Source organism: Tamandua tetradactyla, chromosome 20 (assembly GCF_023851605.1).
Source record: "Tamandua tetradactyla isolate mTamTet1 chromosome 20, mTamTet1.pri, whole genome shotgun sequence".
Taxonomy (NCBI): domain Eukaryota; kingdom Metazoa; phylum Chordata; class Mammalia; order Pilosa; family Myrmecophagidae; genus Tamandua; species Tamandua tetradactyla.
The window spans coordinates 58,074,391-58,139,556 of NC_135346.1; the positions used below are offsets into that span (position 1 = coordinate 58,074,391).

At 51.9% G+C, this 65,166-nt stretch overlaps 3 protein-coding genes and 1 long non-coding RNA gene across 5 annotated transcripts; 2 read left to right on the plus strand and 2 right to left on the minus strand.

The window, feature by feature from the left end:
• Window positions 1-13,329: 13,329 nt before the first annotated feature.
• SNCB (synuclein beta) lies at window positions 13,330-21,876 on the minus strand. Of its 2 annotated transcripts, none has more exons than XM_077138107.1 (6): window positions 21,685-21,876; window positions 20,934-21,063; window positions 18,112-18,153; window positions 17,801-17,919; window positions 14,302-14,391; window positions 13,330-13,981 (listed from the first exon to the last, which is right to left on the minus strand). In XM_077138107.1, exons 2-6 carry the CDS (start codon window positions 21,052-21,054, stop codon window positions 13,949-13,951), a joined length of 405 nt encoding a protein of 134 aa, XP_076994222.1. In that variant the 5' UTR covers window positions 21,055-21,063; window positions 21,685-21,876; the 3' UTR covers window positions 13,330-13,948. The 2 variants fall into 2 exon arrangements, with proteins under 2 accessions (XP_076994222.1, XP_076994223.1); XM_077138108.1 differs by lacking the exon at window positions 21,685-21,876 and adding an exon at window positions 21,481-21,505.
• A 3,217-nt stretch (window positions 21,877-25,093) lies between these two features.
• Window positions 25,094-31,573, minus strand: LOC143664166 (uncharacterized). The gene is made up of 3 exons (XR_013166356.1): window positions 31,301-31,573; window positions 27,387-27,498; window positions 25,094-25,277 (listed from the first exon to the last, which is right to left on the minus strand). It is a non-coding gene; the product is annotated as an uncharacterized LOC143664166 (long non-coding RNA).
• Window positions 31,574-31,995: 422 nt separating this feature from the next.
• Window positions 31,996-36,174, plus strand: EIF4E1B (eukaryotic translation initiation factor 4E family member 1B). Its single transcript, XM_077137723.1, has 7 exons — window positions 31,996-32,556; window positions 32,696-32,889; window positions 33,154-33,249; window positions 33,863-33,926; window positions 34,568-34,681; window positions 34,842-34,981; window positions 35,269-36,174. The coding sequence occupies exons 1-7, from the start codon at window positions 32,506-32,508 to the stop codon at window positions 35,381-35,383; spliced, it is 774 nt and encodes a 257-aa protein (XP_076993838.1). The 5' UTR covers window positions 31,996-32,505; the 3' UTR covers window positions 35,384-36,174.
• A 691-nt stretch (window positions 36,175-36,865) lies between these two features.
• Window positions 36,866-46,034, plus strand: TSPAN17 (tetraspanin 17). Its single transcript, XM_077137724.1, has 9 exons — window positions 36,866-37,115; window positions 40,458-40,508; window positions 40,600-40,746; window positions 41,508-41,678; window positions 43,586-43,711; window positions 44,494-44,541; window positions 45,197-45,313; window positions 45,405-45,466; window positions 45,984-46,034. The coding sequence occupies exons 1-9, from the start codon at window positions 37,029-37,031 to the stop codon at window positions 46,018-46,020; spliced, it is 846 nt and encodes a 281-aa protein (XP_076993839.1). The 5' UTR covers window positions 36,866-37,028; the 3' UTR covers window positions 46,021-46,034.
• Window positions 46,035-65,166: the final 19,132 nt, after the last annotated feature.

A 65,166-nucleotide genomic window follows, 5' to 3' on the forward strand; every position in this document is an offset into this window, starting at 1 on the left:
TTCAAGTAAGCAAATAAAGAATATAATTTCAAATAATACTAGGTGCTGCGAAGACTAAGGATGGGAGCCAGTTTGGATAAAGTGGTTAAGGAAGGCCTGTCTGAGGGAAGAACATCGGAACCAACCATGAAATGGCTGAAGGCGGGGGAAGAGTGCCAGGAGGGGAGGTGGGACAGGAGGTGGCAGCCAGAACACACAGGGCCATGGGGAGGAGTCAGGGTTTTTCCTAAGGGCGCTGAGACCACCACCTCCCCCCCGAGTGTTCTAAGCAGGTGACTGAATGTGGCTAGGTCTTGCCGTTTTTTTCAAGTTATAAATCAGGTTTTTTTGAAATTTTAAACGTTGGCTCATGTTTTACGTTGCCACGCAGGCTAACTTTGACCCCTAGGTCATTTGCCTGTGGCCTCTGGTCTATCTGATCCTTGGAGCTATAGGAGAGAACCTCCCCAAGCCAGAGAGAGAGGGCCCAGGTTGCAGAGAGGGCTAGGCTCTAGCCTGAGGAGTTAGCAGGGGCTGCACAAGGGCTGCTCTGGGGCCTCATTTCCCCTAACTTCAGCCATGGTAGCCCAGCCATGGGGTCCCCACACACCAGGCTCCTCCAATGGGCTCCCTCCCATGGGGTGAGGCTGGGGAGCAGGGACCCAGGGCAGCAGGGTGGGGAGTCAGGAGCTCCCCGCTCACTGGCTGGGTGCCTTCAGCAAAGGCTCTTCTGCTCTCTGGGGACCCCGAAAACCCCACCCCTCTGCTCCCTTAGGGCTGTTGTGAAAATTAGAGAAGATGAGGGGTGTGTGAGGCTTTGCTCACTGTTAGGGCCGGGCTGTGTACAAGCGAGGACTGTTTTTATCTACTCAGCCTGTCAGAGCCAGCTGTGCTCCCAGGAGGGGGCAGGGGAGGGGAGGGCCCACGGCAGAGGCTCAAACTGGCAAAATCTGGGCTCTCACACGTGTTTATTTGACCCAGAGTGCTTACAAAAAATTAATTTATCAGCATTTAAAAATTAGATTTTCATATGCAAATCGGATTTCCAACTGCTCTAGGAAAATGAGATTTGGCAATGCTGAGTGGGCATCCTGCACCCAGCAGTCAGCTGGAGCCAAGTAGCAACTGCCTCCATTGATGGACATGGGCTTGGCAATTAGCCACAATCTTCACTCCTCCCTATAGTGTCCCCAGGTTGACTGTTCATTGCCACTGATCACTGAATTTGGGCTGTCATTTTTCTTATGATCAGCCCCCCAGGTTTGCCATCTACCTGGCTTGTAGGCATCTGAGCTTTTGACCTTTAGCTGAGCCACTGAAACAGGCAGGAGGTAACCTCAGGCACATCCAGCCCTCACCAGGTACAGAAGCCGTACACTTGCCAGGTAAGGGTTGTCTTCCTGTCTTCCAGAAGAATAAACAGCCCTGGATTTAAGATCTGTCCAGAGATGGTTTCCACTGGCTCCACTGCTGCTGGGCCATTCCCAGCTCTGGAGGAAGCCTTGGTCACTTCCAGGCCCTCCCCATGCAGGCAGCCCAGGCCTGGGGCTCCAGCTCCTTACCCCACACCCACTATAACCCATCTCACTCTCCCATTGGGTACTTAGCACTGGGCCCAGCATGCTCAGGCCCATTTGTTTGCCTGGCCCCATAGCAACACATAAGGGAGGGTGATAGCAAGCCATTTTACAGATGAGGACACTGAGGCTCAGAGGGGAAAAAAGACTTGACCAAGGGCCCACAGCTGGAGTAGGGGGAGAGGGTTTCAAAGTCAGTTATGCCTGAGCCTAAAGCCTCAGTTCTTCCCAGTCACATCAGTAAGAGCTGAGACACTGGCACTCGGCTCTTAAAAGCCCTTTCTGCTCTTTGGGCTCCCCTAGGTCTCATCGGCCGTGGCGCCAGGAAACATCCAGAAGAGGAAGCAAGGGTGTCCTGCAAGCACACACCCACCTGCAGGAAGATGCACATCCCTGTAAGCAGATGAGCCCACACATGTGCGCACAAACAAGTCAGTGTGACCCACTGAGGTAGGGTGAAATGCCCACCTCGGTGTGGGGGCCACGCCACCTGGGCATGCAGGCTGTTTGAGGACCTCGATGTTGGTGTAGGCCAGCCTGGAGGGACCTGGCTCCTGCATCCTGCACACAAACACTGGTGCCCGTGTGTGCAACCTGCATTTGCAGAATGGCCTCAGTGTGTATGTGTCTGTCCCTCGCTGGGGTGGCCTGGACCCTGTAGGTGTGCATTCCACATGGTCTCAGTCTCACTCATGGGAGAGCTGGCCTGGGGGTGGACACAGATGCTGTGCCCAGCTCCCAGGCAGAGCAGCCTCTGCAAATGCCCGCTCGGGCTGCACAGACTTAGCCAACCCATTCATTCCTCGCTAGGATTTCTTCCCAGGGTGGAGGCATCCAGGGCTGCCCGGCTCCTGAAAACACCTGCTCCCACAGTGACAAGACCAACAAAGGCTCGTGGGGCTTTAACCAGCATGTGTGTGTCTGACAATCTCCGCCCATCTGTCCACCCTCTGTCCCCACCCCTCTGCTCCCAGTACTCTCAACCCAGCAAACCTCCTGTCTGGACTATAGGGGGAGAAAGAGGATAGCAAAGGGCGGTAGCCAGACCTTCTTCCAGAAACAACCCCCAGACCAACCATTCATTCATCCAGCCATTGGAGGGCAGGAGTGGACAGGCAGGAGTACGCACATTCAGGCGGAGGGAGGGTGGGGGTGGGAGATAAGCTAAGACTGTGTGTGAGAGTGTGTGCACACATGTGCCAGCTCCAGGGTCAGTGGTACATGAGGGACACCGTGAGCAGATGTGAACAGGCCAACAGGCCAAAGGCGGGTGGCTATAAATGTGCTGAGTATTGTTGAGTGTTTTGTGATCGGCAATGGCTGGTGTGAATGCGTAGCTATGCCTGGGTGTGTAGCAAGGCTCCCGCTCATGTATTGTGCGTGTGCACAGGTGGCTGCGTATGAGTCTGATGGAATGACCACGGGCCACCGTGGCACATGCGCGCGTGTGTGTGCGTGTGTGTGTATGTGAGTGTGTATACCTGTGGCCTCGCCCCGGAGTGAGAAGCCCGTGCGTGGACGCGATGAATGTGTGACAGCATGCGTGGCAGAGCCCAGAACGGGTGCCACACTCGGTGTACGACGGGGAGTGTGCTCAGTGGTGCGAGTGGAACCACTCGAGCGCCGAGCTCACTCCCGGGAGAGATGAATCAACGCGGGCAGACCGCCTCCCCCCGGTGGCGGGAAGCGCCCCCTCCCGCACGGCCATGCGGAACAAAGCCGCCGCCGGCGGCGAGGCCGGGCGCCGGGCCTGGGTCCAACCCACCTGGCGGCCTGGCCCGCAGAGCCCCTCAGGTGTTGGGCCCGGGGCTGTGGGACCCGCCCCCGCCCCGCCCCGCCCCACCCAGCCCAGCCCAGCCCAGGAGCCTGGAAACGGACACCTGCCGGCCCCGGCGGTGCGCGCGCACACACTCACCCCCGCGCACGCTGACCACCCGCCGCGCGCGGTGCGGGAGCCGGGCCGCGGAGGAGGGTCAAGGACCCCGGAGACAGCGGCTCCGGGGCGGCCCGGGGAGCGCAGGAAAGGAGTCGACACCGTCTGCACGGCGGAGACAGCAGGCGCGGGCGCGGCGCTTACCCGGGCCGGACCTCCGCTCGGGCTCCTCGGCGCGCTGCGCTCTGCCTTCTGCCGCCCGCTGCCGCCGCCCGAGCCGCCTCGGATGCCTCGGGCCGGGCTGGCGAGGGGACCCGCCGACTCCGCGCCGCCGTCCCCCGCGCCCGCTCCGCGCTCCCGCCCCGCGCCCCGCCCCAGGCATGCGCGCTGGCCCACTCGCGGCCTCCGAACGCGGGAGGGGGCGACGCCGGCGGAGACGCGGGTGCCCGCGGGAGGGGTGGCCTTCCACCGCCGCTTCTCACCCGGGTCTCTGGGCTCCGGGGCTCCCCGTCCTCCGCGGCCGGCTTCCCATTTCACAGACCGGGAGACTGAGGGGCGGAAAGGCTGCCCATTTGCTGCGCGCCAGCTGAAGGCGGGACGCGCGCGCTCTCAGATCTCACTCAATCCGGCCCCGCGAACGCTTTCTCCCTGTTTTACCGACGAGGGGATTGGGGTTCGGAGAAGGGAAGCCACTTGTTCGAAGATACGCGGGGCCTGACGGGGCCCGGGTGGGCGCGATCTCCAAGCTCCCGCGGCGCGGAAATTTCCCGCCTCCTGCCCCCCACCCCCCGCCTCCGGCGCACTTCCGGCCTCCACTCCCACCCCACCCCCACCCTACCCCGCCCCCGGCCCTTTGTCTCGCCGCTGCCCACGCTCGGAAGCTCGTGGGGTGGGGAGAGACAAGACGCCTTCGATTCCCCGGCTGCCGGCCTTCCCAGCCAGGGAGCTCGCCTACCCTCTGGTCTTTGCAAGTCCGGTTCTCCTCCCCTTGGGTATACTCGGGTAAACAATTTCGCCTCTCCAAGCCTCAGTTTCCTGATCCTTAAAATGGGAGTAATAAGCATCTCGCGTTCGTAGTGGGAGAAGGAAGGAGCCTGGGGGAAGTGCTCAGGAATTGCGAATTCCATCTGAATTGCCAAGGACATGAGGTCTCACTGCCCACCCCCTCCATGTTTCCTGGCAAAGAAAAAGCCCCCTCCTCCTCGACTTAGTAGAGGAAAAAACATAATTCTGTAATCTTCCAAGAGGTGATAAAACACTCTCCCCGGTACCGTGGAACCATCTGCTAATAATAGTAACAACTAACGTTAATGAAACTCTTAATTAGGGGCAGTCACGGTGCTGTTTTTGTGGGTATTTATTTTATTTTTATTTTTTGCAGGTTTTATCTCATTTCATTTTCCAATCAACGAGGACCAAGTTAATATTTAATATATTGGTTCCCCATTTTTCGGAGAAGAAAGATGAGATGCAGATAGGTAACTTACTATGGTCACACAGCTAGTAAGTAATGAAGCTGGGATTGCAAACCTACACGGTTCAATTCCTGAAATCTCACACTTAACCTTTACATTTTATTCCTCCACCTTCCTGGTGAACAATGGCATTGTGATTTTTAATATCTATATTAAATAGATATTAAACCCGTGCTTATATAAATTTAAGTCCAGAAGGCGAATAAAGGAATTCCATCGGACCGACATCCTCAGGCAGCATCTCAGGGAAGAATAAAACTTTGAAGTGCGGGCCTGTTTTCAGCACCACGGACAGCACCGAGAACCCGGGCGGCTTCCTAACGTTGGGATCCCTGAAAACTGCTCAATCGCTGCCCACGAGGACGCTTTGCTTCAGAGTTTACAACCCCTACCCCGTATTCACCATTTCATTTTATTTCTCCTAGAGCCCTTCAAGGTGGGCATTACTGGCCTAAATACACAGATGAAGAAATTGACGCTTGGGGAAATTCCCAAGATGTGAAAAGTGACAAGAACCAACGTGATAAGAAAACGTTCCCCTGTGATAGGGAGAGGGTGGGCTGCAGGGGAAGCCAGAGCAAGGCCAGGGTGTGAGTGAGGAGGCTGTAGCAGTAATCCAGGTGAGAGATGAAGATGCCTGAACTGCCTCTGTTGGGATGGAGAAGTAGGAACTGATACAATGCCAGTTTAGGGGTAAACCAACAGGCCTTGATCATGGGGTGGATGTGGGTGTGAGGGGAGGAGGGATGGATAAAGAACAGATCCCTGATGAGCCTGGGGGGAAAGGAGGGGCTTGTGGGGTGGTCACACTGAGACATCCATGTCCAAAGCTGAGCTCTGGAGTGACAAAGGCTGAAGCCAGACCAACTGAGCTGATGACGGAGGTCCATGGGAGGGGTGCCAGGACCTGGGGACAAAGGACAGACTAAACAGGTCAAGGCAAGGCCCCCAGGTCCACCCTGAGAAACACCAACATTAAACGACCAGCAGGGAAAAGGAAGGTGCGAAAAAGAATGAGAAGCAAGAGGAAACCCAGAAGGGTGTAACATCTCAGAAGTCAAGGGGAGAAAATGTTCCTGAAGGAGGGCAGGGTCAACTGAAAGACAAGACATGACCTGAGAGGTGAACTCTGGGCATAAGAGCAAGGTAACTATGAATGATGAGAGTATACAGTAGAATAGTGGGGCTTGGAGCCAGACTTAGGGCAGTGTAGGGAGTATTGATGAGTAAATGAGATTAAAGAAATGAAGAGAGCAAGTGTAGACAACTTTTTCAAGAAATTCGGGGTTTGAAGGAGAAAAGAGATACAGTTTCTACAAGGTGATTGAAGGTTAAGATAGAGAAGACAAAGACATTTAAATTCTGACGGGAACAGGCCAGTAGAGAGGGGAAGGGGAAGATGCCAGAACAGCGAGCATGATAAGTGGGACCAGATGCCGAGGGTGGCAGAAGATAATGGGATCCAGAGCCCTAGGGCAGCTCAAGGACCTTGAGATGAAGATTGAGGACATGTAGTTCATTTGAGAGAAGCGAGTTCACCAACAGGGGAGTAGAAAGGAGACCCAGGAAGAGAAGGCAGCCAATAAGGGCCTGAAGGCTAATCTTGCAGGGAAGTTTTGAGCAATGGGGTTAAATACACGCCTCGGAGTTACCCTGGCCAAGAGCAAGGGAACTAGGATATTTATGTCCCAATACCTGGCAGACACGGGGTAAGGGCTGTCCCTTGGGTGGGACGCATGGCTGGCCCAAACTGCATGCAGGCAAAGTTTATTCCAGCCGCCCAAGAGCAGCTCTTTGACAAAGATGCAGGTGCTGGCTGTTGGGAGTCTTGTTGGCAGGTGCAGAACTGGTAAGGGTATCCAAGCACTGACAGTATCTGCTATATGGACACCTACCCTTTCCATCTGTGTTGTTTGTCATGGAACCACTTTTGTTCCTTGGGAACTTGCTGGTAAAAACATTTTTAAATGAAAATTTCCAGAAAACAAAGCAAAAACTTTTCTAAGGCAGAGTGGGAGCTCAGGAGGGGCACGGAGACAGGCAGTGATGGATCCAAATCCTGGCTTGGCCATTTATGAGCTGTGTGACCTTGATTGAGGTCTTTTTGTGCCTTGACTTCATCATGTGGAACTTTGAGCTCTCAGAGCTCTGAGGATATAAGGAGAAAAATGACAAGTGCCTAGTAGAGTGTAGGTAATTGTGGACACCAGTATTATAGCAAGACCAGCACTGTGCACCTTATTGCCATCACAGCATCCCCATTTTCCTTGGGGAGCCACATCCCTGCCTGAGTACATGTGGTGGGGTGGAACAGACAGACCTTATCCCAGCTTGTAGTGGTGAACAGTGGCACAAGCCTGGCCAATCACAGTCTTGGTGATTAGTTCAGGAGATGGGGGTAGAACCTAGGACCAAAGCCAGGGCAACTGGCTCTCATACTTCCTGGCACTTTGGGAGTTCCTAAATTGGTGGTGCACATACCTGGAGTTGTGGTAGATCGTGTGTGCGGGAGTCTGCCCGGGCTGGCGGTATGGCTCATTTTTGGCTTTGGACTCAGCCTTTTAAAACCAATGGGGTCACCCACACCCATGTGTGAGTGTGTGTGAGTGTGTATCTTGGGTCGGTCTGTCGCTGGGGAGCCATACACACTCGTACACACCAAGAGATAAACAAGTGCCTGCAGCTCCTTGGCTGGCACCCAGGCCGGGGGTGGAATAAACAATCTGAGTGACTTTCTGAAAAGCAAGCGTGTGTGGCAACAGGCGCCATGGAGACAAGCAGACTGTACCAGAGCAGAGACAGCAGCCACCTCCAATGCCATCCCTATACACACACACACATGCATATGCACACTCGCGCACACACATCTTGTTCTGTCTCTCTCATGTTCTTTCTTGTTCCATCAAATACACAATCCCTCTTTCACACCCAGACGCCACACCAACTCTGGGAGTCCAGCCAGCTTTGCTCGTCACAGCTTAGCTTGAAGTTAAACCTTTTGAGAAGGTCTGAGATTCCCAATACAGCATCCATAGTTCCTGACCACTTTGCCTGGACAAATCACAGCTTCTTAGGAAAGTGTGTGTGTGCGTGTGTGCGTGTGTGTGTAAGAGGGTGGATTATATGGAAGGCAGAGCCACATAAATCAACTTCCTGGAAAGTTCTTGTGTTTGCTTCAGGGATGCACACACAACACACAACACGCAATCACATGCTCCTTCGAGAAACACTCACCCAGCTCCCCAACCTCTAAGGCATAAATACACACACCCCTCAATGAAGATTCTCAGAACCCATTCAATATGCCCTAAATGATGATAATGGTGATGCTGTACCATTTACTGACTTCCCTAAGTGCTATACAGTCATGATCTCATTCCATTAACTCTCATGGAAAAACCATCTGAGGTAGACGCTATTATTATTCCCATTTTGTAGATGAAGAAACTGAAGTTCAGAGAGGTTAAGCAACTTACCAGACTCACACAGCTAGACAGTGACAAAGCTGGGAGTCAAACTCCAGCCCACATTATTAAACCTTCCTCATGTGATGTCCAAGCGGTCACCTGCCCCTTCCCCAACATGTATGACTCCCAGGGCCCCACAGATATTCATGAGAGTATCTGGCCTAGGCAGATATGAATACAGCTTGCTGCCCCCACAGGCTTGCACACACATACACACACACACACATACATATATATATACACACAAAACAGCTGCAGGCCCCGGCCCCACTGGGGGCGGCCCTGGGATTTGGATGGGTGACTCAAGCTGAATCATGGCCCAGCTGCTCCTTGGCGGCCCCTTCCCCCATTCTGCCCAGAGAGTATATTTTGAAGGCAGGGCGGGCCTGAGGGGGTGGGGGCAGTCAGGGAGAGGGGGCAGGGGGCAACAGGAGTGGGGGCACTTAGGATCCAGCTCATGAAGGAGGAGGAGGCTGGCTCAGGAGGGCCTCTATGTCCTCCACTCCCCAAAGTTCCCCAGAATCTCTTGGGCACCCCTGCCCACACCCCTCCTTCTGCCCTGATATAGACCTGGGGCTCACTCTTGTGTCCCAGAGCCCATCCTGACTTCCCAGCCTTATCTCTTGGCCCAAATGACAACCACCACCACATCAACTATTCCTACAGCTCACTCACATTTATACTTTGTAGTGTGCAAAGTACTTTCCCATCAGCATCATCTTTCCTTCTTCTAGTCCTGTGGGGTGGATGAGAACAGCTTCACCTTCTAGTTGAGGGAACTGACGCTCAGAGAGGTTAAGTGAGCAGTGTAAGGTCACACAGCCGGTGAAATGACAGAGCAGGGACACAAGTTCAGGCCTCCTGGTTTATCTGTGGAAGGGAAGTGTTCCGGCCAGAAACCTGGCTGCCACTGGACAGAATGAGGAGCATGGTGGGGGTACGCTGGGCATGGTGGGGTATGGCAGATTGCACACTGGGGTGGCATGGGGGCACAGAGTGAGCTGGCATGGCAGGATGGTATGATGGGGCACGGTGGATGGCATGGTGGGGTGGCATGATAGGGTTCCTGCTGGATGGAATGGAATGGCATGGTGGGCCCAGTTGGAGTGGTGAGGTGGGGGCACAATGGAGTGGCATGGGGAATACAATGGGGTGGCATGGGGGCACAGTAGGATGGCATAGTGGGGACACTGGAATAGCATAGTGGGATGGTATGATGGGGCATGGTGGGGGTATGGTACATGGCATGGTGGGTGGCATGGAGGAGGTACAATGCGGTGGCATGGTGAATACAGCAGGGTGGCATGGTATGTGTGGGATTGTGGCTAAATATTTCTCTCTTACCCTCATCGGTGCTAATGGAATTAGGGAATTATTTACACTTTAAAATCTTCTTTCCAATGTTTCAGGCCTAATATCCCAAGGCTAACAAATCCAGAGCTTTAAATTTGGGCTGAGAAGGCTTTGGCTATGGGGACTTTGCCTCCCGAAGCCTCAGTTTCCTCCTCTGGGAAAACGGAGCAGGGGTGGCTAATGTGAAGAGCATGTCAAACCTTGGGCATCATGCCCTTTAGAAACCAGGAAGCCTTCACAAAGGCGGCTGGTTTTCACATTTTGTTGTTGTTGTTTTAAGCCATCGGTGGGTGCTGGGCAGAGAGCAGGGTGGGCCTCCGGGAGCGTGGGGGCAGTGCCGAGAGGGGGAGTGGGTGGCAGCTCTTCCTTCCCCCCTGCCTGTGCTCGGCCTGGCCTTCCCCCACCCTCAGCCCAGAGCCGGTTTCTAGGCAACGGGGATGGATGCAGGGATGGTTCGGAGGGGAGAGAGCTATAAATAGGGAAGGGAGAAAACAAAAATAAAGTTCCGGGGAAAGCACTGGAGCTGCGTTGCTGGGGGGTGGGGGTGGGGACGCGGGGACAGCCCTTAGCCCTCCTCAGCAGGAGAGGTCAGTTTTCAGCTCAGACAGACAGCGAGGGGTCTCGGGGTCCTGGCACGGTTCCGCTAGCACAGCTAAACCGGATAAGGGCGATGAGAAGAAATCACATCTGGGCAGGGAACGTAGGAAAGCTCAGATTTCCACAGGCAGAGTTGGGGCAGCTGTCAGAGGTGGAGGAAGAGCGAGGGGGGCTGCGCCCCGGGATCCCGGGAGACCCCGGCGAGCGCACGCTGACCGCGCATCCTGCAGTACCCGCGAACAGTCGCAGAGGTGGGCTCTTCCTCTGCCGGTAGTGCTCCCCTCCTCCAGCTTCCAATAGCAGCTTCTTTTCATTCAGGTTTCAGTGCCGCCCTCACCTTCTCGGAAACCGACCTGACCACCCTGTTGTAATGTGGCTCACCGCCCCCTCGCTGTCACATTCTGTCACATCATTCGGTTTTACGTTCTTCATAAAACTCGAAATTATCTCGTTCCACGTATTGGTTGATCGTTTTGAGATTGCTGGAATCAGGTGATAGTTTTGGGATCTTCCTTGTAGTCCCTCACTTCTAAGAACAGAGCAGGTGCACAGCACGCACTTGTTGAATGACTAAACGACCACACACAAGCCAGGCGGGCAACATCTGTGGACATGTACCAACACTACATCTGTGTTCATGCACGATCATCTGTGTACACGCATGGACACAGATACAGACACGCAGATGCAGCACCTCGCACGCCCATATCACGTGAGGAAGTATGGGCACACAAGCTCAAACCCACAACCCCACGTATGCAGTCTCTGGCATTCTCCATGACACTGCACTGGAATCTACCCCCTGCTGCCTCCGCGTTTTCTTACTGTTGTTTGTTTGTCCCCCCTCAAACCTGAGCAAGTCCCTTTTGGAAACTTCCAAAGGCATTGGACTTCTGGGTCAGGCTGGGAGCTAAATGTGGCCTCAGGCAGGTAACTGTTTCTCCTGCTTCCATTCCCTCCACTGTAAGAAGGGACTGATAACAAGGAAGACTTGAGGGTGTTTGTAAGTGAAATTAATGGAGATGTGTTGGATGCCTAGGATATACTGGGCATTTGAGAAATGGCTCCCCCCTTCCTGTCATGCGGGAGGAGCCCATGAGCTAAACGCTCTCTCACGTGCGTGCCCAGCTAGGACTGCCGTCTGTGACAGCACTGGCTAGGCCTGGAATAGCGTTTAAAGTGACCCTGGCAGATGAACACGTTGGTTTACGAACAGAGCAAGGCTCAACCCCGCCAGGTGCACAGCTCGGTACTCCGGAAGGAAAAGTACCTCCCCCCGTGGGCCAGATGGTGAGCCTGTATGGGGCTCAGGTGCTCGGAGCTGGGGCAGAGTTGCCAACTCAGATCCTTCAGGGGCCAGGCAGTTCGTAAAAACGGATGAAGTGGATGGATGCACGACACCCGGCACGGACAGGGACAGGGGTCAACTGAGAAGAAGTGCGCCCAACCTGAAGATATTCCAATTCAAACATTTTAAAACATGGCGCTAACAGATGAAACACATCTGCGGACCAAATCCAGCCTGGGGGTTGCAAATAGAGTCTTAATTCAGCCAAAAGGGATCTGGAGTTCTGGGTATCCGCACTTAAGTGAGTTAGAGAATTAACACACACACACACACACACACACACACACACACACACACGCACTCCGGTTTGTTTTCCCTACACAAGCGTGTGCCAGTTGCCTCCTGCTTCCGGAAATGAAGATCCATACAGCACAGGCCGAGAGGACCCGAGCGGACTGGTCTCCCACCGCGTTCAAGGGGCTTCCCGGGCAGGGCATCGCCTCCCGCCATCCTGGACTCAGGGAAGGAGGAGGCACCAACCCTCGGGGGTGGGGCGCACAGAGCGAGGCAGACTTGGGCGCGGTAAGGAGCCGGACCGCCGCGGAGAAGGAGGCGGGGCCCTGCGCAGGCGAGACTGGGGGCCTCTGCGGCAAAGAAAAGCAGTTCTGCGTGGACGGGGCGGGGCCTTCGCAGGGCGGGGGCGGGGCCTGTGTGCAAAGGACTTGGGAGAGGACCTCCGTGGCCAACCCCTGCAGGAGCGCGGCGGGGCTGGGGTGGGGCCTAAGGCACAGGTGTGTGTGTGGGGGGGGGGGGCTCTCCACGTGGGCCAGGTGTGGGGTGTTTATACGCCGATTAAGGGCAGGACCTTGGCCTTGACGGCATCCCCGCCCCCTCTTTCCCACACTGCGGCGGTGTTGGGGGCCCCCTAGTGCCGGTCTTGTTCCGCTCGAGGCTCCTGGCCGGCTCCCCAGATTACTGAGGACCCTCGCCCATTCTAGCGGAGGCCCCAAACTTTGCGGCGCCTTTCCTGAACGGTAGGGACCGGGATACTGGTTGCCAGAGCTCCGTACCCCGCCCCCGCCGGGGCAACTGCCCTTCCCCCCCCCCCTCAATCGGGGTTTACAGCGTGCGGCGGGTATGCGCTGGGGGGGGTGTCTGCCGCCTGGGGAGAGGTCTGTCTGCGCCTAACAGCGTCTTCCGGGGCCAGTGCTGCTGATTTCAGGGGACTTTGCCGTGCGTGTGCAACTGTGAGCGCTCGCGTGGGATTGCACGCGGGTCTGCACGTGCGTGCTTGTCGGGGTGCGTGCACGCGGGTTCTCGCGCACAGCCCAGCGTGCCTAGGTGCCGAGGTGCGAGCCTCTGGCCCGTGCGCTGTAGCTGCGCGGGGCTCTCCTAGGTCCCGCACTCCCAGCGGACGCCGTGCCGCCCATCAGGTGGCGCCCGAGACCACTTTCCTGCCTCCCGCGTCCTTTCCAAAGGACTGTGAGTCACAGCCCTAGGGGAGGAGGGGAACCCCCTCGCCCCACCAGGTTGTCCTGGGCAGGGGGTAGGGGGCCGGGGTAGGAGACGGAGAAGCTTAGGCCTGAGGTGGGGGGGTCAGTCTTGTCCCCGGGCTGAGTGTGCCCGGCCCCAAAGAGCGGAGTGGGGCACGGCTGGGACCCTAAAGCCCGTCGGTCGCCCCGGCTTGGCGCCCAGCCCAGCCCTGCAGCGCGGCGCCGGCTACGGACAGATTGGCTTTATTCGCGGACACGCGGCGAGCGGCCAGGCCTGCCCGCGCGGAACACGCTCACACGGGGGTTTGGGGAACTCTCCATGCCACTATCACAACACGCGACGCCCGCGCTCGGGTCGGGCCGGCTGGGGGGAGGGGCATGGCACAGCCTGGCTCCTGGTTTGGTTAAAAAAAAAAGTTCCTGGGGTCGATTTGGGGATGGACTGGAGGCTCCGGGGGGGGGAGGGGGCTGCCCGGGGCGGGGTCCGAGAGCCTCAGTCCCGGGCGGAAGGAGTCGTCGCTATCCGACCTTGGTTGAAAAAACACAAAAAACATGCTACATCTGCGCGGACACTGGACGGGATGGGGTGGAGGTGGGGGTCTCCCAGGCGCGGCCGTAGCCCTGGTCCTGTCCACGCCCCAGGGGTGGACGCGGGCGGGTAGGACAGACGGACGGACAGACACTAACACAGGCTCCGAGAGGGCGCCTCGGAGCGTAAGGAAGATCTCGTGTTTGGGAGGTGGGGATGGGAGGGGTAAAAGGACAGCCCTGGGTCGGGGGTGGGGAGTGGGGGGTGCAGGGGACAGAATGGGGATTGTGCTGCTGGTGGGAGGCCGTCCTGGGCCCCTACGCCTCTGGCTCATATTCCTGATACTCCTCCTGCATCAGAGGGGTGGGGTGGAGTGGAGAAGAGCAAATGGGTGGGGGTCAAGCCCTGGCCCCGAGATCCCTCCCCCTTACGGAGGAAGTGTAGTATGCCCCACTTCCCCGCCCCCACCCCACCCACCTACCCACCCAGGAAGCTTGGTGACAGCAGGGCATGGATGCCTGGGGCCTGGCACTAGATGCCATCTGTTTCTCCCCTCCCTGCTCCCACCCCCCGGGCCCTGGGTTCTAGAAAAGGGCATATCCTAGAGTCCCCTGGCCAAACCCTCTCCTGCCACAGGACCATCTTCCTGGGGGCCCTGGGGCCCTCTCACCTGGGGTGACTCCTCATAACTTTCCCCTTCGGGCTCCATCAGAGGCTCAATCAGCGGCTCCTCAGCAGCTTCCTGGGCCACTTCCTCTGGCTGTGGACAGAGAAAGAACAGGGCTGGGGAGGGCAGCTGGGGAGGGCCACCCAAATTCCTATCCAAGGAAGCTTTTGGCTTCCCACTTGAAGAGTGGGAAGAGCTAAGCTGTGTTGGCAATGCAAACAGATTTTTTAATTAAATTGTTTATTTGGTGTGCCCTGAGGTGGGAGGGAGTTGGGTAGAGTACATCCCCACCCCCACCCCAAATCACCCACTTGAAGCTGGCCTCAGGAGGGGAGCCGGGATCTGTATACCCCTTTTCCCAGTTGTAAGCAGCCTCTGGCAATTCCATCTTTTGGACTGGATGGGACAGGGGGATGGCTGCCACACTCAGTCACTAATTTATACCTGTCCCCTGTGTGCTGCATTCTGTGCTGCTGGGGCCTTGAGACCCCCAGAGATAACCCTGGAGGCTCCCCTGGGCTAGTGGGAGACGGGCTGAGGAACAGGGCTGGCCAGGGGTTCTGAGCCATTCCCCTGCCACCTTCCATCTCTCCCTCCCCCAGGGCCCTTGGTGGCCTGGTTTCTTCAGCTGTTGCTATTTTAAGATAAGCTGGAAGCAACAGCTCATGGTGTTGCTTGGATGTGTGAGCTAAGACTCTCCCTTCCCCCCTGCATCTGCTGCCCAGACAGGCACAGACCAGTGGGCACGTGGGGGAGGGGCACTGCCAGACATAGGACCAGCCACTGCAGGGGAGCACAGGAATGTGCACACATCCATGACTGCCTGGCTGCACACACGGGCACATGCAGTAACCTCAGGTACCTGCACAGCTGTGCAAGGCCAAAGTCCTGGACCCCTGGGGAAACCTGCAGGCCTGGGGCACACCATCTCCCCTTCTTCTGTGTATAACCACTGTCCCTCCCTAGTGGAATCCCTGGGTGCCCCATCCCCATCACTTCAGCACCTTTGCATTACCTGTCCGGGGCAGGGGTGGGTGGGGGTGGGAGCCTGGGAGCATATGAGTTTCTCGCTCGTTGCCCCCATTTTACAGATGCGGACACCAAGGGCCAGAAGGTGGGGAAAAGTTAGTTCACCCAGTCACCCAGCAACTTAGTTCCAAGGAAGAAACATAATCTTAAATATTCCAGCTTGAATACATTGTTTGGAGACAACCCAAATGTCCACCAACAGTCGGACAGATGGGCACATCCTGGCATAATCGCACAACTATACAAGGATGACACATGGAATACTATATAAGACCGAAAAACGACACTCACACACACACACACACCAGCATGCTGAATCTCACCAAATTACTGCTGATGAAAGAAGCCAGATCAGGAGATTAAGTACTCGATGACAGCATTTATAGGCAGTTTGAAAACACCCAACTCATTGGTGGTGACAGAACTCAGGCCAGCAATTGCTCTTGGAGTTGGGGAGGCAAGGCTAGAATTGGGGTGAGGTGAAGGAGGCACCCAGGGTGCACATTTTAAGAAGGAATATGCTCTCAGGATCATGCAAATGAGACCCCGAAAGTGAGTGCCCCTGAAAGTTTGCTCCCCCTTACATAAAGGAGATTGGCAGGTATCGAGATGTTTGGAAATGCTGACCCTGGGCTGCCCTGGGCTCCCCCATGCCCAGTGGCCCTGAAGGGTGGTTGTTTGGATTGTAACTCTATGGATCTCAATTCTCCCTGGAGAGAGCAGCCCTGTAGAGTCAACAAGCGCTGGTAGGAGGAAGGTGGCAAGAGAAAGATGATTCTATACACAAGCCCGTCACAGACAGAATCGAGGCTGACAGGTGTGGGTCTGGACCTGCGTCTCTCTGCTTCACCTCTGCTTCCAGCATAGCGACTCCCATTAAATGGACCTGAGCTTATCCTCCCAGCCACCTGATAAGGGAGGCAGGCAGGCAGGAATTGGAATCTTGGGCAAGTCACTTCACCTCTCTGTGCCTCAGTTCCTTCATCTGGAAAATGGGACAGTTACGGTGAAGTGCCTCTGAGTTATTCCCTTAAGCCTAAGGCCGCCCCACCTTACAAGAGATCAGTGCATAGGAGCCACCGCCGGGTAACATAATGCTGCTGAGAAAGGGAAAGTCACATAACTAATCAAAGGCAGAAACAGGACTTGAACCAGAACTTCTGAGTCAAATCCCAGACTCTCCCAAAAGTGGAAGGAACCAGTGGTACAAGATGTCTGGAGTGGAGGGCTGGTGTGGAATCTTCCACTGCATGGTGGATTTGCTCATGCCAAATGTCCACTGATCGGACAAAGGGGAGCCCCCAGACTTGCAGAGGCAGAGGGCTGCACATGCCTGTAGACACATAGACCGGGTGCACTCCCAAGAGGGTTGTCTGTCCACACACAGGTGGGCCCACACAGCACACAGTTGCAGGGACCCTCTCACACGATCATGGGGCCACCACCTCTTACGCAGCTCCCCCAGTGCAAGCCAGGTTCATTTGACTAATGGTTCTCAAAGTGCAGTCTCTGGACCAGCAGGCATCAGCACACCCAGATCCTTGTTAGAAATGCAAATTCTCAGGCCCCACCTTAGACTGAAGCAGAAATTCTGGGGGGGGCCCCGTAGTCTGTATTTTAAACGCCCTCCTGGTGATTCTGATGTGTGCCCAAGTTTGAGAAACTCTGCTCTGCATTATCCTATTGTGTTCACCTCCTGTTTGGCAGGCAAAAAATCAAGCTCAGAGACACAATGGGACTTGTCTAGGGTCACAGGGACAGGCTCTTTTCCTACAGGGTGAGCTAGTGGAGGCCCCATTTCTATGTATACATGGAAAGCTATGTGTGTAGCATGTCTGTTCAAACGTGTGCACAGATCAACCTCTCCCATGGCTCACACGACGAGCTCATGACTGCCTCAGGGCCTTTGCACTTGCTGTTTCCCCTGCCTGAAATACTTTTCCCACACATCTCCCGTTAGCTCATCCCTTATGTGTCACCTTAGGTATCGCCTCCTCAGAGAAGCCCTCCCAGCTACAGTAGCTCCACTCACCGCTTAGCGCTCTATCCCATCATCCTGTTGTCTTTTCTTCATAGCACTTTTCCCAGTCTGAAATCATCTCACTTATTTATGGATTGCCTTTTTTCCTGTGTCTCTTCTCCCACTACCAGGTCAGCTCCACGAATGGAGGAACCTTATTCAAACTCCTAGAACAATCGTTGCCTGCAATGACTATTTGTGGGATGAAATGAAATGAATAAATAGGCAGTGACGTGCAGATGTGGCCGGAAGTGATCCCGGTCACACTTGCCAGCAGTACGCACGCATACGAGCCAGATCTGGGTGACTGTCACGGGGAGAGCCAGACCCACACCCACACACCTTCATACAGACTCACTCTGAGAGAACGGCGGGGACAGGCCTATTTGTGTGCCTGGTGCGTGTGCGTGTGTGCGTGTGTGTGTGTGTGTGTGTGGTGGGGGGAAGGCTCACCTTCAGATCGGTGGGGAATTCGTCCTTCTTCACCAGGCCTGTAGCTGCTGCGATGTTCCCTGCCCCAGAGAACACGGCCCCTCCCAGATGTGACGCCTGCTCCTTGGTTTTCTCAGCCACTGGAGGGAGCCAGGGGTGAGGGTAGGGGACCAGTTGGGGGGCCAGGGTGAAGGACAGGTCCAGGTACCCTCTCGCCCCATGGATTCTTCCCCCCAACCCACGCCACAGGACCCTCGGGAGTGCCCACAACCCACCACCCTCCCCTGACCTCTGAATCCCAGCCAGATCACAGGCCCCAGGTGAGGAGGTACCTGAGACAACACCTTGTACCACCCCCTCTCTGGTCTTGCTTCCTGCAGGGAGAAAAAGGAATACATTTAAGGGCTCTGAGCCAAGGGAACAGAAATCCCAGCACAGCGTGGGGGCGAAAGAGTGGGCAGAGGGGCCAGCCGGGTAACTTGGCCCTTCCCTGCCTCCTTGGGTCTCCTCCAACAAGGCTCCACTTCCCCTGTGCTAACCAAACCCCCCCTCAATCCTCATAGCACCACCCCCTCCCCACCTATTCCCTCAGCACTTCCATCCACCCCTTCACCATCTCTCCACTCCCCACCCCCAACCTGATATTGACACCCACCCCTCTGGTGTGCAAAACATTTCACTTGCATCATTACATTAAATCCTCTCCCCAGCCCAGGGAAATGGGTCCGTCATCACCTGTTTCTCAGATGGAAAAACAAAAGCCCACGAAGGGAAAGGTGCTGGCTGAGGATCCCGCAACCAGTAAAGGGCTGAACTGGCCTAGGAGTGCAGACCTTTCTGACTCTAAAACTCCAGCCACAGCTCCCTGAGTATGAAGCCCAGGGTGGGAGGCAGGTGGGGGCAAAAAAGCTGTAAAGCTGTATATTTAGAGAGGTTCTCCTGGGTTAGACTGAGCTGCCCACACCCAGCCTCTGCATACCCTGTCCCCTTGCCCCTCTCTCCTTTTCCTCTAAAGTCGCTTGTCATATGCAAAATGTGGGGCTGACTGGGGGGCGACGGAGGGGTAAGGGTACTTGGTGGGACCTCCTGAAGAGGGGAAGCTCACAAGGGGGTATCTGGACAGGTTGAAGGAGGAGGGGGGGTGGCAGGCTGCATATCCACGCTCATTCCTGCCACAGGCCAATGGCTCCCTGTCTGAAGGGGGTGAGAGAAGAGCAGCTTCCATGGACCTGAGTGGTAGCAGATGATTTCCAGCCTTTGGGTAGGGCTGGGGAACTAGGGATACCTGACAGAATGTGGCTTGGGCCTTGACACCTGGAGAGCAGGTGGAGATGCAGGAAGGTGACTAGGGAGGGTATTCCGAGCAGAGGGAGCACACAGGTAAGGCCCCAAGCAGTGTGATTTCAGGCCCAGCATGAAGTGCATCCAGGTGGTCCACGTGCCCTGGAGCAGGGCATATGATGACAAACAAAGTTGGAAAGGTAAACTGAGGCAGGAGCCCGAAGGGCAGCAAATGCCAGGCTACCAGGAGCTGAGGCTTTAGCGAGTAGGAACCAGAAGTCCTGGGGGTTCCTGGGCAGGGAAGAGGCAGGAGGTGCCTATCTAAGGGGACGGACAGGATGGCTTGGAGGGGTGGAGTCTGTTGGCAGAGAGGCCACTTCAGGGGTGCCTGGGGTTAAACAGGAGTGACAGGACAGGAGGGAGCTGAAGGGGAGGGTGGGGTTTCACATCCCCCATCACGACTGCCCTGGTTTCACTCCCCCTCATCTAGGGGCTGCACTTACCTCCCCATGGGCCTCCCTACAATTCATTCTGCACCTAACAGCTTGAGGGGTCTTTCTAAACAGATTCTAATCAGATTCTGTCCACCCCTTGTTTACCACCTCTTCTGGCAATCATATGTTATAATGTTTTGCCCTGACCTAAAGGCTCTGGCCCACCTCTCTGATCTCATCTCCTACAACTGCTTCTTGCCATTGGATCTCCTCCAGCCCATTCCATCCCAGGATCTTTTACACCTGCCATTCTCACCCCCCACTCCACCCCCCACACACACACACATACACACCTGGCTCCTTCACAATATTCACGGTTCAGCTCATGTCACCTTCGCTTGACTAACCCACCTCAGGGCCTTTGCACCTGCCATTCTCACCTATACACACACATGCATACCTGGGTCCTTCTCAGTTTTCAGGCCTCAATTCATGTCACCTCCTCTTGACTATCCCACCCAAAGCAGTCCCCACCCTAGCCAATTGGCGTCACATGACAGTACTGAAATGCTCTGTATCACCATCTGATATTTTCTTGCTCAGCTCCAGGAAAGCAGGTCTCCCCAGCATCCACATAAAACCTGGCATATAGTAGGTATTTCATAAATGTTTGTCAAATTACCCCAATCCCAAACCTGTCACGACCCTGGATGAATTATTCAGCCTTTCAGGGTCTGTATATCAGGACAGTTACACCTGCTCCACATACAGAAGCCCTGAATCACCAGATGGACTCAGTAAATGTCAGTTGCTGGCCCTTCCCCATTTATGCAAATAACCCTGCAGGCTCAGTCTCCTTTAACACTTGGGGTGAGTGATTTCAACCACCTGGTCTTTCTCTTGACACCAGCTGACAGCTGCAAGGAGGGTGGGCTAGGAGGAGAGACAGCAGTGGTATGACACTGGGCGCAGGGAGACCTGGAGAGCAGCTCAGATGTGGAGGGAGCTGAAGGGGAGGGTGGGGTTTTAACCCCAGCCTCAGTTTCCCTGATCTGTATAATAGGCTGGAAACATTAAATGAGATAACGGAGGTTCCAGCATTTCCCACAGTACTTGGCATAGGTTAAGGGCTCACCCCCAGGTAACTGAATATTAACAATGATGATAAAGAAAATAAGAAAAAGAAGGCTATCTGCTTTGATCAGTGCATGGGTCTCTGGCCGTTCAGGTGAATTCCACGGTCATCAACACCTCCACTGCCCACCCACCCATCCGCTCTCCAAACTGACCGCAGTGACCCCTATTCATCCCGCCCCGTTTGCTGACTCACATCCTCCTTGCCCAGACCCCTTACTCCCTCTAGGGAACCCGACCCCAACTCCCCAACTCCCCCGAGACACCCGATCCCAAAGGGCCGGGAAGCCGCGCCCCTCTCCCACCAACGTAGAGGACGCCCTCCTTGGTCTTCTCCGCTGCCTCGGTGACCCCCTGCTTGGTCTTCTCCGCGGCAGCCACGACTCCCTCCTTGGCCATTGACAGGCCTTTCATGAACATGTCCATCCTGGCGGCCTGGGGAGAGCGAACAGAGGGCGCCAGTGCGCTGACCCCGCACCCTCACCCCAGCTATTCCCGAGGGGCGCGGGGGGGCCCCCTCCCCTCCCTCCTGAGACCGCAGCCCCCTTGCGTGTCCCGTGTCCCCTTGGCTCCTCTCAGTCTGCCCCCCACCCCCAGCGAGTTGCCTCGGGGCCGCGGCCGAGTCCCAGCGTCCTTGAAACCGGAGGTTGCAGGAAAGGCCGCTCCTGGGTTACGCGGGGCTTTGCAACGTGCAGCCCCGCGGAACCCAAGTGCCGGCTCGGCACGAAGACCCGGGACCCGCCTGTGCATGCAAGACAGGATCACACGGCCGTGCACACACACACGGACACACTCACGTGCACATACAAGACACGGAGACATTCAAGCGTGCACGGACACTCTGACACGTACACGGACACACGGGCGCGGACGCACGTCCACTCGGCCACCCAGAAGGTGAGACACAGAGGAACGTACACACGCATCCTTAGGGCGCATTCGAAAGCGCCCACCCGCGTCCCTCTCCTCCTGGCCCCTTCCCCATCCCCTTCCTCACCACCACTCGCGTCCCCTTTCCGTCCCCATCCCCTTCTCCATCCCCGGCGCGCGCCTCACCTGGATGCGGGACCCGGGCTGGGGCCCGAGCGGCGGCTGCAGCGGGCGAACGCGGGGCTTGGCGAGGCCCTGGCCGGGGTGGTTTTCCGACCGACGGGGTTCGGGCCGTGGCCAGGCGCTCGGGTCGGTCCGCAGCAGGCGGGGCGCGGGGCCGGAGCCGCAGCGCAGCAGTGCCGGGGCCTCGGGTGCGTCGCCAGCCTCGGCTCGCTCCTCGCGGCCCGGCTCGCTCGCGCGCTCGGGCTCTGGCTCCGGCTCCCGCTCGGGCGCTGCGGCAGCTCGCAGCTCAGGGCCCCCCCCTGGCGGCCGCACCGCCCCCTCGGCCTGAGTGACAGGGGGCGGGGAGGACGACAGCTCCGAGGGACCCGCGAGCCCCGCGGGGCGGACCCGGGCCGCACCGTTGGGGAAACCCGGGCGCCAGAAGTCCCCCAAGATCTTAGTCTGGTAGGGGAGACAACTCGGCGGGCTGAGAGTAAAGAATCATGCGGTGGTGGGCTTGTGAGTTCGGAATCGCTGGGTTCAAATTCCAGCGGTGCTTTTTACTTAACTATGGGACCTTGGGCTACTCAGCTCTTCTTTCTGGACGCCAGTTCCCTCTTCTGTAAGATAAGAATGCTTCATTTTAACAGATGTTTGTTGAGCGGTTAGAGGGGTGACAGGCAGGTTCAAGGCGGAAAAGGAAAGCAAGGTCCCTGCTCTCATGGAGGAGAGGGTGGGGGGTGGAAATAGCGGGCAGGGCAGAAAATAACTGTGTCAACACTAAATCAGACAAGGCTATTTCAGCTTGTGAGAAGTGTTATGAAGATAATAAAACGGTGAGGTCCAGAGGGACTAGAGGAGGGGTGCTTGAGACAAGAGTGGGCAGGGAAAACCCCTCCAGGCGAATCTCAACAGAGATGCAAGAGAGAGGCCACCAAGATCGAGACGGACCAAAGCAAGGTCCACAGAGAGGAGACTGCAGTGCAAAGGCCTTGGGGCAGGACTGTGCTTAGGAACAGATGAAAGGCCTGTGTTGCTGGGGTGGTCATCAGTGAGTGCCATGACAGAATTACCCAAGGGTCTATGGGGTCCCAGAGAAAAGGGACTCTTAAGGGAGTCAGGGAAGGCTGCATGGAGGAGGTGAGATCTGAGCTGGGCCTCACAGAATGGGTAAACTTTCATCAGTGGACAAGGGAGAAAGGGAATTCCAGGCTGTGGGTATAGCATGGGCAAAGGCACTGTGGCCAGAAACATAGGGGTGTGTGAGTGACAAATGATGAGATGAAGGGCCAGCCAAACTGTGCAGAGCCTGGGAAAAGATGTTCACAGGCTGTTGGTAGGACTGCAAATTGGCACCAGCTTTTTGGAAGGCAATTTGGCAATGTTTATCAAAACCATGCAGGCACCTTTTGACCCAATCATTCCCCCTGCTAGGAATTTATCGTGTAGATCTCTATTCACACAAGCACACCGAGACATTTGTGCAAGAATGTTCACTGCAATGTGGTTTATTGTAGGGAAAAAAAACACCTTGATAATAATCTAAATTCATTTTGGTACAGTCAACTCAGTGAAATGTCATGTTAGAAAGAATAAGCCAGAACCGTGTGTATTGACCTTAGAATGCATCAAGATATGTTAAGTGAGAAGCAGCCTCAGTTTCCCTGATCTGTATAATAGGCCCAGCTGTATTCTTGGAATGAGCCAGTTTTGATAAGTAGAAGAGGATACATATACATACTTATCGCATACTAAATGCATTATGAACATGGCACCTTATATATAAATATATACGTATTTATAGCTGGATGTACAAAGAACACATCTGCAAGGATTTCCAGTAAAAACTGTTAACTAACTAGTTGCCTCTGGGCTGACAGGACTCCAGGAGGGAGGCGTTTACATTTCAACTTCTCCCTTTTTGTGCTATTAGACTTTTTTTTTTTTTTTTTTACCTTGAACAGTATTTTACTTAAACAGTTTTTAAAGCTATCATGAGAGATATCTGCTATCATGTTTGGCCTCTCAGGAGTGGAATTGCCCTCTTCCTATCTTTGCGGAATCCCCTACCTTTTGCAACAGAGTTCAACCCCCATCCAAGAGCAGATGATCCTGAATACTTGCTTTCCCAGCCTTTCTTGCAGCCAGAGCACGGAGGTGTGATCTCAGTCCTCCATTTAGGTACACCAGTCCCAGATTCAGAACCTGAAGCTAGAGCCAGGAAGAAGCAGGAAAGGAGGACAGTTTGTTATGGTGAGGAGGGAGGTGGTGGTGGGAGTGTCAGCTCCTGCCAGGCACCACAGGCAGCTATGGCACTCTCTCTGGGAATGTCCAGCATCAACAGGGTAAGCTGCAATCTCTGTACCAGGCATAGCATCAGGAGGGTCTGCATGAGCCTGCTTAGCTCTGTGATTTGGGGCATCATTCCACATTGTGTGATCTCCAAGGTGGCTTTTCTGGCCACCCTGGAGAATTTTTGAGCTGCCCAATATTCATTAATAAACTCCTTATCTGCTTAAATCAGCCAGAAGTGATTTTGTGACCTTTGACTAAGGACCCCTGAGTGTCAGAGTAGATGGTACAGATGGATAGGAGGGGGGATGGGTCCTTGAATGGGCAACATATAGACTGTTGAGAAGTTTAACAACAGCGCAGGGGGCTATGGGAGCACAAAGAGAGAAGGGACATCCAGGGAAAGCCTCCAGGAGAAGGTGACATCTGAGCAGGGCTTTGAAAGAGGAGAAAGACCTTACAGGCTGTGGTGAGCATTTCCAGCAGAAGATCTGGCAGTTGGAAAAGTACAGCGTGCTGGGGGAACAGAAAAATACATTCAATTCTGAATCAGCCAGTGTTTTAGTTTGCTAAAGCTGCTGGAATTCAAAATACCAGAAATGGGTTGGCTTTTATAAAGGGGATTTATTAAGTTACAAGTTTACAGTTCTAAGGCCATAAAAATGTCCTAACTAAGGCATCCAGAGAAAGATACCTTGACTCTGAAGAAAAGGACATGGTGTTTGGGGTTTCTCTGTCACATGGGAAGGCAAACGGTGATGCCTACTGGTTCTCTCCCAGTTTTTAGTTTCAAAAGGCTTCCCCAGGGATGTTTTCTTTCTGTATCTCCAAACGTCTCTATCTATGTCAGCTCTGAGCTTGTTCCAAAAATGTTTCCCTTTTAAAGGACTCCAGTAAATGGATTCAGACCCACCTTGAATGAGCAGAGACACATCTCTATGGAACCCACTTAATCAAAAGCTCCCACCCACAATTGGGTGGCTCACGTCTCCGTGGAAACAATCTAACCGAAAGATCCCACCCTAAACAAGACTATTCCCACAAGAATGGATTAGGAAAAAAAACATGTTTTTTTTCTGGGGTACATAACACTTTTCAAACCAGCATAGACAGGAAATGTGGTTACATGCTACTACAGGAACTTGGAAATGTTTATTCTTTCACTTAAAAAAGTGTAGCAGGAGACAGTTCACAGTTGGTGTGATGATTTCCATCATCAGGGACCCAGACTCCTGCCTTTCTGCTCTGCCATCCTTAGTCCATGGATTCCATCCTCACGTTCATCTCATGGTCCAGGATGGCTGCTAGTGCTCCAGCCATCACCTCTGGGCAGGAAGCAGGAGGAGAGGAAGAAGCATAAAAAGAACATCTGCCATTGGTCTGTCTCACTTCTAAGGAGTTTGCCCAGAAGCCCCACCCAGTATCTGCTTCTCTCTCATTGGCTAACCATAGTTGCAAGGAGGCTGATTTAGTTGGTATGTGGGCTTCCCAGAATGAAATTATGAGAAGGGGTGAATGGTTAGCTGAGTGGATCACTAGCATCTCTGCCACTTCCCCCAACTTTTTTATGTTGAAAAATTCCAAACTTAGAGAAAAGTTGTAAGAATAGCGTGAGGAACAAAAGCTACAGAAAAGTTTCAATATTAGTAAAATGAATACCCGAACATCTTTTACCGGGATTCACCAATTGTTAGCAACAGCTACATTTTTTTTTTCTTTTTCCTTATGTGCTGTGCTCAGAAAAACGGGGCATGGATGCTGGGCTGCCCCTTACTTATTCTTTACCCCATGTTGCACTGCTTTAGGGCATAGGACGGCCAGAGCCCAGGCTCCTGGTGTCTCTTTTGTTCACATCCTAAATCTGTGAGTCCGCGTAGACCGCTCTTTCTTTTTTTTCTTTGCCTGGGATATGGGCCTCTACATCCCTCTCATCCCTCTCCTCTTCCTAAGAATGCATGAAGGAGAATAAATATTGAAGCTTGGAGGAGGGAAAGATGGAAAGATATGGGGAAGTGTTCTGGAGAAAGTCCTGACTGGAGCAGCTAGAGCAGAGGGCATCGTATTAAGGTAAGGGGTGGGGGGGATCCCCAACCCCAAGCCCAGCCAGGGTTCTGCAAAAATCCAGGCATGGCTTCCCAACTCCTGGAGCAGTGCCTGCTGGTGTGATTAAACATTTATCAGTACTGCTGTCCAGAAGCTTTAGGATGGGGGCTGGGGAAGGCAGGCAAGCAGGCAGGCTTCCTGCAAGGCAGGCAGGGCCGGGGAAGGAAGAGAAGAGAGGGAGAAGTGGATGACATTTCTGTAACACCTACCATGTGCTTCTATCACATCATTAGGCCCTGAGATCGGTCCTTCAAAGAGGCACTTTTAGTCCTGTTTTACAGATGACGAAACCGAGATGGGAAGTCATAGATGGTCTTTGGCATTCACTCTTTTTAGTCAGTTTTCCCTGAATGCCTACCCCATGCCAGGTACTGTTGCTGGTACAGGACATTCAGAAGAAAATGTGACCAGTGAAACCCTTGCTCTTCTGGAACGCAATGTTCTAGTGGGATGCAACAGGCAAGAAACAAGTGAACGAAAAGTCAAATAAAATGCCTCAGATCGTGCTGTTCTCGTCAAGGCCATTGGCAGCTCCAGGTCATTAGCGACTCCCCCCCTGGCTAAATCCAATGGTCAGCTTTCCCACCTCACCCCTACCTCTGCATGCTTATTGTGGGCTAGGCACCAAGGAACACAGCAGTGGACAAAAGAGGCCTTGGGGACCTCACATTCCAGTGAGGGGAAACAGAAGATAAATAAAATAGAGAAGAAAAATGTCTGGTGTGTTAGGAGTTAATAAATGGGAGGGGGGACACAAAGAAGAGAAGGAGCATGTGGGGTGCAGGAGAGGAACTGAGGGTTGAAGTGTTCAGATACGGAGAGAGAGCCAGGAAGGCCCTCGGAGAAGGGGACAATTGAGAAAGACCTAAGCGAGGCTAGGAAGTGAGATATGCACACCTCTGATGGGAGAGCATTCCAGGCAGAAGGAAGAGCCAGGGTAAAGTTCTAGGGCCAGAGAGAGCCTGGCATGTTTTGAAGACCTGAAAGGAAAGAGGCCAGTGTGGCTGGAACAGAGCCTGGGAGGTAGGGTGTAGCAGGAGAGGAGATGAGAGGGGTGATGGGAAACCAGGCAGACCGGGGCTTGTCCACCCCCTTGTACTATGAGTAGAGGAGGGATGTGGCCTCACCCTCATTTTTAATGGCTGCTGTGTAGGGAGCAGACTGTCCTTAGGCAAGGGGAAGCTGGGAACCAGTCCAGAGGCCATCCCCACAACACAAACACAAGATTCCAGTTGCTTGGGCCAGGGCAGTGGTGATGGAGATAGAGGAAAAGTGCTCTGATCCTGTATCTATTTCTTTTTGGGAGGTGGTGCATGATCTGGGACTCAAACCTGGGTCTCCTGCATGGAAGGCGAGCATTCCACCACTGAGCTGAAGATGGAATGTGCTGACGGGTTGGGAAGAGATGAGCTCAGTGTTATTCCAAGATTTTTGCCTGGGCACCTGGAAGAATAGAGGAGCAGATCTGGGATAGGTTAAGAATTCAGCTTTGCAATAGGCTGAGCGCTCAGTCTTGGGGTTTGTTCCTGTGAAACTTATCCCCACAAAGGATAGGCTAAGCCAACTTAAAATTAGGCCTAAGAGTCTCCCCCAGAGAACTTCTTTTGTTGCTCAGATGTGGCCTCTCTCTCAGCCAACATGAGAAGCAAACTCACTGCCCTCCCCCTCTCTACGTGGGACATGAGTCCCAGGGGTGTAAACCTTTCTGGCAACGTGGGACAGAAATCCTAGAATGAGCTGGGACTCAGCATCAAGGGATTGAGAAAACCCTCTCAACCAAAAGGGGAAAGAGAGAATTGAGACAAAATGAAGTGTCAATGGCTGAGAGATTTCAAACAGAATGAGAGGTTATCCTGGAGGTTATTCTTGTGCATTATATGGATATCACCTTTTTAGTTAAGGTATACTAGAGAGGCTGGATGGAAGTGCCTGAAAATGCAGAGCTGTGTTCCAGTAGCCATGTTTCTTGAAGATGATAGTATAATGATATAGCTTTCACAATGTGACTGTGTGATTGTGAAAACCTTGTGTCTGATGCTCCTTTTATCTATGGTATAGATAGATGAGTAAAACATATGGATTAAAAATAAATAATAGAGGGAAAAATGTAAAAATAAATTTATGAGACTGAAATGCTAGTGATCAATGAAAGGGAGTGGTAAGGGGTATAGAAAAAAAATAGGGGAAACAAAGGCTAAAATAAATTGGGTTGATGGAAATACTAGTAGTCAATGAGAGAGAGGGGTAAGGGTGTGGTGTATATGAGTTTTTTTCTTTTTATTTATTTTTCTGAATTGATGCAGATGTTCTAAGAAATGATCATGGTGATGAATACACAACTATGTGATGATATTGTGAGTTATTAATTATATACCAAGAATGGAATGATCATATGGTAAGAATGTTCGTGTTTGTATGTGGTTATGTCTAAAAAAAGAAAAAAAAGAAAAAGACTTCCGCTTTGACGGTGATCAGCCCAGAGGCACACTGGATACTGTTTCAGTTTCCTAGCTGTTAAAACAAAGACCACATGGTAGGTTGGATTAACAACAGGAATTGATTCATTCTTGGTTTTACAGGCTGGAAGGCTGGCTTCCTGCCAGGGTCCATATTTCTGGCTGGCCGGCAATCTTTGGGGTTTCTTGGCTTTTCTGTCACATGGCAATGCACATGACAGTGTCTTCTCCTTTCTCTTCTGAGTCCTGTTGACTTCCAGTTTCTGGCTGCTCCCAAGGCTTCTTTCTCTGTCCAACTTCCTTTACTCACAGGACCCCAGCCATCCTGGGTTAAGGCCCACCCTCCTTCGATCTGGGCCCACCTGAACTGATGCCCTCTTCAAAAGTCCTATTTACAAATGCGGTCACACCCCCAGGATCAGAGTTTGAGATCCGAACATGGCCCTTTTGAGGGGACACAATTCAATCCCAAACAGATACCCAGGTTCCAGCAGGCATTTGGATATGCTCCTCTGGATTTCAGGGAAAATGTTGGGGCCAGAGATATCACCATCTGATATTCAATGCCAAGCAACTGGACAAGATCACGAAGCAGCAAGTGTTCTAACAGCAGAGGGAGCTCAGCCACAGAGGGACCTTCTGAAGCAAAGATGAGAAATCATCGATTTCGGTCATGGCTGCGTCCCCCCAGTGCCTGAAACAGTGCCTGGCATGTAGCAATTGCTAGGTAAGTGTTTGTTGAGTGAATAGCTGAATGAATGAATGAATGAATGCATGAATTGCACTAAGGGTTAAGGAGGAAATAAAATGGAGTGATGAGTTAAAGAAAGTATGGAGAGAGTGGTCTTCTTTGAGAAAGGGATGTCTGAGACAAGTCCTGAGGACAGAGAGAAGTCACTCATGTAAAGAGTTACAGGACGAGCCTTCCAGGCAGAAGACACTGCAGGTGCAAAGGCCCATGAGCAGGAACCACTCTGGGCTTCTGGAGGATCGATGAGGCTGGATCGCGCAGGAACTTGCAGGCCTGGAAACTGGACTTTGAGTCACCTCCGAGGTATCTTGGAGGATTCTAAGTGATCAGATTAATGTTTTAGATACTCCCTCTGAGGCACGTGGAAGAATGTTCTGCAGGGAGGCAGGCATGGAAGAAAGCAGAGTGGCAGGAGAGACTTGTGCAGTGACCCTGGTCAGAGATGGCATGGCTTGTGTGGGGTGGGAGAGGAATGGGCAGATTCAAGGGATTTTAGGATCGGAATGGCAGGACTGGGATTTAAGAGCCCCCTGCTTGTTCAACCCTGCTGTACAAATGTCTTCCATGGTCAGACTTGATGGGTCAGGGGTGAGGGTGGGTGAGCTTAGGAAAGGGGCTGGACCCCAGTAAGGCCAGAAGTTCAGCTCTTGCGGTCTCTACTTAGTCACCCCAACCCCAATCTCTAGGGTCTGCCCCAGGCTGGAAGACGTGGAAGCTGTTGGGAAGATGGCTGGGGGATCACCCTGTGCCAGGCTCCAGGAATGGCTCAAGGCAGCTAGGGCCATGCCTGGTACTTGGGGAAGGGCCTTCCTCCCTCTTCCTCCTTCAAATCTAGCTTGGTGACCTCTTCCCCCAAGCCTGGTTCTCCTCTATCCAGTACTTCCTCTATCCATGCCTGGCAGTTTTAAAACTTGCCACCCTACCTCCCCTTGGCCCCATGGCTCTGATAGTATACAGTAAACAGAGGATGTTATTCTGTGCCAGATTTCAGGCCCAGGCTTAAGAAACTGGCAGCTTCTGATTTCCCCTCTCTAGGGGACACTTCCTCTTGGAACCCAGCCACCATGTCCCAAGGAAGCCAAGCAGCCATGTGGAGAGACCAGATAGAGCTGTCGCAGCTGATACCCCCAGCGAGTGAACATAAATAGCCCCAGCCTTTGGGCCAACCCCAATGACACCACTTTGGAGCAGAGATGAGCTGTCCCTACTGAGCCCTGCCCAAGTTGCGGATTTGTGTGCAAAATAAATGTTTTCAGCCGTTGAGGTTGGGGTGGTTGGTTATACAACAATAGATAGAATGGGACACCTTGAAAGGTGCTACCATGTTATCCCTAAACCCTGGAGTCTCCCCCTCTCCCTCACCTCAGGGGCCTGCCCATTAGCAAATACTATTTTGTCTTCATTCTTGAGCCCATCTCCTAGACCCCATCTTCCCTGACACCCCCACCTATCACTGGATAACGTCGGTTTCCTCGCACCATTCTTGGCTCACAGGGCATGTTTCTTACCCAGCAGCCCAGAGTACTTGGAGAAGAGCAAATCTGATTCCTCCAGGCTCACCTGCATCCACTTGAGTCACTCACTGACTCCCCACTGCTCTTAGGATCAAGACCCATACAACCCATCCCCCCACACTGGTCTTTCTTCTCTTCCTCCAGTGCCTCAGTGCCTCGGGTTCACTTTGCCCCAGGGCCTTTGCACATGCATGCCCTCCCCCTGGGGTGCTCTCCCCCACCCATCTAGTTAACTCCCACTCAGGTCTCAGGCCAAACACCACGTCTAGGCCAACGGTTCTCAAAGTGGGGTCCCTGGAACAGCAGCCTATGGGAACTGGTTAGAAGTGCAAAGTCACGGGTCCCACATGTGACCTGAGAAACCAGAAACTTTGGGGTGTTCCCCCCCCCCCCCCCGCGGTCTGTGTTTAGCAAGTCCTGTAGGTGATTCTGATGCAAGCTGCTCTAGTCCTCAGCCAGGTGAAGGTCTTTATCTTCTCCCATTCCCGAATTCCTTTCTTACAGAGGCGGGTGTTTGTAATTACCTGCTTTTTTTGTGAGATTATCTGATGAATGCCTGGCTCTCCTGCTGGACCTCAGCTCTGGGGCCACAGAATTGTTGTTCACTCTTGCGTCCCCGCACTTAGCCCCACACTTGGGACCTGGGGCTTAGGGGATGTGGGCTGAACAAACGTTGACTGCCAGCCTCCACCAGCTGGGGGGAGGGGCTGGTCTTCTTACAGATCTGAACCCTAGAAGTGGTCCAAAGGAAGATGAGAAACTTTAAGGGTGTTGGGGAGGGCTTTAGGCCTTCAGGAAAAGAAAGAGTGTCTGGAGGCTCCTCTCCTCCCCCTCCTCCCCTCCCCCACTTTCTCCTCCCCTTTTCCTCCTTCCTCCACCCTCCCCCACCCTGGGGAGCCCTCAGCTGACTTTCATTAAGCACCAAACCAGGCTTTGTTCCGCGGACTTTACGTGTTTTACATCATTTCATTCTCACAACGAGCTTCTGAGGTGACGCTTATTAACATTCCCATTTTACAGATGGGGAACCCGAGGCTCAGTGAGGTTCAGTGCCTTGGCTGAAGTCCGGGTAAGGGCAGGACTTGAACCCAGGCCGTGCGATGCCACGCTGCACCTCGCCATCCACACCCAGACCAAGAACCCCCAGGCCGGCCAGGAGACGCTGCGTGTGAGCCCTCAGGTCAGGCAGGAGCTGCCTGGAACCTTCCAAAGGGCAGCCTCAGCTGCCTGGGGGTGGGGTCGTGGGAGGGGCTCCCAGTGTTGCCAGAAATTTTCAAATTTTCAAGAGAAACTCAAAACATGGCTTTTTAATATAAAATCTCCCTGTTTTTTAATGTTACCAAGTGATTGACTTTTTTTTTTTTTAACTCAGGTGCTTTGGGGACCAGACGCATGTCTGAGCTGGATGACGTTGGGTGACCATGTTCGGGGAGGGGGAGGGGGGTCCAGATCGGGGCCACCCTCACAGCCTCAGTGGGCCAGACCGCTAATATTGACCCTCTGTTTAGGATTTCAGTCCCCACTGAGTGCCAGTGCCCTGTGGGCAGGGACTGAGCCTGTCCGGTCACAGTTGCATCGCCAGCTCCTGGCCTGAATGCAGAAGTCAGGAAGAGCCCTTCCTCTTCTGAGTCCCTCCCCTACCCCCTTGCTGGCCCCTCCCCTCCCAGGCCCTGGGGGGAGGGGTGGGGCGCTGGTGGATTAAAGACACACAGCTGAGGGCCCCCTGGGGATGCCAGGTCTCCCCTGGAGGCTGAGCTGCAGGATGGCCACCAACAGCCCTGTATGTACCCCTGCCTGGCCCCCTTGGTACAAGGGACAGGTCTGGAGAGATCAGGGTAGGCCTGGGGGTGGAGGTGGAGGGAGGGGAGGGGAGGGGCAGGGCTCGGCTCACAGCCGCCCTGACTCCTCTCTTTGGTCAGGTAAGAGAGGTTGAGGGTGGAATCCAAAAGTGTGAGGAGAAAGAGAAAGAGGAAGAGCAGGCAGCGGTGGTGGAGGTGTCAGTGGGAGAGGAGGAGGCTCCCCACCTTCCCCCTGCTTCGGGGTCGCTGAGGAAGATGGCCAGGGATGAGGGGCCTGAGGAGGTCCAGAAAGAGCTGCATCCCCTGCAGAACAGGTAAGGCGGGCCCTGGAGTTCAGGCCGGCCTCTGTGCTCCCTGGGGGTGTGTGTGGCTTTCTCGGGTCCCAGTTCGTCATCTGAGAAAGGCCAGAGCCTCAGCTTGGCTGAGGTTCTGGGATAGATGTCCCCACTTGTCCTCCTGCCCTTCAGGATAACAGACTTCACTCACCTTGGGGGAGCCTGTGTCCCCAACCCCATCCCCTAAAGCTCCCCGCCAGTCCCTGCTTCCTGCTGCCCCCCACCCTCCCCCGGCCCCCACAGGTGGGCTCTGTGGTTCTTCAAGAATGAACGCAGCCGGGCCTGGAGGGACAACCTGAAGCTAGTCACCAAGTTTGACACCGTGGAGGACTTCTGGGCGTGAGTGTTTGCCCCTGGCACAGGCTGCAGGAGAGGGCTCAGGGTCTTTCCGTGATACCTACCTCTCTAGGGGGCTGCTGCCCACGCCAGCCTGCCCCGCCCTCCCATCGGGCCTTTGGACATTTGCTGAGGGCCAGGGGTCTGGTGGGCTTCACACTGGGCCCTTTCCGGTTGGGGGTACAGCCCTCCTGGGAGAAGCAAGGGTTTGGCACTGGCTCTGCCACCCCACAGCTTTGAGGCCCATGGGCAAGTTCCTTCCCCTCTCTGAGCCTCTCTGAGCTGCAAGAGGAGGGTGAGGCTGCTTCATAGGGTCCATGGGTGTAATGGGGAGGGCATCCACTGGGTGGGTCTAAAAACCTCCCCCAGGGGCTCAGATTTCCCTGGGTGTGGGTGTCCAGAAAGGCTCCAGGGAGGAGATGGGATTTGAGGGTTAGCATAAATGGGGCTGAAATTCCCGGCAGAGGGTCCAATGTGAATAAAGGCCCAATTGGACATCCTAACGTTAGCCGGGTGGGGGTGGGGAAAGCAGTGGAACCTGGTAAGTAGGTGAGGGGATCGATGCCAATTGGAATCAGTTCCTGAAAAGACGGTGGGGTGGGGGGTCTCTCTCCAGGATGTACAGTCACATCCAGTTGGCCAGTAAGCTCTCTTCTGGCTGTGACTACGCCCTGTTCAAGGCAAGTTCTGCTTCCTGCACCCTTACTCTCTGATTGGAAGAGGGTTGCTCTTCTATATGAGAGTTTGGGCAAAGCACCAGACCTGAGCTGCAGCATGGAGGACATTTAGGAGAAGGGCAGGAGTGGGGGTGGGGTGGGGTGGGCATCTAGGAAGGGGCCCAGGTTCCTGGCTACTTAATCAGGGACATGCATCAGAATTGCCCATGGACACTCTTCACTGCTGCCCAGGCCCATCCTGGAGGTGGTGACCAAGCAGGTGTGTGTGGTGGGGCCTTGGCATGGATAAAGGTCTCCCCAGGTGATGTCTGCTCAGCAAGGTTTGGGTTGGCTGGAGCCAAGCCTGGGACAACTGCCCCTTGCCCACAATGGGGTCTTCCTTCATCACTTGGCTCAGTAAAGGAGACAAACATACACATAATGCAATGAATATTGAGTGTCAGGGGCCAGCAGGAGCTCAGAGGATGGTCTGGTGGGCCGGGCAGCTGATGATGGAACCTGCTTATATAGGGGGGGGTGCAGGTGAGAGAGAACCTGGTCTGTCTAGGCCTGGGGTGGGGGGGGGGGTTGGAGCAGGACTGGGGCACTGGGCAGGTGAGGCTGGGCAGGTAAACCAGATGCTGAGTTGCAGTTCTACCTGGCAGGACGGCATCGAGCCCATGTGGGAAGACAGTAGGAACAAGCGGGGTGGCCGCTGGCTGGTCAGCCTCGCCAAGCAGCAGCGCCACAGCGAACTGGACCGCCTCTGGCTGGAGACGGTGAGTGGGTGGGACGTGATGGGAGGGTCCCCAGGGAAAGGGAGACCGGTGCTGGCTGTGGGTCTGGTGGTGGCAGGTGGACCTGACAAGGGCTCGGTGCTCCTGTGCCCCAGCTGGAGGTCTCTCTCTCTCTCTCTCTTCTCTTCCTCCCCGGCCCCAGCTGCTCTGTCTAATCGGGGAGAGCTTTGAAGAACACAGCAGAGAAGTGTGTGGCGCTGTCATCAACATCCGCGCCAAAGGGGACAAGATTGCCGTGTGGACACGGGAGGCTGAGAACCAGGCAGGCGTGCTGTACATTGGGTGAGCGGTGTTTCTGGCACAGGGTGGGGGCTAGGGTCTCCTCTGGGGCAAGAGATGGGTGGGAGGTGATGGAGCCTGCAGGGGGGAGGGAATCTCTCTGTACACTCCCCTTTCTTCCTTATCCATCTACTTAAAGAGTTTGGAATCTGGGCATTTCTTGTAGTAAAACTCCTCTTTTTGGATTAAAGAATCATATCTTGGCTTTTACAAGGGTAAAACATACAAAGCAGAGGTGGCTGGGGCCTGACCCAGGATGCTCTCTTCCACCCTCTCCACCTCTCCTGCAGGCGTGTATACAAAGAGCGCCTCGGCCTCTCCGACAAGACCGTCATTGGCTACCAGGCCCACGCAGACACTGCCACCAAGAGCCACTCCCTAGCCAAGAACAAGTTTGTCGTGTGAGCCGGCCTTGGCAACACTCCCAATTCAACCTCCACCTGAATCCTTGACTGACGCACAGTTGGGTGGAAGCTGGGACACTTACACAGCTGGCCCTAGGCAGGACTGGGGACAAGCCAGCCTGGTTCTCACCTGTCCTGGAGTGAGTATGAACACTCTTCAACGTGAGCTGGGGCCCCAGCCTGGAGCAGCGTCGCTTGGAGGTGGTGCTGGAGCCAGCCTGAGGCCCCAGCTTCTCCATGGGCGTCTGGCAGGGGTGGTGCGGAATAAACGCCTGGGTTTCCTTGCTTCCTTGGTGGCTGGGTTGGGGAAGGGGGAGGGAGGAGGCTCCAAAGCAGGTGGAGGAGAGAAGCCTCTGGCCTGGAAAGTGAGGCATTTCCTGGGACAGGGGTGGGGTGGCCTTGAGGGCGCTGGAGTTCAGAAACAAGTGCGGGTGGGAGCGCTCCTCTTTGTGATCACTGCTTAAAAAGTTTTATGGGTTGCCTCTTGACCAGAGTTTGTAGCTTCCAAGCCCACCTGGTATCATATACCGCCTCAGCCAGCTGGGGTTGGGCCCCTGGAGTGAGGCTGGCTTGGGAATCTTCCCCTGCTCGACCCCCAAGTTCTGGCAGGAGGTGTGGAAGGCAGGGGCCTCTCCTCCTCTTCTCAGCCAGTGTCGTCTGGACCGTGGTGGCTTCAGGGCCCTGGCTGGAGGGGAGGTGGTCAGTCCTTGCTAGAGTTCTGTTCCACAAGGGTTTAACTTGAAGACGACGAAGCGTAAAACCCTTTTCTTCTAAATAAACGTTTGAACAAAATCAGAATTATTTTAAAGAGGGCTCTAAGTTTAAGATTCAGGTTGCACAATTCCTGGATCCTCCCCAGACCTGCCTTGAAGGGGCTCAGGACAGACCCCCAAGGAGACCCGGGCCCAAGAGGGAAGGGGGAAGAGGGGTAACCACAGGCGCTTTGAGTTTGGGGGTGGGGGATAGGCTCTTGGCAAGCAGCCGCTGCCCTGCCGAGCCCCAGGTCCTCCCACCTGGGCCGAGTTTGAGTCGTGTAGAGGTAGAGCTGAGCTTGTTTCGACTCCACTGCCATAAAACGTCCAGCACATGTGTTTAAAAACCCAAGGGATCCCCATCTCATCCAAAAATCAGTTACTCCTGCCGAGGAAGCGGCCCCGAGAACCGGAACGGGGGTGGAGCGGGCATATTGGGAGGTGAAAAGCTCAAGAGGCGGGGGTCCCCCTTGCCTGCCCAGGATGGGCTTCTCTAGCCCCGCCAGCACGTGGGGCGGGACCGCCGCGGCGGGGGCGGGGCTCCGAGGGGACAGGGACGGGGTGGGGGCGGGGCTGGGGCGGGGCGGGGCCAGGCGCAGAGTGGATGGAGTTGGGCTGGGAGGGCGGAGCCAAATCCGGGGGCGGGACTCGGAGGAGCCGGAGCCCGGCCGGCGGGAGGGAGGTGCGGGCGCCGGGGGCGGTCCCTGCGGGGCGGGCGGGGCCCGACCCGCGCTCTGTGTGGCTGCGGCCATGAAGCCGCAGCCGCCCGGCTAGGCCCGGGGCGGCTCCAGCCCAGGGCGGCCCCCGGAGGGCTGGGCCCGGCCCCCCGGCTCTGGCTCTGGCTCCGGCTCCGGCTCCGGCTTCGGCTTCGGGGCCGGCGGGCGGCCGCCAACCATGCCGGGCAAGCACCAGCACTTCCAGGAACCCGAGGTCGGCTGCTGCGGGAAATACTTCCTGTTTGGTTTCAACATTGTCTTCTGGGTGAGCGTGGGGTCGGCGCCGGACCCTGCGCCGGGGGTGGCAGGAGGAGGAGGGTCAGTCCCATGCTGGGAGGGAGGAGGGTGACCATTCCCTGCTACGAGAGTTTGGGGATCAACCCCCCCCACTCCTCTCGCGGCCGCCCCCAGGACAGCCCGTGGGGGCTGCGGAAAGGCCCGGATTGCTGGGGGGCAGGTCCCAGCCACCGGGGTGGGGGGTGGGGGGGAGCCTCCGTGTCTTCCCGAGGTCGGCGGGGAAAGGCAGGTGTTTCCAGGAGGGCGCATGATGCGGGTTGCCCCCTCTCCAGCCCAGCCCCCTTGCTCCTTTGGGGCGTGAGGTGAGCTCCGAGCTCCACCCTTGACCTAGCGGGTGGGGAGGAGAGCCTGCAGCGAGGGGAAGGGCCGGCCCCCCTCTCCTGCCCCTTCTCCTCCAGCACCAGGGTCTGAGCCCCCTGCCTCCTGTAAGGGAGGGGTGGGGGGAAGGTGGTACAGGTGGGAAAAGCCCCTCCACGCTCCATCCCGTACCTCGAGAAAGCCGGCTGGGAGGAGCTGCAGATCCCACTGGGAGGGGGGGTCTCCCCCAGTAAGAACCCGGGAACTGGGCCCCGGGAGCAGGGAATAGAATTAAACATTCTACAGCTGACTACACCGAGGCTCCAGGGCGGGGCCGTCCCTACCTGGAGAAGGGCGCTGTGGGTGCCCCTCCCTGGGTGGCATCTGTGCCCCCTGGCCTTGCTGAGTCCTCTTTCCTTTCTCCTTCCCCCCTCCCATCTGTCCAAGGCTGCCACCTCTGCAGTCTCTGTTCCCGTAGCCTCAGGTCAACATGCCCCGTCCTTTCAGTTGTCTTCAGTAGGACTCAGCGGTACTACCCTCTCTACCCACATGCTGCCTGCACCTGTCACCCGCTTAGTTGCATCTTTGGGGCTCAGCACTGCTTAGCTTTCCAGGGCGTAGGCAGTGTGCAGAGAGCCCTGATGAGGGAGTCGGGAGGCCTCAGGGCACCAGGCCTAGTTCTGCCACTTACTGGCAAGCTGAGGGACCTTGGGCAGTTCGCCTTTTCTCTCTGGCCCTCAGTTTTCCTGTCTGGGAAGGGTCAATAATAAAGCCTGCCTCTCAGGGTTTTCGGTAGATTAAATGAATTCTAATTTATTGTATTCTCATAACTACCTTAATATCATTTCCACGTAATGCATGAGGAAGTAGGCACAGAAAGGTTAAGTTATTTGCCAAGGGTCACACAGCCAGTGAGGGCAGAGCCAAGGTGACAGTGAGTGAGCAGTGAGGAGAGGTAGAGGCAGAATGTTGAGCGGAGGGAGCCCTGAGAGTGCTGAGGGGCAGGTGTAAGAGACCCAGGCTCATTCCATTGGTCCAGGCAGGGGACTGGGTGTGGGGAGCCAAAGCATGAAAGGGAGAGTGCTGGGGCCGCAGGCTTTTTTGTTGAGGACAGTGTGGAGCCGTGGATAAGGGCTTCAGTGCAGGAGTGATGGTCTGACTCTGTCTTGGGGGCTAGATGTGTTTGGCTACCATGGGGAGGGAGGGTGGGGGGCAGGTCTGGAAGAGTTGTGTTTAGGGAAAAGGCTGGGGTGAAGCTGGCGGTGGGAGAGGAAAGGGTTCCAGGGCCAGTAAGGAGGCCAGATTCACAGGGGGGAGGAGAGAAGGTTTCAGGTTTGGGCCCAAGGGATGTGCTTATGAAACAGGCCCAGAGATTTTTGGCTTGTTTTCTTGTAAAGCTGTCCTTGGTGTTGTCTTGCTCAGAACCTTCCAGTTGTTGCTCACGTCTCCTAGAATACGGTCTAGATTCTCCCCAGGGCCTCTGTGTCTTGTGGGTTCTGGCCCTCCTCACAGCACCCTTCATTCTGTTCCTCCAACCATAAACTGGTCTTGCCTCAGGACATTTGCCTGTCCTTTGGCCTGGAACATTCTACTCTCAGCTGCCCCTCTTGTCTCCTCTAATCCTTAGCTAAAATACCACTCCTTTCCCTACCATTCTTCATTTTGTTGCCCAGTTATAATTTCTTTAAAGGATCTGTTGTTTTCTGCAGTTATCAGGTTGTTTCACGGAGGCTTAGAGCTTGTCCGTCCTTTACGCCCAGTACATGGAGCAGGGTCTGGTACGCGGACATACCTGCAGCATGCAGGTGGAAGTAGGGGTCTGGAGCCAGGGAGAGGTTTCGGGGAGATCCAGGAGATGCCAGCGTCCCGGTGGGATGGAACAGGAAGGCGAGTGTGAGGACTAGGAAAGGAAGAGCTGAAGTTGGAACAGTGGGGTGGCGGGAGCAGCCACCAGGCTGGGGCAGGAGAAGGCAGAGTAGCCTGGGAAGGAGAAGTGGAAGGGATGGTGTTGAGTTGACCATGGAGAGCCTCAGGAAGGAGGAAGACATCACCTGTCTGAAGGTCACTGGCCTCTACAGGGCAAGTGGGATGAGGCAGGAGAATTGATGTTTGGATTTCAGGTAGTCGGCACCAGTGTCCCTGAGGGGAGTCAGAATAACAGACCTTTCTAGAGAAAGTCAGGGAAGGGAAGTGGTTGAAGTGGGTGGAGTTGACTGAGCTTCTGTGCTGAGGCTAGGAGCCTATAGAGAAAATGCATGGGTGGGGGTGCTCAGGGGAGGTTGGGGTCCTGCCCCTAGGTGGTATGGTCTTGGGCTCGCGGGCCTGTCTCTTCCTGAGGCGTGAGGAGGAAAGCCAGCCTTGACATTCAGCGTTTTCTCTCCAGTAAGGAAATTAAGGCGGGATGGTGGAAAATAGAAGAAGAAGGAGAGGGAGGGGTATCCAGGGGCCACCTGGGTGGGGACCCCTGGGCTGGGGGTTAAGAGGTCCTGGCAGATCTGTGGCCAAATGTTTTCTAGGGCAAAGCCCAGGTGCCTTGCTTTTGCCTGCTCTGAATTGAGATTCCTTTTCATTCAGGGGTCTTTGCTGATGAGCTACCAAAAAACAACTCTGGCAGATGGAAGTTAAGGGTAATAGTTTGGGAAGGATGGTGAGACAGTAGGGCATGGGTTGCTGCTGCTTGGTGGGAGTGGCTTGTCATACCACTGTTCCAGTTTTGAGTTCCAAGGAGGGGGTCTCTGCTGGCCCAGGTGGGGTCCCATGCCCAGCCCCAGGTTAGGGGAGGGTGGCATTCCCAGGTCTAGTCCCACCAGGCTTGTGGGGAAGAAGCAGTGGAGTGTGTTGTTGGGAAGGTAGAATGGGTCCTAGCTCCCAGGGTCTGTTCACAGCCCTTCCACCCCTTTCCCCTACTCTTGCTTCCTGAAGGCATTGAGAACTTGGCAGGTTTAGGGGGTGGGCTCTCAGGGTGAGGGAGGATGAGTCCTAGCCCTAAGCTCTTGCTTGCTACTCTTAACAGGTGCTGGGAGCCCTGTTCCTGGCCATTGGCCTGTGGGCCTGGGGTGAGAAGGTAAGGCGGTGGGCTGGGGCAGAGGGTGGGGCCAGCGATAGGAAGGTGAGAAGCTCAGTCCCCCCACCCTGCTGCTGCTCCCCCGGCCCAGGGCGTTCTCTCCAACATCTCGGCGCTGACAGACCTGGGAGGCCTTGACCCTGTGTGGATCTTTGTGGTGGTCGGAGGCGTCATGTCGGTGCTGGGCTTCGCTGGCTGTATCGGGGCGCTCCGGGAGAACACCTTCCTGCTAAAGTTTGTAAGTGCCCCCCAGCAGACGTGCACAGGACACCCAGCCTCCCCGCCACCCGCTTCTTGGATCTAGGCAGGATTTGGGAGTGGGTGGCACTCTTATTCTAATGATTATATTCACCTTATCTATATTTGTTATGGACCTTTGTGTTGTAAGTGCTTGAAATCTCAGCCACCTAAGCCAAAAAGGGTCTTTACGGGCTCAGGGAATGAAAAGCTCAGGGTGACCTGGGTGCAGGCACGTTTGGATCCAGGGACCGCTGGCACGTCACAAGGACTGGTCTTCCTTTCTCAACTTGTTACCCCTCCACCCCGGGGTTGGCTCCATTCCCTGTGCAGTGGAGGGGACACCCCCACCCCCATCCAACTCCACCTCTTCCTACTAGAGGCAGGTGCGCTCCGCAGGTGGCCTGCCAAAGCCCTTTAGTTGAACCTGCTTGGCTTTGATTGGTCGGCTCTGGGCCGATCCCTGCAGCCCAGAGGAGGCAGTGCTCTGATTGGTGGGCTTGGGGCGCATGCGCATGGGGAAGTGGGTGGAGCCTGCTGGGCTGGCTGTGGTGTGGCCTGGAAGGGTGTGAACGCCAGAGGAAGGGCAAGGGTAGAGAAGAGAGAGAAGTGCTGCCTCTCCCCTCCTAAAACAGTACTGAAATAATAGTAGGTGGGCACCCGAGGTTCTCTTGGGTCCCAGTGGGTGTGGGGGCGGGGTTATCCCCGCTGTGCTCCCGCGACCTGCACCCGTCTGTGTGACATGCCCCCTCCCCCCCCAAGTTCTCGGTGTTCCTTGGCCTGATCTTCTTCCTGGAGCTGGCTACCGGCATCCTCGCCTTCGTCTTCAAGGACTGGATTCGCGACCAGCTCAACCTCTTCATCAACAACAACGTCAAAGCCTACCGGGACGACATTGACCTCCAGAACCTCATCGACTTTGCTCAGGAATACGTGAGTCCCGCGTCCAGCAGGAGCCCCGTGCAGGAGGCACTGGCGGTCGGGGCGGGTCCCTGTATGTGGGGAGCCTCCCTCACCCAGCCGGGCCGGGCAGCTGGGAACCCCCAGGAAGAGACCCAGGAGGCGCCCCCTCTCTGAGGAGAAGCCAGCCTGTGCTAGCCCTGCAGGGGCATGGGGCTGGGAAACAGAGGCCCGAGGCTCCTAAGTGGCAGCTCCAAGACCAGGGCTAATGACACCCTTAAATGGAGGAATTTTACATAAAAAATACAGATTTTTTCCCTAACTCTTAACCCCCAGGCTCACCTTATGGGCTGGAGCTGCACCGCCATTGCCCCCATTACTAGGGGCTCTCTCTGTTTGCCATTGTCCCCACCACCTTGTGTTTTCTTACATCTAGTTGGTTCTCTTTTCTCACTTACATCATTTGTTTGGCCTCTGACCTTTTTTTTTATTTTGCCACCCTGGACAGAAGCACTGCCCCTGAGCTTGCAAACCTAACCCCTGAGAAGCAGTTAGGGTCCAGTTCACTCCATCACTGATACCTTCCACACACATGTTCTCATGCTTACACCTGCTCCCAGTCACCCACAGTCACACGCATTTGGTGCCATCTACCAACTCTGCTCTGGAACCCAGAGATGGAACAGAGATGGTCCCTGCTCCCAGGAGCTCTCAGCTCAGGGCACAGACAGCCACTCCACCAAGCAGTTATGATATGATCAGTCTGTTCATGTAACACATAATTTTGGGGGCCGCATACATGCTAGTCCTTGGGTGTGGTGCTGGGGAATCAGTGGTGAAGAAAGCCTGGGACCTGCACTCCTCATGGGGGTAACAGGCTAAGGGGAGAGACAGATGATAAGCAAGCAAGAAATTTGTATCTAATTATAAATTGTGATTAGGGCAAAAAATGGGGAGAGGGAGATGCATAGGGGGTGGCAGAGGAAAGGCTGGGGAAGGTTCTGAGTGGCAACCTTTAAGCCGTGTCCCAGAGGGAAAGAAGGAGCGGTGATGGGAAGAGGTGGGAGGTGGTCTTGCAGTGGAGATGAGTGAGGCACCACTGTGCCTCGCTTCTCCGTGGAGCCTGCCTTCCACTGAGCCGGTCCCCACCTGCCCTTGAGTCTCCCTCAGGGCAGCCCTCAGGGACAGGCTTTATGGAAGCTTGTGCTGCATCTGTCAGTTAAGGGTCTGTGTTCCTATCTCCCCTGCTGGAATGTGAGCTCCTTTGTTCATTGCCAGGCAGGTCCCATAATGGCTATTGCCCCCAACTAGGGCAGAGGCACAGAATGTTCCAGCATGGGGGGTGATGGGGGATGAGGTGTGATGACAGCAGGCATTTATGAACCACTTGCCCTGGACTAAGTGTGGGGATGGGGTGGAGGTATGGATTGGGGATGGTTAATAGGGTGGTGGGAAGGGAAGGGATGTGGGGTGGGGAGCAGGAATCCTCTCATCTGCTTGCACAGAAAAGCAGAGAAGTTCTTTCCAAAATCTCTGGTCACATGTAGAAGAGACAGTCAGTACAGATGAGGGGTTGAGTGGAGCCCCTATTCCCATGGAGCTTGGTGGGGTGCCTGCCTCTCAGGGAGGCCCAGAGGAAGCTCCTGTCCTTGAGCCCACATCGTTACCCCCTTCCTCCTCTTCCTTCCTCTCTTAGGGGTAGGGGGACAGGACTCCCTTCCCAGTATCCCGACCCTGCCAGTCTGGACAGGACCTAGAGCTCTGATCCCTCTGGGCTCAGGCCTGGGCTGCCTGCTGTGGGGAGCAGGGTGGGGGGTCTCCAGTGCCTGGATGCCCCTAGGCCCATGCCCAGCCCGCCAAGCCTGTTGCCAGGCTGGATGAAGCTCCCGGGCTGGCGCCTGGGCCTGGCTCACCTGGGGCTGCCCCCTCTCAATCCCCAGTGGTCTTGCTGTGGAGCCCGAGGGCCCAACGACTGGAACCTCAATATCTACTTCAACTGTACTGACTTGAACCCGAGCCGGGAGCGCTGTGGGGTGCCCTTCTCCTGCTGCGTCCGGGACCCAGCGGTGAGTGGGTGGGGAGGGCCGGGACGCTGCTGTGAGGGAAGTGGGGTGAGGTGGGCAGGTAGCATCTGTGAAAATCCCATCCTAGGGCTCTGCTTGGTTCGAACCTGCTCTCAGAGCCACAGCATTTGCCGGAGGTGATTTTAGCTGGGGATGCACTACCTGGATGAGTCTGTGGGGGGCAGCTGAGGCCTGCTGGAGTTGGAGCTGTGCTCCCTCTTCAGCCAAACCTGCTTCTTGGATTTTAGTGAGACTGAAATTGCAGGACCCCAGTGGTTGGGGACTGAACTAGAAGGTTCCGTGCACCCCATATTCCATCCTAAATGCGGCTCCAGGTGAAGTCTCCTCCAGGCCTGGTCACCGGGTGGTCTGGGGCTGGGGGCCAGCATCACTCCCTCAGCCTTTAGGGGTGTGGCAGGGTGTTGCCCTGGCTGTGGCTGCCCGCTGCACTGCAGGGCCCCAGGCAAGGGTGCGGGGGCTGGGGGTCGGTTCTTGACCCTTGCCTGGCATCCACATGGACCCACTCATCCCAGGACACTGAGGCCAGGGCTCCCGTTCTCCTAAAACAGCAGGAGGGCTCTAAAGCAGGAAGCCGGGCTGCTCCAGCCTTCGCAGCCCCACAGCCTGGCCCCTGGGAATGGGCCCCCTCCTGAGAGAGGCTCGCTTCAGAGTGGCAGACAAAGCAGGGCTGCCTTCCCCGAAGAGGGAGGATTTTGGGGGCCCGGGTACCATGGCCCTGTGGGGTCCCTGTTTACCCAGTCGCTGAGTGGCCTGTTTCTTCTCAGGAAGACGTCCTCAACACCCAGTGTGGCTATGATGTCCGGCTCAAATTGGTGAGAGGGGCAGGCCTGGGTGGGGGGCAGGTAGTAGGGCAAGCCTGGGGTCATAGGGCTTGGGAGGCAGGCTCCAGGGGCAGGGCTGGGGCGACAGGGCTGGGGGAGCAGCTGGGGGATCCCTAGGGGCTTCTGCAGAGAGGGCTGCTGAATCCCAGGACCCCATCCAGGCCCCAGTGCTCGGTGCTGCTGCCTGGAGGGGGTGTGCTTCATTCGGACTTTGTTAAGCACCTACTGCATACCCAGCATTGTCCTTGATGCTGGAGAATCAGTGCTGAGTGAGACAGACAGAGCTCCTGCTGACAGGCAGCTTTCTCCCCCCATGTGCCAGTAAGCACACAGATCAGCACATGTGAAGATCCATGCAATCGTTTCAGTTGACGGCTGGGGAGAATGTGAGCAGAGGGAGGTAATGGGAGATAGGGGCTGGGCAGCACCCCTAGAAGGGATCAGGGAAGGACTGTTGGAGGAGAGGAAGTGAGTGTTGGGAGGCCGAGTAGGGAGGTCAGCTTTGCAAAAACCCTCCAGGGAGCAGGCACTCAGGGTTCGGGACCCCACGTGGGCTGAGCTTGGCAAGCTGGTAGAGGGAAGGGAGAGCGGGGTCTGAGACGACGCGGTGGTGGGAGTCCCGACCCCGGTGCCTGTGTGTCCCCAGGAGCTGGAGCAGCAGGGCTCCATCTACACCAAGGGCTGCGTGGGCCAGTTTGAGAAGTGGCTCCAGGACAACCTAATCATCGTGGCCGGGGTCTTCGTGGGCATTGCCCTCCTCCAGGTGCTGCTGGGCCCCACCCATCCCCACCCAGGCCCTGGGCTGCCCCCGGGCCCCACAGCAGCCTCTCCCTCTCCTGCCCTCTGTCTTACAGATCTTTGGCATCTGCTTGGCCCAGAACCTCGTGAGTGACATCCAGGCAGTGAAGGCCAACTGGTGAGGCTGCCATGCCGGCCACGGCCGCCCTCCTGGCCCACCTGGGATGGGCAAGGCTACAGGAGGTGCTTCTGCTTGGACCTGAGTGCCCCGCCCCTTCCCAGGGCTCATGTGTGGGTGCACTGTCCACCCACAGGGAAAGCCGCCTGGGCTCTGGCGGGGTGGGTCATCCAGGGCCCTGTGCACTTGAAAGATAAGGGCATGTGGGTGGGTTTGCACAGGGCCACTCCCATGGCTATGAGGTGCTGGGCCCTCCAGAAGACAAGGAGGGTCCAGACCAGGTGGGGAATGAGGGTGCTGCTGGGGGGCGGGGGAGGCTGCCCATATCCCCCATCCAGGCTCCGTGCATGGCTGTGGGGGGCAGGCTTTGGGGCCCGCTGCTGTCCGGGACACCGCCGCATACAACTTCAGAGCTCGCATCTCTGCTGGCTGCGAGCCTGCCAGTAGCCTGCTCAGCCTCAGTGTCCCAGACTTGGAAATGGGTCCAAGAATTTTCTCTCCCTTGCTTGCCTCTCAGGATCAAACATCACGATGGCTACAAACTGCTCAAATAAACAAAACTTTGAGACCCACTGGCTCCCGCCCACCATCTTGGAGGTTCTATCAGCTGCGTGCCTCTGCAGAGCTCCCTGGCTGGGGCTACTTGCCCAAACCCACCCTGCCAACGTGTTTTCTTTGGCCTGAGTAATTTCTATGTTTCAGCCAACCTTTAAAAATTGGTCAATTTCACATAAAAGTCCAGATTCTCAGCATCTCTTGAAGAATGACAGCCTAGAGTCACCACCTTTTCAGTGACATGGTTTGCATGTATTCTTCAACTCTACGAAGAATAGGGAGGCTGGACCCTACCCTCCTGGGGGCCGAGATGGGTGCCAGAGTACCCAGGAGAGAGGTTGAGGGTTGGGTGGGAGTCAGGAAGGTTTTGTGAAGGAGGTAGCTGGAAGCGCAGGGTTCAGCATCTGAAAGGGCCGAGGAAACGAGTTCAAGATCATCCCTGGGACCTGCAGAACTGCCTTTCCCCAGCAGAGGGCACCCAAGCACAGTGTTCCTTGGGTCCTGCCTCTTCCTCCCGCAGCCTCAGCCTAGTCAAGCCTGGCACCCCCACCCTGCTTACTAGCACTTCAGGGCTCCAGGGATTGGAAAGCTTCTAACAGAGCAAACTGGCTTGGACATGAGATGTCTGGCGGCTGCACTCGGCTTGTTGTCTTACCAGCTGCATGAAACGGGGTGGGGGTTTACCTCCCCTATCCCTCCCTGGGCTGACCTTTTGGATGAAAGGAAGGTGTTGGGCTAGATCAGAGGTTTCAGATGCAGAGCCCACAGGGCCAGGTAAGTTATACAGATGATGGAAGCAGGCCTATGAGTTGCAAGGCCTTTGCTGAGCAGTTGTGACTTTCCCACTGCTGTTAGAGAACGGACACAGATATTGCTGGTGATAAGTACATCTGCACTTTCGAGTTGATGATGGCAGCTGGCTTTTGGCGATGATGGGTGGTGGTGACTGTCAAACAAGCAGGAATCTCCATCTCAAGGTGGCAGATGCCATTTGGTTATAGTTAATTGCTGGAATGGAGGAATGTGGGCCTAATGTCAGAAATTCAGATTTGTATGTGAAATTATCCCAGATTTTTAAATGTTGGCAACAATTTTTTTTTAAATGCACAAAATTGCAAGCCGAAGAGAACAGGTGGGGGCAAGCTTTGTCCCCGTTTCACCATGGATCCCCCTAAGCAGCCCTCCCCCACCAGGGCCCTGCTGGTCTGCCCACGGATATGCTGAATCTGTGGCAGTTGGGCAGTATGTCAGCACTCAGATCTGTGGCTCCTGAGGCTGGGAGGTGTCCTGGGATTGAGCTAGAGGTGGGTGGTTTCTACCCGGCAATAAAGGCAGCTCGCGAGTCTAGCACTTTCCAATGTCATATACTTTTGCTTTCATTGTCTGTCTCAAACCTCACAGCACTCTTGTAAAGTGGAGATTCTTTTCCTAATGAAACCAAACCTCAGAGGGGAGGGTGTTTTCCTGGAGGACACAGCTGGGAGGAGGCTTACAGCTCTGAATCCTTTCTTTGGGCATTGGTACTGTGCCAAGCCTGCCTCTTGGCTATATGGGGGTGAAACCTGTGCACCCAGAGCATTAACCTACAGGGGCAGGAGCGTAACAGTACTTCCTCAAGCATGAGTTGAGTGTCTATGTAGGTGCTACCAATATAGAGAGCGCCAGGTCCTTGCCTTCATGGAGCCTACATTCTAGTGGGGGATGGGATGTGGGCAGACAGAAACCAATTGGACAAATAAACAGCTTTTAAAATTTTTAAATTTTTTTAAAACATAATGAACATTCTTACCATATGATCATTCCATTCTTGATATATAATCAGTAACTCACAATATCATCACATAGTTGTAAATTCATCACCATGATCATTTCTTAGAACATTTGCATCAATTCAGAAAAAGAAATAAAAATAAAAAACCTCATACACACCACACCTGTTACCCCTCCTGCTCATTGATTGCTTTTATTTCCATCTACACAATATTTTAGCCTTTGTTTCCCCTTTTTTTTCCCATACCCCTTACCCCTCCCTCTCATTTATCACTAACATTTCAACCTACTAAATTTATTGACATTTGTTCCCCCTATTGTTTATTTATTTTTAATCCATATGTTTTACTCATCTGTCTATACCATAGATAAAAGGAACATCAGACACAAAGTTTTCACAATCACACAGTCACATTGTGAAAGCTATATCATTATACAATCATTTTCAAGACACATGGCTACTGGAACACAGCTCCACATTTTCAGGCACTTCCCTCCAGCCTTAACTAAAAATGTGATGTCTATTTAGTGCATAAGAATAACCTCCAGGATAAACTTTCAACTCTGTTTGGACTCTCTCAGCCATTGACATTTTATCTTATTTCTCCCCCCTTTTGGTCGAGAAGGTTTTCTCAATCCCTTGATGCTGAGCGCCAGCTCATTCTAGGATCTCTGTGCCACGTTGCCAGGAAGGTCCACACCCCTGGGAGTCATGTCCCACGTAGAGGGGGAGGGCAGTGAGTTTGCTTGTGTTGGCTAAGAGAGAGGCCACATCTGAGCAACAAAAGAGGTTCTCTGGGGGTGACTCTTAGGCCTAATTTTAAGTAGGCTTAACGTATCCTTTGCAGGGATAAGTTTCATATGAACAAACTCCAAGATTGAGGGCTCGGCCTATTGCTTTTGGTTGTTCCCACTGCTTGTGAAAATATCAGGAATTCTCCACGTGGGGAAGTTGAATTTTTGCTCTTTCTCACCATTCCCCCAAGGGGACTTTGCAAATACTTTCTAATTCACTGTTCATATTACTCTAGGATTTATCAGGGCATCACTCAGGACAAACTTACAAAATCTCATGCCCTACTCAAGATTCCATGTACTTATGGTGTTCAATTAAACTGTCCACATAAGTTATATTAGGAAATGCACTAGTGAAAATATAAATTTTGTACCAAGTAAACATTTTTTGCTTTAGTGTCACACATAAGTTAAAGTTTTAAAATATGAATTACCATCTATTTTCACATCCTCCAATATTGACATTCCTTTGTTCTTCCTCATGCAAAAACAGTTTTAAATTTGTAAATTTAGTCACTGTCATTGTACACTCTTGGCATTCCTAGATTATACCATCTCAGTCTTTATTGTCTATCTTTCCTTCTGATTTCATTTGTGCCCCTAACCCTCCTCCCTCTATCATTCTCACATTCAGCTTCATTCAGTGTACTAACATTACTGTATTACAGCTAGGTAGTATTGTGCTATCCATTTCTGAATTTTTACAATGACTCCTGTTGCACAATCTGTATCCCTTCAGTTCCAATTACCCAATATCTACCCAATTTCTATTTCCTGATGGTCTCTGTTCTTAACTGAAATTCTCCAAGTTCATTCCTTATGATTCTCATATCAGTGAGACCATACAATATTTGTCCTTTTGTTTCTGGCTAATCTCACCCAGCATAATGTCCTCAAGGTCCGTCCCTGTTGTTACATACTTCATGACTTTATTCTGTGTTACAGCTGCATAATATTCCATTGTATGTATATACCACAGCTTGTTTAGCCACTCTTCTGTTGATGGACATTTGGGCTGTTTCCATTTCTTCGCAATTGTAAATAATGCGGCTATGAACATTGGTGAGCAAATGTCCTCTTGTGTCCTTGCCCTCACATCCTCTGAATAGATACCTAGCAGTGGTATTGCCAATTATATGGCAATTCTATACTTAGCTTCCTGAGGAACTGCCAAACTGCCTTCCACAGCAGTTGTACCATTTGACATTCCCACCGACAGTGGATAAGTGTGCCTCTTTCTCCACATCCTCTCCAGCACTTGTCATTTTCTGTTTTATTGATAATGACCATTCTGGTGGATGTGAGATGATACCTCCTTGTGGTTTTGATTTGCATTTCCCTAATAACCAAGGAAGTTAAGCATCTTTTCATGTGCCTTTTGGCCATTTGTATTTTTTCTTCTGAGGAGTGTCTGTTCAAGTCTTTTGCCCATTTTGTAATTGGGTTGTCTGTCTTTTTGTTGTTGAGTTGAACAATCTGTTTATATATTCTGCATACTAGACCTTTATCTGATATATGATTTCCAAATATTGTCTCCCATTGTGTAGGCTGTCTTTTTAGTTTCTTGACGAAGTTCTTTGATGCACTGAAGTGTTTAATTTTGAGGAGTTTCCATTTATTTGTTCCTTCAATGCTCGTGCTTTGGGTGTAAGGTCTAAGAAACAGACTCCTATTATAAAATTTATAAGATATTTCCCTACATTTTCTCCTAACAGTTTTATGGTCTTAGATCTAATGTTTAGGTTTTTGATCCATTTTGAGTTATTTTTTGTATAGGGTATGAGATATGGATCCTTTTTCATTCTTTTGCATATGGATATCCAGTTCTCTACGCACCATTTATTGAAGAGACTGTTCTGTCCCAGGTGAGTTGGCTTGACTGCCTTATCAAAGATCAATTGTTCATAAATGAGAAGGACTATATCTGAACACTCAATTCAATTTCATTGGTCAGTATATCTATCTTTATGCCAGTACCATGCTGTTTTGACCACTGTAGCTTCATAATACACCTTCACGTCAGGTAGCGTGAGACCTCCAACTTCATTTTTCTTTTTCAGGATATTTTTAGCTATTTGGGGCACCCTCCCCTTCCATATAAATTTGGTTATTGGTTTTTCTATTTCTGTGAAGTACATTTTTGGGATTTTAATTGGTATTGCATTGAATCTATAAGTCAATTTAGGTAAAATTGACATCTTAACTATGTTTAGTCTTCCAATCCATGAACACAGTATACCCTTCCATTTATTTAGGTCTTCTGTGATTTATTTTAACAATTTCTTGTAATTTTCTTTGTATGGGTCTTTTATCTCTTTAGTTGAATTTATTCCTAAGTATTTCATTCTTTTGATTGCAATTATAAATGGAAGTTTTTTCTTGATTTCCCCCTCAGATTGTTCATTACTAATGTATAGAAACAAAAATCCTACAGATTTTTGAATGCCCCCTTATTTTTGAAGGACAGTTTTGCTGGATATAGAATTCTTGGTTGGCAGTTTTTCTCTTTTAATAACTTATATGTATCATCCCACTGTCTTCTCGCCCCTGTGGTTTCCGCTGAGAAATCTACACATAGTCTTATTGGGCTTCCCTTGAATGTGATGATTGCTTTTCTCTTGCTGCTTTCAAGATTCTCTTTCTCTTTGACGTCTGATATTCTGACTAGTAAGTGTTTTCGAGGACATCTATTTGAATCTATTCTGTTTGGGGTATGCTGAATTTCTTGGATCTGTAATTTTAAGTCTTTCATAAGAGTTGGAAAATTTTTAGTGATAATTTCCTCCATTAGTTTTCTCCTCCTTTTCCCTTCTGGGACACCCACAACACATATTCTTGTGCTTCATGTTGTCATTCAATTCCCTGAGTCCCTGCTCATATTTTTCCATTCTTTTCTCTATATTTTCTTTTGCTTGTCAGATTTCAGCCGTCCCATCCTCCAGTTCACTCATCCTATCTTCTGCCTCTTGAAACCTACCATTGTAGGTTTCCATTGTTTTTTTCATCTCTTCTACTGTGCCTTTCATTCCAAACTTTCGATTTCTTCTTTTTGTTCATTCCTTGCCTTCTTTATATCCCCCTCAATTCATTAATTTGATTTTTTATGAGGTTTTCCATGTCTGTTCAAACATTCTGAATTAATTGTTTGAACTCCTGTATATCATTTGAATTGTTGGTTTATTCCTTTGGCTGGGCCATATCTTCAATTTTCCTAGTATGATTAGTTATATTTTGCTGGCCTCTAGACATTTAATTTCCTTAATTAGTTTATTCTGGAGATTGTTTTCACTATTTTTTACCTAGGATTTTCTTGCTGGATGACTTTGTTATCTATCTTTTCTTTGACGTTCAGTTCAGTTTATTCTAGACCTCCAGCTTAGGTTTGTTTAACAGCTCATAATTTTTCAGTTCTTCTTTTCTTGTTTCTTGCCCTGCCTGTATGGTGCCTTTTTTTTTTTTTCTTCCCTAAGGAGGGTCTGCTTAAGTATTATAGACCCCAGTCAGATTTTCCCAGACCAAACCAGCCTCCTCTCAGGAGAAGAGTCACCTGCATCAGTTTTCCCCGAGGGTGAGACCCAGCAGGTTCGAAGACTTTTCTGTGAAGCCTCTAGACTCTGTGCTTTTCCTATCCTACCTGGTATGTGGCGCATTTTCTGTCTGCCTGTTGCACCAGTATAAGGTGATACTTTTAACTTCTGCTTACTCTCCCTGCTGGGGGTGTAAGCTCAGACAGAGGAGAGGTTGTAGGCTGGCTTTACTCCTTCTGTTTTCCAGACCCTGGGGTCCGAATTCCTTGAGGGAGGGGTTCCACCTGACTTGGGCCCACCCCTCTCCTGGGGAAGGCACAGCCTCCAAACTCTCAAACAAGCTGAACTCTGCCTATGCCTGGGGCAGTTGGAGCCTGAGATGCCCTGCAGCTGTATCCAAAGAGTAATCAAGCCTTGGAAACAAAAAAGAAATAAAAAAGAATCCTTTTCAGAGCAGGACCTCTGTCCTGGGGTCTGCCAATCAAGAGCTTAACTTGGTATGTTGCTCTGTGTATCTCCGGGTCCTATGTGCCCCTTCCTTTCCTTCAGGGCCCAGGCCCTTTCAAGTATTTTCTGCTGTCTGATCAAAAAAGCATCTGTTTTTTCCCCCCTTTTTCTATCAGCCCTGCCCCCTCTGCACTGGGGCAAAAACAAGGAACCTCAGCTTTTACTCGAGGTCCAGCTGAGCTGGGGGCCTGTTTTTAGTAGTCAGAATTTGTTAATTAAATCACAATTGATGCTTGGTTGGGCTCAGCCCCTGCTGCTAGTAAAGTTCCTTTCCTTTCCCCTCTGGGAAGCAGCCTGTGGGGGAAGGGAGCCAGCCTCCATGGCTTCGGGGACTCACGGTTCTGGGTGGGCTCAGAGCCGGTCCAGCTTGTCCAGACTGGGGTATGCTGTGTGTCCAGTCACTGACGTGGCCCCAGCAGTTGTTCTGTTCTGTTCCTGGCTATTTACTAGCTGCTCTGGAGGACGAACTAAATCCCACACCTCGCTAAGCTGCCATCTTGGCTCACCTCTAAATAAGCATTCTTGTTAATAATATGTTCTAGAAAGAAAATGAGAGTGACGGCTAGGGAGTGATAGCTGGGATATCTGGGAGAAGGGCTTCCTTGGTGAGGTGGGAGGGGAGGGGGAACCAGCTCTGGGAAGCTCCAGGGGAGCAGTGTCCCAGGCATCAGTACTGGCTGCTGTAGAGTCCCTGAAGCTAGGGTAAGCTCTACGAGTTGGGGTTGGCATGGGTGAAAAAGTGAGAGTGGGTAAGGGCCAGAGGGCATGGACATAGAAGTGGTTGAAACCTTTGGGAACAAGATTGATGAGAAGGGAGGGGAGTAACTCAGTAGGAGTATTGGGACCCCAGCCCAAGACCCAAGTTCTCCAAAGCTCAGTTCTACAGGCATCCACTTTAGCACCCACCCACTCATCCATCCACCCACTCACCTACCTACCCATTCATCTACCACCCACTCATCTATCCACTCATCCACTCATTCATCCTACCACTCACACATTCATACACCACCAGCCACCCATCTACCTACCTACCATCTATCCATCCACCCATTGATCTATGCATCCATCTACCTACTCACCTACCACCAACTCATCCACCCATCCATTTACCCACTCATTCATCCATTCATTCATCAGTCTACCCACCCACTCACCCACCCAACTATCCATTCACCCCATGCATCCACCCATCCACCCACCCATTCACCCACCTTCCTATCCACTCTCCCACCCATCCATCCATTCAACCTCTCATCTATCCACTTACCTACCCATTCACCCACCCATCCATCCACTCACCCACCCATCCATCTACCCCCGCATTCTCCCATCCATCCGTCTACCTATCCACCACCCACCCACTCACCCATCCTTTCATCCACCTATACACCCACATGCATTCAACCACCCACTCATCCCCATTCACTATCATTCATTTAGGTAGGCCCTGGCCAGAGGCTGAGGTCACTGGGCAGCTCAGATCTCCCTTGCAGTTGTGAGGCACATGCAGTCTCTAGGCAGAGGCAGATCAGGAACAGCTGCTGATGGTACAGTGTGTATGTGTGTGTGGTGACAAGCGTATGATGATTGCTGCTAGGTGGGGTTTCAGGCTGGCTAGAGACAAAGTAGAACTTATAGCATTTCTTTCCTTGTACCAAGGGGACCTTTCCCAGAGGGACAGCCTCTCCAGGTGTGCAAGAAGCAGAAGCAAGTTGGTAAGGTCACCTATCCATCCCTGTAGGGTATGGCAGATCCCTGGGCTATGGAGCCCAAGGTCACCCTCCCACCCTCTGTCAAGATGGGGTATGTACTTAGGAATGAACTTGACTAGGGATGTAAAGAACTTGTACACAAAAAACTACATAACATTGCTAAAAGAAATCAAAGCAGATCTAAGTAGATGGGAAGACATTCCCTGCTCATGAATAGGAAGGCTAAATATAGTTAAGATGTCAATTCTCCCCAAATTGATCTACAAATTCAACACAGTACCAATCAAAATTCCAACAACCTCCTTTGAAGATTTGGAAAAGCTAACTACCAAATTCGTCTGGAAGGGAAAGAGACCCCGAATAGCTAAAAGCATCCTAAAAAAGAAGAACGAAGTGGGAGGATTAACACTCCCTGACTTTAAAACCTATTATAAAGCCACAGTGGTGGAAACAGCATGATACTGGCACAAAGATAGAAGCATTGACCAATGGAATCGAATTGAGATTGCAGAAATAGACCATTAAATCTATGGTCAACTGATTTTTGACAAGGCCCCCAAATCCTTTGAACTGGGACAAAATAGTCTTTTAATAATTGGGCATGGAAGAACTGGATATCAATAGTCAAAAGAATGAAAGAGGACCCCTATCTTACACCCTACACAAAAATTAATTCAAAGTGGATCAAACACCTAACTATAAGAACTAGCACCATAAGGCTTCTAGAAGAGAATGCAGGGAAACGTCTTCAAGACGTAGTAATAGGAGGTAGCTTCCTAAGCTTTACACCCAAAGCACAAGCAACAAAAGGAAAAATAGATAAATGGGAACTCTTCAAAATCAAATGCTTCTGCACTTCAAAATACTTTGTCAAAAAGGTGAAGAGGCAGCCAACTCAATGGGAGAAAATGTTTGGAAATCACGTATCAGACAAAGGTTTGATTTCTTATATATACAAAGAAATCACACAACTCAACAACAGAAGAACAATCCAATTATAAAATGGGCTGAAGATATGAATGCACATTTTTCTGAAGAGCAAATACAGATGGCTCAAAAACACATGAAGAGATGCTCATTTTCATTGGCTATAAGGGAAACGCAGATCAAGATTACAGTGAGATACCACCTTACACCTATAAGAATAGCTGGTATTAAACAAACAGGAAACTATAAATGTTGGAGAGAATGTGGAGAAACTGGGACACTTCTGCACTGCTGATGGAAATGTACAATGGTGCAGCCACTATGGAAGACTGTTCGGCAGTTCCTTAGGAAACTAAGTATCAAGTTGCCCTATGACCCAGCAATAGCACTACTTGGTATATACCCAGGAGAGCTGAAAGCAATGACACAGACAGACATTTGCACACTGATGTTCATAGCATCATTATTCACAGTCACCAAAAGATGGAAACAAACCAAATGCCCATCAACAGACAAGTGGATCAACAAAATATGGTATATACATACGATGGAATATTATGCAGCAGTAAGACAAAATGACGTCCTGAAGCACATGACAAGGTGGATGAGTCTTGAGGACATAGTGCTGAGTGAAGTTAGCCAGACACAAAAGGATAGATACTGTATGATTCTTTTATGGCCGTCATAAAGGTATAAACAGAGGCTTATGATAAAGAATATGGGGGATTTAGAGATACATAGAAGCTAGAAATGGGTGAACTGTTAGCTAATGAGGTTGAACTCCAATATAAGGAAATAGACAGGAGTGAAGGTGGTTCTCTAGTGGGTCTGTAAGTAATATTACCATATTGAAGATGAACAAGATTGAAAGGGGTTGTATAGACCTATGTGTCCCACTGATTAACACTAGAAATATGAATTAGTTCTTGCAAGAATTACTTCAAAGTTATGATTCTTGTATAAAGAGTGTTTAAGTCCAGGGTACAGGGGGAAAACTGCTATTGCAGGCCATGAGCTATGTTCAAAAGGAAACCATCAGCACGACCACAGCAACAGCAGAGGTAAATAACGGGGGGAGGGACAAGAGTTAAGAGGAGGTTTAGATTTCCTGTTTGGTGAGGGTGTGTTTATTGGTTTTCTTTCTCTTGGGAACAATGGAATTATCTAAAATTGAGAATGTTGATGGACTGTGGACTCTGGACCCTCTACATGATGCCCGATGAATGCAGGTGGTTGAAGGATGCACTGACGGAGAAGTAGATTGGTGAACGATGGTGTGTACTTATGAATGAAGGTTGTGCTGCTACAGAAAGAAGCAAAGTCATGAGACATGCAACGATGTGAATGAACATGTGGGACATTTGGTGAGACAGAATAAGCAAGAAACAAAAGAACAAGAACGGTATGGTCACCTTTAGAAAATGCTTAGAAGAAAACGGGGGCCTAGATTGTAAGCTTTTAGAGCAGACACATTAAGTCTGGAGTGGTGATTATTATTTCTGAATTTTAAGAGGCTGTTTTATATATATAACTTGATATTTAGAGATAAGAAGGAAGCCAAACAGGTTGGGGCTAAAGTAATTCAGAACATGGGGTGAGGAAGACAGTGTCTGTATTTTAGAACCACATATATTCTTTGAGACCAATGGAAGAAAGGTTTATTTAGTCTGGAACTGAAATTTTCTGTTGTGCATAATCTAATTCAGCCTATCTGTATAGCTCATTTGAACAATTGAAACACAGGGAGCACAGAATAAGAAAGAGGTCCTTTAATCCTGTATAGATTATTGTAATTCCTGGATACATCCTAGAGTATATTAACCAGATAATCAAAAAGTATTAGCAAAATCCCCTGAGGGATGGGAGAAAAATATGGAATTACCATCAGGGAATCCCTGATACTGTGTCAAACTTTAGGGACAACCAAATCAATAGGCCATGCCCTCGATCAGGACGCTTACTCTTGTGAAGCTTATGTAGGTAGCAGAGAAGCTTAGACTACCTATAGGCATGCCTAAGAGTTACTTCTGGAGGATCTCTGTTGTTGCTCAGATGTGGCCTCAGTCTCTCTAAGCCCAACTCTGCAAGTGAAATCGTTGCCCTCCCTCTTACATTGGATATGATGTCCAGGGGTGAAAGTCTCCCTGGTGACATGGGAGATGACTCCCAGGGATGAATCCAGACCTGACACTGTGGGATCGACAATTCCATCCTGACCAAAAGGGGGAAAAGAAGTGTAATTAATAAAATGTCAGTGGCAGAGAGAGTTCAAATAGAGTCGAGAGGCTATTCGGGAAATTGCTATCATGCAGGATTCAGTTAGACCTTGCTACTAACCATAACCTGTCAACCCCCAACCAGGACCATTCCAGCGAAGTCTAAAGTACACCTAGGGCAATATATAAGATTCTATAAGGGCTTGTTCTAGTTTGCTAGCTGCTGGAATGCAATATACTAGAAACAGAACGGCTTTTAAAAAGAGGAATTTAATAAGTTGCTAGTTTACCGTTCTAAGGCCGAGAAAATGTCCCAGTTAAAACAAATCTATAGAAATGTCCAATCAAAGGCATCCAGGGAAAGATACCTTGGTTCAGGAAGGCCGATGAAGTTCAGGGTTTCTCTCTCAAGTGAGAAGGCACAGGACGAACACGGCATCATCTGCTAGCTTTCTCTCCTGGCTTCCTGTTTCATGAAGCTCCCCGGGAGGCATTTTCCTTCTTCATTTCCAAAGGTCGCTGGCTGGTGGACTCTCTGCTTCGTGGTGCTGCAGCACTCTCTGCTCGCTCTGAATCTCTCATTCTCCAAAATATTTCCTCTTTTATAGGACTCCAATAAACCAACCAAGACCCACCCATATGAGTGGAGACATGTCATCCCCTAATCCAGTTTAACAACCACTCTTGACTAAATCACATCATCCAGGAAGATGATCATAGTTTCAAACATGCAGTTTGAAACACACAGTATTGAATAGAGATTATTCTACCTTTACGAAATGATATTTTGATTAAAACATGGCTTTTCCAGGGGGCATACTTCCTTTCAAACCAGCACAGGGCTCTATGCACAGAGTAACTTTCCAGAAACCTGCGTCCTCCATATGGATCCCTGGTCCAGATAAACCCTGAAACCCGGAGGGCCCAGACTCTCCAGAACACCAGATAGTTCCATCTCTCCACCCCATACTAGTGACAGACACTTCCAATATCAAAAATTTAGTATCGCCATAGCCCAAACACCTTGTGCTGGTTTAAAAGCATGTATGTCCCCTAGCAAAGCCATGTTTTAATCTAAATCCCATTTCATAAAGGCAGATAATCCCTATTCGATACTCTATGCTTGAATCTGTAATTAAATCATCTCCCTGGAGGTGTGATTTAATCAACAGGGGTTGTTAAGCTGGATTACGTGATGATGTGTCTCCACCCATTTGGGTGGGTTTTGGTAAGTTTCTGGAGTCCTATAAAAGAGGAAACATTTTGGAGAATGAAAGAGATTCAAAGAGAGCAGAGCGGAATGACATAGCCACGAGAGGCAGTCCACCAGCCAGCGCCCTTTGAAGATGAAGAAGGAAAACGCCTCCCAGGGAGCTTCATGAAACAGGGAGCCAGGAGAAGAAGCTAGCAGATGACACTGTGTTTGCCATGTGCCCTTCCGGATGAGAGAGGAATGCTGACCATGTTCACCATGTGCTTTCCAGATGAGAAAGAAACTCTGTGTTCACCATGTGCCCTTCCACTTGAGAGAGAAAACTGTGAACTTCATCAGCCTTCTTGAACCAAGGTATCTTTCCCTGGATGCCTTTGATTGGACATATCTATAGATTTGTTTTAATTGGGATATTTTCTCGGTCTTAGAACTGTAAACTAGCAAGTTATTAAATTCCCCATTTAAAAAACCATTCTGTTTCTGGTATATTACATTCCGGCAGCTAGCAACCTAGAACATACTCCTAAAGAGAGGGATGGAAAGATCAAGGGTGATGGTGGAGTTATACAGAGAAGATAGGATTTAACAAATGAATATGAATGCTGAATCATTAAATTGATATCTCTTTTAGTCTCCAGTATTTTAGAGCGGCTAGAAGTAAAAACCTAAAATTGTGAAATTGTAACCCATGTCAAACTCTGAAATATGTTCTACAACTCACTGTGGTGCTGTGCTTCGAAAGTTATAGCTTTTTTGTATGTATATTATTTTTCACAAAAAAAGGAAGGAAAAAAAGTCGATTGTGATGATAAAAAATATTTAAGCCCTTTAGCCTCCTATATTCTGGAGCAGGTTAGAAGGAAAAATGAGAGGATGGTATGGTAGCCCATGACAGACTCTGGGATCTGTCCTGTAGCTACTTGTTGAAGAGTGCTTTGAAAACTATGGCTTTTTTATTTCTTTGTTCGGTACAGATGTTATAGAATACAATTAAAAAAATAAAAAAGAAATGAATACAAGAAAAAAGAAAAGATGGGGTATGTGCTGGCAGTGATGGGGGTGGGTATTATCAGACAGCCTGTGCATTCCCCAGGAACCTTGGGCCTGTCTTGTCTAACTAGCAGCTCCTCATCAGCATTTGGGAGGACATCCTGTGAGCACAGGCTACTCTAGAGAGAGAGGGCCCCCTTCTTTATGGGGAAACTGCAGCAGCTGTGGGCCTTCTAAGAGGGACCTGGCACTCATAGACTCAGACACACACCTGTACACATCACCCTAAATCTTCCATTCAGTCATTCAATAAGCATTTTTGAGCAACAGCTGCCTGCCAGCTCTGTGAGCAAAACAGAGTCCCTGTCTCACAGACCCTGTCCTCGAGTAGAGGGAGACAAGTCATAGATAAACAGTGTAGCAGGTACAGAGGAAGGCTATGTGGAAAAGTAAAGCAGGTTAGAGAAATAGAAACTACAGGTGAGAGGAATGTGGTTTGCTATTTTATACATTATGCTCAGGGAAGGCCTTCCCGAGAAGGTGGCCTTGGACCTGAGGAAGTAGAGTGAGCCATGTGGATATTTGGAGGAAGAGCTTTCCCTGGCAGGGAGAACAGGAAGTGCAAAGGCCCTGGGGCAGGAGCAGGCCAGGTGTCTTCAAAGGGACCTTCTAGATGCCATTTCCAGGACTCTGAGTCTGGAAGGGTTTCCAGACGAAGTAGGCAAAGAGGAAGGGGCGAAAAGCATGGACCCAGAGGGCCCCAACTGGTGGGCACCTGGATCTCTTGGGCAGTGTGGTCAGATGACAGGGAAGGCCCGCTGGAGATTGCTTGCCGAAAGACGGCCTGGGAGTTGAAGGTAGCGACGTCTCTTGGAGGAAGCTACTCCCTGTGACCACTAGGAGGAAGCAAAGTGCTGCCCACGCCCTGCAGCTGACCCGTGCTGGCAAGGAAAGAGGGGCAGGGGATATGGGGCTCGCCAGGCCCCTGTGACTGAGCAGGGCCACGAGACATTCCAGAGACTTGGAGTCCCACCTTGTTGGTGCCAAATCCAGGCCTTGCCATCCTCTGCCTCATCTTTTGGATGGACTTGGAGCAAGCAGCGCTGCCTGCCCCCCCCCCACCCCCACATTCTCTCTCTAAGGCTCCCAGAGACCTGAACCACCTCCCTGTCCCCAGAAAGAGCAGGGGCTCCTGAGGCCACGCATCTCCTCATCCCCCTCCATTCACTTGCTGTATAGAATTTACTGAGCATCTGCAGAGCACTGGGTAGACACTTGGGGTGCTTAAGGGAAAAAGACAAAGACTTGCCCCCGTGGAGCTCAATGCCCAGCACTTTCTGCAAAGGGCCAGGTAACAGCTATTTTAGGCTTTGCTGGTCATAATTTCTCTGTTGCAGAATTTCCGCTTTGCTATTATTGCCACGAGAAAGTAGACCTTAGACCTTATGTCAACAAATGGGTACGATGGTGCCCCGGGAAAACTTTATGGACACTAAAATCCGTATTTCATATCATTTTCATGTGTCACAAAATATTATCTTTATTTTGATTTTTCCCACTATTAAAAAATATAAAACCGTAAAACTAAATTAAAAAAGAGATTGATCCACAAAATAATAAAATAAAGCCATTCTTAGCTCTTGGGCCCTATAAAAACAGGCAGTGGGCTGGATTTGACTTGTGAGCTATAGATGGTGAAACCCTGGTCTAATGGAAGGACACCGACAATGCACAGTTAGCATCATGGGGGAGCAAATCACCTGTTAGGAAGAGGAAAGTGCTATGGGGAAAAAGCGAGCAAGTAACGGGCATTGGAAGTGAGGGTGCTGGAGCAGCACCCTGGGTGTTAAAATAGGGAGGTAAGTGGTTTGGGTGGGACTACGGTAAATCAGACTACAGGGCAAAAGATGTTAGTGTGTATACTTTAGAGCTCCACTACTGTCTGAGACCAAAGGCAGAGAGGATTTTTGTGTCTAGAACCTAAATTTTCTGTAACACACAGTCTAAATCAACCTGTCTGGATAGCTCATTTGAGTAACCCAAATACGGGGAGCCCAGAACTGGAATGGCGCCTTGTAATCCTGTAGCTTAATGTAATACCCGGAGATATCCCAGACTATGGCGGCTTGATAATTAAAAGAGTATTGGTAGAGTCCCTTGAGGGACTGGAGATAAAAATATGGAAATATTAACTTTTCCCATCTGGGGAACCCCTGGTACCTTCTCAAACATTAGGGACCCCCAAGAAAATAGGCCAAACCCTTGATTTTGAAGCTTACCCTTATGAAACTTATTTCTGTAGTGGAGAAGCTAAGACTACCTACAATGAGGCGGAAGAGTTGCTTCCAGGAAACCTCGTTCGGTGCTCAGATGTGGCCGCTCTCTCTGAGCCCTACTCTGCAAGGAAATTATGACCCCCCCCTCCATGTAGGATAAGGCACCCGGGACACGTCTCCCGGGTGGAGCCTGGCCCTGGCACTGAGGGGTCCACAGTGCCTTCTGGACTGAAAGGGGGGAGAGAAATGTAGCAAAATAAGGTATCACTGGCTAAGAGAGTTCAAATGGAGCCAAGAGGCTATTCTGGAGGCTACTCTTGTATAAGCTTCAGCTAGATATTGCTAATTGCCATGGTTTGCCATAGCCCAACAAACATCATTACTGTTAACCCTAAAGAACACCTAAGGCTCTAACTGAGACTCTACAAAAGTTTCATGTACTAAGTTTACTTTCAAGAAACCTATAACTTCCAGGGGGTTCCTAGGCCAGACAGGTCCTGAAAACCCAAAGGAACCAGCTTCTCTAAAACGTCAACAAGTTCCATCCCCCTATCCTATATTGTTGACACCCCTTTCCAACATGAAAATTTAGAATGGGCGTAGCCCAAAGACCCCTAAAGACTGGGAGAAGGATCAAAGAAGGAGGAGGAGTTATAACAGAGAAGATAAGATTTAGCAAACAAATATGACTACTGAATCACTATAATGATATTTCTTTTTTGGAGGAAACGCCCGAAAATGTGGAATGCTAACCCATACCTAATTTTGAAATCTGCTCTGTTACTACTTATTAAAATGTACTTTGACTATTTGTTTTTTTTTTTTTTTTTTTTTGGTATATGTGTCATTTTTCACAATGAGAAACTGTTTTAAAAAATAGGGAGTTCACCAGCCTCTCTAGAACATCAACTAGTTCCAGCCCCCTATCGCATATTATTGACTGCCCCTTCCAACATGAAAAAGTTAGAATGGGCAGAGCCCAAATACCCCTCAAGTGTGTGAGAAAGATCAAAGGTGATGGTGGAGTTAATCAGAGAAGGTAGAATTTAACAAATGAGTGTGATTGCTGAATCATTATAGTGACATTTCCTTTCATCTCCAGGATCTTAGAGCAGCTAGAAGTAAAAACCTAAAATTGTGCAATTGTAACCCCATACCAAACTCTGAAATCTGTTCTACAACTAATTATTGTGATGTGCTTTGGAAGTTATTGCATTTTGGTATATATGTTATTTTTCACACACACACACACGAAGTCGATTGTTGATAAATGCACAGCTATGAAGTGATATTGTGAACCACTGATATGTCACTTTGGATGATTATATGATATGTGAATATATAATATATATCAATAAAAAATATTTTAAAAAATAGGGAGGTCGTGGTGGACCTTGTCAAGAAAATGAGATGGAGCAAAGACTTTTTAATTTGAATTTTAAATCATTTTTTATAGCACAGGTAACATAGGACCCTAGTGTACATAAAGCAATTAAGACATGATGTGTAAAACCAAGGTCCCTTTATTGCCCCATTCTGTTCCCCTCTGTCCTCCCCTCCCCAGGGATCGCCACAGCCGTTACATATATATTCTTCTGGGTCTTTCGCATCAAAAGGAAAAATAAATTGTACTCTTTATTTACTGGCAGAAAATATTTGGTATCGTTTTTTGCCTGTGTTTAAATGGCAGGATGCTGGTTCCATCATGCTGCAGCTTGCTCCCCCAAAATGTGTTTTGAAGACCTAGCCATGTCTGTGCATATAAAGTTGGGTCATTTCGCGTGACTGCATGGACATTTCACAGCAGGGCTGAGCCGTGTGCTGCTCTGTCCCATGGTGGTTGATGAGGCTGCTTCCGCTCTGGGGTTCTTTCCACTCCAAGGCTCTGGTTACAGCCATAGCCAAACCTGCACTGCTTCACTGGGTAGGGGAAGCAGGGAATACAGGGGAGGGTGGCCCCCAGTCAGGAGGGATGGTGGGGGTGACCCCAGCAGGTTCCTTCCCAGGCCTCGAGGCCTCATTTCTGTTCCTTGGCCTGGGTGTTGATGCTGCAGAACTGGGCACCTGGGACTCAGGCCATCAGAGGTGTGAGAGCCACATAATTAACTCTTGGCACTGCCCACACCATTGTCAAGGTAGTGGCTTCCTGATCCCCAGCATAGTTAAGCAGAGAGGTGGAGAGGTGGGCTCCCTGCACACAAAGGGACCCCGGTGTGGCCCAAGCGTCCAGCCCTTGACTGGAGGCTGGACACCAAGTCTTGGTTCCGGGAATGATCGTCCCTGCAAATGAGCTTGCCAGGTCTGCCTCCCGCCCGGAAGATCTGGTTCCCTTGAGGCCTGTCCCTCCCCGGGCTATTCCAGCAGCCCTCAACCCCCGAGTCTGTGGGAGTCTCATGGGAGTCAGGCCTGGGAAGAAGAGGGTCCAGGCACAGCGACCACATGGAATTAAGGCAGCTCGCCCGTCAGCCCACATTTGCCTTTGGGTATAGCCGTTTCACCACCACTCCTGTCCTTAGGCGGCTCACCGTCTGATAGGACACACTGACAGGGGACTCGCCATAAAAGGATTTATCTGTTTTGTGGTTAAAAACAGCAAAGTGCATGGAAGGATAGGTACAAATCCCCCTCGCACTCTGGTCTCCTTCCCTTTCCTGTTGTCGGTTCCATCTTTGTCTTTACTGAGTTGGATTATGCATTAGAAAGATTTCCTCGTTGATTCTACAAAGGTTCCATGCACTGTGATTACTTTCCAGAAACCTACAACCTCCAGATGGGTTCCTAGGCCAGAGAAGTCCTGAAACCCAGAGGGACCAGCCTCTCCAGAACATCAGCTAGTTCCATCTCCCTATCCCAATATTATCCACAGCCCATTCCAATGTGAAAAAGTTAGAATGGGCATAGCTCAAAAACCCAAAAGAGTTGGAGAAAGATCAAAGGAGAAGGAAGAGTTATACAGGGAAGGTAGAGTTTAACAAATGAGTACGATTGCTGAATCATTATATTCATGTTTCTTTTAGTCTCCAATGTCTTGGAGAAGCTAGTAGTAAAAACCTAAAATTATGGAATTGTAACCCATCCCATACTCTGAAATCTGTCCCACAACCATTTGTGGCAGTGTGCTTTGAAATCTATTGCTTTTGTGTATATATTTTTCACACACACAAAAAAGTCAATTGTGATGATGAATCCACAGCTGTATGATGATACTG

What these genes read in the sequence shown, in the direction of transcription:
- SNCB (XM_077138107.1), bottom strand. Translation starts at nt 21,054, where the DNA reads ATGGACATGTTCATGAAAGGCCTGTCAATGGCCAAGGAGGGAGTCGTG. An exon ending in GGAGGGCGTCCTCTACGTTG is followed by an intron (nt 18,154 to 20,933) that starts GTGGGAGAGGGG and finishes TTCTCCCTGCAG; the next exon opens with GAAGCAAGACCAGAGAGGGG. An exon ending in GGTACAAGGTGTTGTCTCAG is followed by an intron (nt 17,920 to 18,111) that starts GTACCTCCTCAC and finishes GGCTCCCTCCAG; the next exon opens with TGGCTGAGAAAACCAAGGAG.
- EIF4E1B (XM_077137723.1), top strand. Translation starts at nt 32,506, where the DNA reads ATGCCAGGTCTCCCCTGGAGGCTGAGCTGCAGGATGGCCACCAACAGC. An exon ending in GGATGGCCACCAACAGCCCT is followed by an intron (nt 32,557 to 32,695) that starts GTATGTACCCCT and finishes CTCTTTGGTCAG; the next exon opens with GTAAGAGAGGTTGAGGGTGG. An exon ending in GCAGGCGTGCTGTACATTGG is followed by an intron (nt 34,982 to 35,268) that starts GTGAGCGGTGTT and finishes CCTCTCCTGCAG; the next exon opens with GCGTGTATACAAAGAGCGCC.
- TSPAN17 (XM_077137724.1), top strand. Translation starts at nt 37,029, where the DNA reads ATGCCGGGCAAGCACCAGCACTTCCAGGAACCCGAGGTCGGCTGCTGC. An exon ending in ATGATGTCCGGCTCAAATTG is followed by an intron (nt 44,542 to 45,196) that starts GTGAGAGGGGCA and finishes GTGTGTCCCCAG; the next exon opens with GAGCTGGAGCAGCAGGGCTC. An exon ending in CAGGCAGTGAAGGCCAACTG is followed by an intron (nt 45,467 to 45,983) that starts GTGAGGCTGCCA and finishes CTTGCCTCTCAG; the next exon opens with GATCAAACATCACGATGGCT.